At 40.3% G+C, this 60,948-nt stretch overlaps 2 protein-coding genes across 4 annotated transcripts; one reads left to right on the forward strand and one right to left on the reverse strand.

The window, feature by feature from the left end:
- Nucleotides 1–32,014: 32,014 nt before the first annotated feature.
- Nucleotides 32,015–43,955, reverse strand: mcm9 (minichromosome maintenance 9 homologous recombination repair factor). Of its 2 annotated transcripts, XM_088286044.1 has the most exons (16): nt 43,773–43,955; nt 43,395–43,569; nt 41,912–42,077; nt 41,379–41,485; nt 39,931–40,137; nt 39,772–39,853; nt 39,366–39,566; nt 39,170–39,295; nt 38,877–38,996; nt 37,937–38,111; nt 37,563–37,765; nt 36,082–36,285; nt 35,847–35,929; nt 35,391–35,536; nt 33,925–34,760; nt 32,015–33,819 (listed from the first exon to the last, which is right to left on the reverse strand). In XM_088286044.1, exons 2-16 carry the CDS (start codon nt 43,557–43,559, stop codon nt 33,170–33,172), a joined length of 3,471 nt encoding a protein of 1,156 aa, XP_088142170.1. In that variant the 5' UTR covers nt 43,560–43,569; nt 43,773–43,955; the 3' UTR covers nt 32,015–33,169. The 2 variants fall into 2 exon arrangements, with proteins under 2 accessions (XP_088142170.1, XP_088142168.1); XM_088286042.1 differs by having other exon boundaries at nt 32,015–34,760.
- Nucleotides 43,956–44,712: 757 nt separating this feature from the next.
- On the forward strand, nt 44,713–60,160 carry hsf2 (heat shock transcription factor 2). Of its 2 annotated transcripts, none has more exons than XM_088286045.1 (12): nt 44,713–44,928; nt 45,289–45,397; nt 53,639–53,766; nt 54,066–54,190; nt 55,028–55,103; nt 55,199–55,260; nt 55,329–55,407; nt 55,573–55,706; nt 56,842–57,108; nt 58,061–58,160; nt 59,032–59,098; nt 59,227–60,160. In XM_088286045.1, exons 1-12 carry the CDS (start codon nt 44,836–44,838, stop codon nt 59,541–59,543), a joined length of 1,557 nt encoding a protein of 518 aa, XP_088142171.1. In that variant the 5' UTR covers nt 44,713–44,835; the 3' UTR covers nt 59,544–60,160. The 2 variants fall into 2 exon arrangements, with proteins under 2 accessions (XP_088142171.1, XP_088142172.1); XM_088286046.1 differs by having other exon boundaries at nt 55,347–55,407.
- Nucleotides 60,161–60,948: the final 788 nt, after the last annotated feature.

Raw genomic sequence — 60,948 nt, forward strand, 5'->3', positions numbered from 1 at the left:
GGACTGCGTCATAAAACTGCCGAGTGTAATAAAATTGATTCAGGGATTAATTACAGAGCAGATTTGTCTGCGATTACCTTTTTCTTTTTTATTAGGCCATTCACTGCAGTGCAAACGCTCACATTGCCTGAAAATCAGAAACAGGTATTTTTTTTCTCTATGGACAAAAAAAATGGCAAAAGAAGCATTAACAGATGTACGGAAATGGGGAGCTGTAAGAGTTTGCCATCAGGACACTGAACCAGTGATTTTATCGAAGGGCATTCCGTTGAAAGTTAATAACCCCAAACTCATTTTTTTCAGCTCAAAAACTAAAATTATATGTATGTTAAATTTTATTCGGAATATACGAATAAAATAAATCCGGTGTTATTTTTATATCTTCCAACACTCATCACAGCACCATCGTGACCGCATTTATGGCAAATCTCAGTGGGGAAATATTTAACACAACACATCAAAACTATCCTGTGAGTTTTAACAATGCTATTTCCTGGGAACATGTAGACAAGGGCAAAACACACCTGCTGGTCCAAATGTAAGGACACTGTAGAAACACAGTTCATGTCCTGAAAAAATATATATTTTTCGTAATTTTCTGTGTCATGCAGCAGATACACCAGTCGATGAAAAACATGTACTTGTCTGACGTGGTAATTAATACACGGTAGTAATACATGCGTAACTTGACAAGCAGACCAGGAATTGCATTAGCTGAAGCAGAGTTAGCCTCTCCAGACAAGTAATGTAAAATATCTTAAAATCTAATTGCTTAGCCTCAATCATCATTTATTGTCTCATCAGAATTATTACTCGGATTAAAGCGGTCCTGTTTTGCCCCAAATGAATTTCAAAAAATTCTGATAGAATGTATCTTAAATAAAAGTTGCAAATTTGCCTGCATTCACTCTAAATTGACTCTAGGAATGAGTGTGAGCGCGGTTGGTTGTTCGTCTATGTGTGCTTTGCGATTGGCTGGCAACCAGTCCAGGGTGTCCCCCGCCTACTGCCCAAAGACAGCTGGGATAAGCTCCAGCACCCCCCACGACCCTAGTGAGGAGAAGCAGTACAGATAATGGATGGATGGATGAAAACCAGTTAAAAGCCAAGAGTTAACTGTGTGAAAATGTTTCTGAATGGTTGATTTATATATGCTCACAGTAGACATTGACACACATTTCGCGGACACCAGTGACTTAGTTTAAGTCTCATGACTATCCAACAGAAACACTCTCTAGGAAATAAGCCCAAGTCCTTGGGAATTTGAGGGCATGGAGTGCACTTGTGGTGTGAAGCGAGCATAATATCTCGATTTACAGCTGGGAATTAGGGTTGCATAGGACCTAGTACAGCCTGGTATTGAACTTTGTACCTGCCAACCCACCAAGAACCACCCAATTTCTTCCCTTGAGATTGTGCATATCACTGGGCGTCATGTGCCCTGCACACAATTAAATCAAAGCAGCCTTTCGATTTGGTTGACCTTTTAACCTTAATGCTGTCGCAATCCATGGGAATTGAACCCATTTAAACACGGCAACGGCAAGAGACAGTCACACCCCAAGTAGCAACAAAAATGGCAGATGAAGAGAGCCTGAATTTGAAATGCAATGCTTAATTAATATTGAAATTGTTTCAATAAAAAAAAAAAAAAAGTATCAAATTGAGTGGAACCTGTGATCTCATAATATATCTCTACTCGGGCAAATCACATGAAGACAACCAGGGTTTTTTTTTTTGCATAATTGCAGCAACACAGTTTCATCTAATTTTTTAACACAGAGCACTCCTTAGCATCAGTTTGAACACTGCGGCGAAGCTGATGAACCACTGTATCCTTTTGTGGTTTCATTTGATGCCACCCTCGTGGACACTTGCTCCACGTGGGAGTGTCGGGATGGGCATCTTGATTGTGACTCTTATCTCACTGCTGAGGTGCTGTTGATTCATGGCATGTCTCCCGAGAGTTAGTTTCTTGGTTCGGTATTTCTGCTTGGTCAATCCACCCTAGTTTGATGATTTATTTAGTTTGAGTTGTAAAACAGCAAGAGTAGATGAGTGAAAACAAAATTGATTTTGCCAAATTTGGACCTAAAAAGTTACGGCCTGACACCAGTAAAAAGTGGAATGTGAATGTTGCCCAGTTTCTTGTAAATCAATCTTCCACATAAGCAAAAGTGTAACGTTTGATTTAGAACACTGAATTTGTCATCAAAGCTTAAGCGAGACATCGGACCATCCCTTCAAAGTACACTTTTATATTGACAACATGACTAAGCAATTTGAATTTAATATATCCATACATAGAGAATTGTTCTGATGTCACTGAGATGCTCGATGACACAAATGTTTACTTTTGAGCGAACCATGATGTTTTGCTATTGTACCAATTTTTTGGGGGGGGTCCACATACTGTTTTGCAAATTTTAAATCTGTCCTCCAAACAACTGAGAAAAACAATAAATTTGTTTAATCTTCTCATCTTCACTGACTGAAAAATCACCAGCTTTCCTAATTATTTTATTTAGATTATGCAATGTCAGTATGTCACCTCATAAGCATCCAAGATGTGTGTGCGTGACAGAGAGAAAGAGAGAGAAATTGTGGCTATATGTGCTAATGAATACGCCTTTGTCCAAATGATGTTGTGTCCCATGGGTGCCAAGTGTCTGTTGAGAGGGCCTCCCCAAACTCATTTGCAGCCTCACTAGCTGTATGTTATGGAGGTCCACACACACACACCCGCGCACACACACACACATGCTCACTATATATATATATATATATATATATATACAAAATACAAATTTTCATATTCAAACTAAACTAAAACGTGGTCTATGTCGAAGAAAAGTACAGTACCCATTCGAGACACTAGTGTTTAAAACCAAGTCTGGCATTTGAGTTGAGGAAAACCCACAGGTTCAAGCAACATCCAGCCAAAAATGGGGACCTGGGTGCCAGTGTTGAAAGTATCAGCCAGGAGGTGGCACCCAAACAAATAAGGACAAACACTGCATTTCTTCAGCAGCAAAAGATCCAGCTTAGCAACAGCTTTGTCTGACTAAATTCAAACAGCCCAAACACACACAAGAACAAATGTGCAGGAATACACTTGAGCCAAAGCCTGCAAGATTCAAGATGTTTATATGTCATGTGCTCATGGAAAAAACGCAAAAAACAGTGGTAACATTAAACAATGATATTCTTTCTTTGCTTGTTTGCTTTCTTTGTTTGCAGGGTGTACATACGAACGAGTTTGGTGGCAGTTTAGCCCATGTCGAAAACAAAACCGTTCATATATTAAAATGTACAGCAGAGATGTAGGCATTCAACTGCTTAAATGATACAGGTTACAGAGGTATTGCACTGTTTAGACATCATTCTCTAACGCAAATCTGCGGTCGGGTCATGGGTTACTGTTCCTTCACCTGCTTCTCAGCCCCAAAATGCCTCTTGTCTTATTTCAGGTTTGAAGCAATTCGTCAAGTAGCCATTCACTATTACTGAAGACCTGACAGCAGATCTCCTCTATGATACTAAAAAAGACACTTTGTTGTTTTTGTGGAGCAATACAATTTTTTTTCTTAACCCAAAAATGTTTCACGCTGGTTCAGGGGTAGTTGGCTGAAAAAATATTTCACAGGGGGGATTTCAAAAAAATATAGAACCCCTGTGCTCAATAATTCAAAATCCAAGTGAACGCCTAATGCACGGTAAGACTTTGAGGGGAAGAAACATTTTGCTCCACGCTGCTCATTAGCAAGAACAAAACTTCTGTATCATGAAGTTAAAAATAAATTCATTTAAAAAGGCATAGAAAATAAGAAAGCGGTATGCACATATGACAAACAAACCTCTTGTCTCTCGTGATGAACTTGTCAATTGTATCGGCATTCGACTACCTCTGTATTAGCAATGCTCACAGGTGGCTAATCAAATCTGGAAAACAAAACTATGTTAAGATAAAGTTTGTAGCTTCTAGAATAGTACATTTGTATCATAGCGTATAACTGCATCTCTGACTCTCAGGTTGAAGTAATGAATTTCTGCACTCTGGTTAGTTGCTGTTTGTGTTTGTTTTACTCTTCTCTCAGAAGTCAGAACACTTTAACTTTAACAATCTCCAGGGGTTTTGTTGGCTTTATTGAAGTTGTCTGGGGCCTTTGTTGCGTGACGGCCGCAGGAAATGAAAGTGCTGTTATGAGGGCAATTTTACTGAAGGCCACAACTGAGCCCAAACACTTTGTTTGGAATCTGAAGAGGAGTATTGCTCCCAGCGTAGAAACGATGCTCTAAGACTACACAAGCAATCAAATTGAAATAAAGAGTGTTGAACTGAGTTATTGGATTTTTATCCTACAAACTCTAAGAAGCTATATGTTGTTTTTTTATACTGAAGGCGCCATAAGCCTGAAGTACTTTTCTCAGGTACATGCTTTAAGGCAGGCATCACCAAATGGCGGACCGCGGTCCGGATCCGGACCGAGCGATGGTTCGGACCGGACCCATGACCAATCTACGATCAATTTTTTCAGGGCGCATTCGCAAACGTTGGCGCTGCAATTCTTGTTAATACGGAAAAGGCGTCACTGATTTGAGCCAATCAAATCTTTTGTTTACGATCCACTGCCAATTGCGCAGCAGACCGGAAGAGAGTGCTGCTCACAGGATGCCTTGCTAAAAAGTTAGCAAGGTCGATGAGTGTTGTTTTAAATGAATGGATGGAGAAATTTAATTTCGTTCTGGCTGCAGCCGATTCAAAACCAGTGTGCATCATATGCTCCGAAACCGTCGCAACATTTCGAAGCGCCACTACGAAACAAAGCACCGCCCTTTTTTGTAAAGTTATCCGCAGAAGTTTGAGGTGAGCGCACACAAAAACATCGAACTTCGAGTTCAGTATAACAGATTTTTACATTTTCGTTTACAGCCCAGCGGCATGCAAACGAATGTTCTCTAAAAGTATCATGGATTTTGGGGAAACATAAAAAAAACATTCAGTGATGGGGAAGTTGTGAAGGAGTGCTTAAATACAGTTGCACAAACATTATTTAAAGGAAAACACAAAGGCCAGATGTGTGAAATAATCTACCAAATTCCAACGGCCCGGACTCCGTTCCAACCCAGAATTAAGTCACTGGCAGGGCAGTCACAAACTCATTTTTCTCATTAAGAGAAGTTAAAAAAATATTTAAAAGAAAAGTTGATGTCAAAGCTCATTTTGAAATAGTTTTTCATGAGGACAGCCATTTTTATTGATTGTGTACTGAACATGTTGACCTGTTTTACTTGGATAATTTGGCTTTCCGTTTTTTTTAGGCTGATAACTCTTTGATTTGAGGAAAAAAAGGTAAAAGATGTTAACTCAATGCTTAGCACTTGATATATTTTACTGTTTTTTTCTGGAAGTGGCAAACTTAAGTTCCTGGAGCCACATTTTCTTGAATGTGAAATAAACGCCTTATATTTGTTTGACTGGCAAAGGTGTTTAATGTGAACATTGCTAAATATTTAGTATATAAGTGCGCTCTATTGAAAATGACTAAATATTGAAACTAAAAATGTAAACGTAGGCTAGAAATTAAGGGAAGTTGGACTTTGGTTGGGACCTTTTAATTGGAAGACATTTTAGTCATGGACCTCTGTGACTTTTAATTGAATACCTCTGCTTTAAGGTATGAGATTAGATTTATTAGATTGGATATAAAAAAACAAAACAAAACACATTTTAGTTTGGTCAAATGTGACCGTCTCCATTTTTACCCCCTTTCTCATTTGTTGTTTGTTGAATTATATCACTAACCAAAAATGCACATCTTAAATGAGTCAAAGATTTTGATACTTTGACTTTGCTGCCATTTTCAAATGGATGCAGTAGTTTTAGATGACTTGATACTCTGACAAAATTCATTTGTATTAAAGGTTCATTAAAAAAATACATTTAAGATTGATAAGAGTACAAATTCTAAAACAATATGTCTTTTGTAAAGAATATATGGTTTATACAGTCATTGTCAATCAAAACCATTACACACCATAGCATGCAAACAACATGGTCAGTTTCAAGTCAGTTTATATCATACCATCCACAGACATGGTGTCATGAAATCAAATGCACACGTGCCAATATTGCCTAGAACACTCATTATATAAGCATGAACAAATGTAGATCAAAGGCTGTAAGGATGAAGATGGAACTCTTTAACCGCGGACACATGAGATGAAGTGCTTAACAGAATATTTATTAACACAAAAATACTTACAGTACAAAAAGGCGCGGAGCCGACAAAGTCCAACATAAATCGCTGGAGGGAAAACCCGCTCTAGGAAGAAAGCAACAACGATAACAAAAAGCGCTTGCAAATGCAAGGGAAAAGAACCAGAACCAAAATCGCTTGCCGCGGAAAGGCAAGGGGAATCAATTGGGACGAGCAAAGGAATCCGAGAAGTACAAGGCACGAGACGTAGTCAATTGGCGAAGCAAGGGTCATAATACACGAGAATCGAGAAAACGAGGAATCACGATAACACAGGCGTGGTACGTAGCGTGAGCAAGGAGGAAGGAATAATCCGACGCTGAGGAGTCAGCGTCGGTGGTTTAAATATACAAGGTAATCATGGGATAACATGATTCAGCTGTGTGGCCGGTGGGCGTGTCTCTCCGGCCGTGAAAACATGACATGAACGAGAGTGCCGGGAGGCACGCCCACGCGCCAGTTGCGACAACAAACAAAAGACACGTGGCGTGACAGAAACGGATCATGACAGTACCCCCCCTTAACGGACGCCTCCTGGCGGACCACCGGGCTTGCCCGGGTGACTGCTATGAAAGTCCTTGATCAAAGTGGGGCACATAATCCAGGAGCGGGGGATCCATTGGCGCTCTTCCGGTCCGTAGCCTTCCCAGTCGACCAGGTATTGCACACCCCTGCCCCTGCGCCTAGAGTCCAGAATCGCCCGCACCGTGTACACCGGACCTCCCTCGATGATTCTCGGCGGCGGAGGTGGGGCGGATGGAGGAAGCAGTGGGCATGAGGAAACGGGTTTGATGAGGGACACGTGGAAGACGGGGTGGACCTTCATGGTTGCGGGAAGCTTGAGCTTGACCGCCACCGGGTTGACGATGGAATCGACCTCGAACGGCCCCAGGAAGCGTGGACCCAGCTTGCGTGAGGAGCCTGCGAGGTTGAGATCGCGTGTTGAGAGCCATACCTTGTCGCCTGGTTGGTAGGTCGGGGCCGGTCGGCGACGGCGATCAGCAATCTGCCGGTTGCGTTCGGCGGTGCGGGACAAGGCCGCTCGGGCCTCCCGCCAGACGTGGTGGGCGCGCTTGAGGTGCAGCTGGACTGAGGGTACCTCGACCATCCCCTCCTGGGATGGGAAGAGCGGCGGCTGGTAGCCGTAGGCAGCCATGAAGGGCGAATGTCCCGTGGACGACGACACCAGCGTATTGTGGGCGTATTCCACCCAGGACAAGTGGTCAGACCATGACGACGGCCGGTCGAGGCACACGCACCGTAGAGTGGCCTCTAGGTCCTGGTTGGCCCTCTCGGACTGGCCGTTCGACTGGGGGTGGTATCCGGAGGACAGGCTTGACGTGGCCCCCAGCGCTCGGCAGAAGAACTTCCACACCCGCGAGATGAATTGCGGGCCTCGGTCCGACACTAGGTCGGCAGGAATCCCGTGAAGCCTAAACACATGTAAGATAAGCAATTTAGCAGTCTCAAGAGCAGATGGGAGTTTAGGCAGGGCGACAAAATGAGCGGACTTGGAGAAACGATCGACGATGGTGAGAATGACGGAGTTGCCCCTTGAGGCGGGCAGACCGGTCACGAAGTCCAGGGCGATGTGTGACCACGGTCGGGTAGGAATGGGTAACGGATGAAGTAACCCCGCCGGCGGCTGATGCGACGCCTTACTTGTCGCGCAGGCGGGGCAGGCTTTGACATAGTCTTTGACGTCGTCCCTTAACTCGGGCCACCAGAAGCGTTGGGCGACGAGGCCGAGGGTGCGACGAACTCCGGGGTGACAAGCCACCCGGCAGGAGTGTCCCCACTTTAGCACTTCCGCGCGAAACTGGTCCGGCACGAACAACCGGCCCGCTGGGCACCCGGACGGTTCGCCCTCGTCCTCCTGTGCCCGCTGAATGCGCTGCTCAATCTCCCAGCGCAGGGATTCCACCAGGCGGTGGTCAGGGACGACGCTGTCCGGTTCCGGCTCCTCCTCTACGGGATCGTGGACTCTTGACAGGGCATCGGACTTGACGTTCTGGGAGCCGGGTCGGTAGGTCAATACATAGTCGTAGCGACTGAGGAGCAGGGACCACCGTGCCAGGCGTGGGCTAAGTCTTTTGACGGATCGTATGTATGACAGGTTCTTGTGGTCGGTGTACACGGTGAACGGATGTGCTGCGCCCTCCAGCAGCTCCCGGTTCCCCACGTCATAGTTGGCCTCGGCTGGGGTGAGGCGGCGAGAAAAGAAGGCGCAGGGGTGGAGCTTCTGGTCGACCGGGGAACGCTGGGACAGCACCGCCCCCACTCCCGAATCAGATGCGTCCACTTCTACAATGAAGGGGAGATCGTGTTAGCATGGCGTAAAACGGGCGGGTTTGTGAAGGCTTTTTTGAGGCCCGAAAACGCATTCCCAGCCTCCCGATCCCACGCAAAGCGTGTTTTGGTGGATGTGAGACACGTGAGGGGTAGCGCTCGGCGACTGTAGTCCGGAATAAAACGTCGATAAAAATTAGCAAACCCGAGAAAACGCTGTAGCTGTTTGCGGTTTGTAGGTGTCGGCCAATCCACCACGGCGCTTATCTTGGCCGGGTCGGCCTTAAGCTGCCCCTCCTCTACTACGAAACCCAAAAATGGACCGAGCCGGCACGGGGAGAACATGCAAACTCCACACCGGAAGGCCGGAGCTGGAATCGAACCCACGCCCGCTGCACTGTGAGGCCATCGTGCTAACCACCTCTGTAAATTCTCCAAACTTTTCACTGTATATATTTGTCATTAAAATGTAGTGTATAAACTGTGTGTGCAGTAAAAACTAAGCATATTTGTTTAAACTTGTAATAAATGTAAGGCTCATGTCTGTGTATTTTTTATCTATTATCCATCAATATATCACTTGTATGTATATAAATCTATTTAACATATACGTCATACCAGTTTATTATACTCCAAAATTAGTTTGTCCCAACAAAGCTGACATCCATTGCACGTTTCCATATTAACCTGGACCAGAGGGTTAAAAAAAACATATCTTTACATGCTGTATGATTATCTATTTATTGTGTTGCATCATGGACAACAAATGTATCTAGGGTTGGTTGTGCTTTGTATTCCGTATGTGTCCACCACTGGAAGCATGTCAGTCCACCATGAGCTATGGAAAATGTGCGCCGGCAGATAGTGCAGTGCGCTCAATCGATATTGTCTCGCACCTTTTTGACAGATATATTCTGCTTACCAACCCTCTCGTTTTTTGCGTCCCTTTAAACCTCATATTTCATTTCTTATATTTCATGCAAGTCAAAGCAAAAAAAAATCATCCTAACGCTAGCTCACTTGCACCTCTTTTTAAAATACAGCAACAAAATCAACATTTTCCATTGGCTTTTAAACAACTAATGTAAATATAATGATGGCAGAGGGAGCAACAGACTTAATAGGCAGTTGCATGTTGTTATGGCGCAAGGAACAGTTTGCACAAATGCAATGCATAACAACCACCCTAAAACACAAATACAGTAAGTACAAAAATTGATTCATATAAGGTTGACAGGCTTTGCAAATTTTTTTTTGTTTTGATACTGTTAATTTGAATAAATCAGAACCAGTCCTTATCTCAATGTGTGCATTGTCTTATGAATGGAGTCTGAGAAACTTTGTTTAGCAGTGCATTGACCTCTGTGCCAACTAACATGCTGTGTTAAACATGATTAAAGAAGGCCCTCTGCTGGATTCAAACCTCGGTTGTGTGACCAGACACACAAACACACTGCACACTCAAGCATTCAGTGAGAGGATTAGCTGGAAGTAGAGAATAAGCTTCACCACGACAACCTGAAATCTCATCTCCCTAACCCATGCATTGTGATCTCAAACAGGAACTGACCAGAACACAGATACAATGTTTATTTAAACTGGGCTACTACAAGCATCAGGTTCATAAAAATGGTAAAGGATTGGCAGTTTCTAAGAGGTTCTCATGCATGACTGGCATACCACATTTTGAAGAGAATGAAAGCTGCTTTGATTGGCCATTATTGAAATCAACCGTGAAGACTCCTACAGTTGCAAAGCCCTCCTTCTTGCAGATCCGCCATCCTGCGCTCGTTTATGAATTACCAAGATTGGATGTAACCTGCATCCCACATAGAGGTATGCCACATACCGCGCAAGATTTATACTAGTCATGAAAATAAATCCCCTTATTTTGACTCAGCAAAAGAAGGAGCTTAATCAAAGTTTAAAGGGGCCCTGACATATATTATCATCTCATCATAAATATGCATTCCCTCAACCTGACTGAGTCCCCACAGTTGTGAGAAAAATTCTCTCCCCTATGGCTGTTTGTATCGACCAGAGCTGGGCACTCGACCCTTTTTTGCCAGTCAGTCCCCCGCCCTCCGGCTGCTCTCTCGATACTGTTCCGGCCTCGACCCTCCGGCCTTACTCATAAAAATTGGGTGTTTCTGCAGATTGGTTTATATGTCATTAAACCCACCTTTTTTTCCACTACCGCAGCGTGAACTCTGCCTTCACTGACAAACTCTGCAGATCAAACAGGACTATGGGAAAAAACTAAAATATTTTATTATTACACAACTCTCAAGACGTGTTACTTTGTGGAAAATATTTTCACTTTTCAAACGTATTTAATGATCTAATGCTGCTATCGGCATTGGTGTGGGGTCATTAATAGTCATTTTCTTTGGGTACAAGTATGAATGTGAAAGACTCAGTGAGTAAACAAGCACTTGGAACAGGCGATTTTTGGTCAGACCAAATCATTTTGTAAACAGAAGCACGTGAAATCTGGCAAACCTTGGCCACGCCCACGGAAATCCGCTCGCTGAATGCTAGGCCAACAGTAGATCTTTCTATTGGCGCATGTAATCCTACAAGGTGGAATTTTGCAGAAAAAAGTGATTTGATACAGTGTTAGGGCTCTAGAGAAGTGTTTGTTTTTTTAATTGATGTACCCCCTGTGAAAAATTTGTTTCAGCCAAGTACCCCTTAACCAGCGCAGCATTTTGGGGTTAACATTTTTTTTTTTAGATTTATTAAACTTTAGAACCTTTGAAACTCAATTTGTATTGGTCCACAAAAATAATCAACAAGTTTCCTCTTTTGGATCATAGAAGAGTTCTGCAACTTGTGGGAATAGATCCAAATAAAATATAATCGTCAACATACAACCATAATTTTGCCGACTCTGGTTTGGCCTTGTCGTGCACTTGTGCCTGAGTTTTTTCAGAAGGCTTAGGCTTCTACCGCGGCTCCATCATTTGCGTCTTTAAGTGATTGACAGGTAACAAGAGATGGCATGTGACAAGTTGGGTCAAACCTTTCTCGCTCAGGGAGAATCCTGGTTTTTAAAATAATTAAATTGAATAACTTAATGAAAATAAAATTTGTTTTTGACCTTATATTTCCCCAGAAACATCTAATTAATTCAATAATTATTTTGAAAGGATTTTTGAACATTTCTTTGTTTCATTTAAAATATCGCGTCGCCCCTGGGAGTTCCTTTCAAGTACCCCCAGCAGTACGCGTACCCCCGTTTGAGAACCACTGGTCTAGAGGATGGTTGTTTCTCATGTCAGGGTCCCTTTAATAAAATATTTTTTAATGTGTTGGTAGTGAGTAATGAGTAGAAGTGCAAAAGTGGAGCGACGGATTTGTGCTTTTGAATGGGGGCGTCGGCGTTCAAATCCCACTGTGAACAAAATGGAATGAGGCGTTGCAGATGCCAGCCTGCTTCCTGGCTCCGGTTGAGATGCCCTTGAGCAGGTCACCAACCTCCCCCAGTTCAAGAGGTTCAGCACTGTGTGTGTGCCCTTTTTACTCTGAAATGCCTGCATACTACAAATTGACTATTGACTAAAAACTATTTTTTTATTTAATAACATTTTAAAAGGAGTTATGCAAAAAAATAAATAAATAAAAAGCATTGTGACTTTTAATAATGCATTATTGAGTGAGTGCGATATATCGGGTTATTTAAATTGAAGACGATTAGTAATTTGGGGAAAGATATAAAGAAAATGTCATGATCCGCGTCGGGCATGACAGGGTTTTTGTTATTAGTTTTACGTTCCATGCTTTTGTGTTATTGTTTTGCTTGTTTTCGGTCAGCTGAGTGGGGGCGTTTCCCCTCAGCACTGGTCCTCGCCAGCCACACACCTGCTCCCCGTTAACCATCACACACCTGATCCCCATCTGCTCCCCTGATTACTGGACTATTTGAGCTTCCCAGACCTTCAACCCAGTGTCGGGTCATTGTCCCGTGTTGCTCCATGTTGCTCCTTACGGACTTCCACGACCATCTCTTCGATCGCGTTCATGTGCTTATTCTTGCTTTCGCCCTCGTTCACATCCCTCTATATTTTGTCTCAGTTTTTGTTCTCGTCCTCGATCCAGTTTAGTGGCGTTTAGTTTGTCTTTAATTTTTGCGCCCTGCCACGTTTGTCTGTCCACATACCTTTGTTTGCCCTCGTTGGATTGAGTTAATAAATTCCCGTTAAGTTACCCTTATCCCTGCCTCCTCGCATTTTGGGTCCACCTCCTCCTCGCCGTACGGCGATCCTGACAGAAAAAACAAGATTTGTGTGAGCAGGCCACATAAAATGACTCCCCTGCGGTACAAATGTACTACACTGAATGTACCTACTATGAGCTCCAAATGAGTCCATCCAACCCGAGTTGCTGTATTTCTGCAGCAATGTCATTGGCACATGCGATCAACATTCCACTCACTTTTAAAATCCAGAGTTCTCTTTTCACAACTTCTGTTGTCTTTTAGTAAATGTGAGAACTCTCTTTTGCAATACAAGTATTTTATATTCCAAAGCATACCCTGTGCAGAATGTGCTTTACCCCATCCCACATACAAAACATTGAATCTGCTCAGTTGTGTGAGAGGCTTAATTAAAATTCCCTGAGTGTTTACAGACAATTATTGAACACAGGGCTTTTCTGCAGGAGTTACTCATTACTGTCACACAGGGAACAAATCCTTTATTAAAGGGAATGCAAACTCTCTGGGAAACATTATTTGTTTAAATGTGTAAGTTCTTTAAAAGCCTTTATGTTAAGTGATTTTTGTAGATGATATCCGTTAATACTAAAAAAGAAAATCATAGCTGAAGCAAAAAGATTTTTTACACTTGAGTGCATCACAGAGAGATGCTGTGAAATGCAGTTAAGTGCGTTAAAGCTCATGTAAATATACAAAATGCATCGAGGCCATCCGCACCGTACCGGTTCCCACACTGATGCGTTGACGAACTTCTGTGGCTGTTTTGATGATGTATGTTCCAGGGTCATTGTGAATCGCCACTGGTTTGATATAAAACACATCATTCCATTTGCTGGCCTGCCTACATTCTTGCATAAACTGATAGACCAACCTTGAAACAAGCTCTGCCAAGAAAACATTATTACAACTCTCAATTTGCAGATAAACAAGTTCGGGAGCAAAATGTGCAGCCAGTTGTTAGAACGCATGGTTTCATTCGCAGGTCAAACGGGTTTTATGTTGATTTTCAGATCTGAAAGAGATTAACAGTATTCATATGTTTTTTGTTTGTTTGTTTGTTTGTGTGTTTTTAGCATATTTGCTATTATTTATACTTTTGGATACATTGTGATGGCCCTTAATACTGAACATATGTTCTATTTGATGATTCTCATTTGATTGCTATCCAAAAAATAAAAATAATACACACTTTGCAGTGTCATGATCTGTTGGTGCCATGCTTCATGTTTTTGTTTTTGTCTGCCCAGCTGACGTGGGGGCGTTCACTCCAGCACCTGTTTCCCGCCTTGTCGTCACGGCTGGAGAGACGCGCCCACCGGCCACGCACCTGTTATCCATTGACTTCTTGATTGCCACGCTATTTAAACGCGCGACGCTGACGGCTCAGCGTCGGATTATTCCTTGTGCTCATGTTCATGTCCCAAGTGTATATTCTAGCCTTTCTTGTTATGTGCTTCACGCGTTTCTCGACCTCGTTTCCGTCCATTGACTCCGTCTCTAGCCTTTGTCCTTCTCTGTCCCGTTCGCTCGCCAATTGGCCTTACGTACCCTTTCGTGGTAAGATATTTTCGTTCGCTTTCTGTTTCTTGCCGTTTGCAAGCACTTTCTGTTTCTCGCGTTTTTTCCCTGGTGTGAGTCTTCCACCAGCACCTTCGGTTGTACTCTCGGCACCGCGTTATGCTTTTGTAGTTCTGTGTTTGTAAATAGTTTTCTCAGCCGGAATAATAAATTCCTTGCCAACGCATATCGCTTCTCTGAGTCTGCGTCTATAGAGTCCACCCCTGCTTTTCCGGCATCGCCGGAAGGGCAGTCATTACATGCAGTACATGTCTGAACAATCCACCCACAAATAAACGGAAATTCACCTTTAAACCAGACTCGACATCCCCACTCTCAACGGCCATATTAAAAAATTGATAATGAAAAATAAACCAGAAAAAAACAATCCCATACTGCTGACAGTAACAATCTGTCCTGAAATTCTTCTTCTCCGTGAACAGCTCTCTTTGGTGTACAAACGCTCTATTCTCTGATGCAAATAAATGGAAGTTTACAGGTTTGGCACTTAACTCCCAAGCTTGCTAAACACGTGTAATGTGGCTTAATCTGTGTCAATAAACGGGGAAAGAATTTAACTGGGACTAGTTAAATGAATCACAGTTCTGTTCCACACAATCAATGTTTCTCTTTATAAGTGAATTTAATCACCCCCTTAATTTAGCTTTCATTTTAATTGTCACCATATGTGTTGAGGTTGATGTGTGAGGTGTGAGCACCAAATACCTCGAAGAATGTCACATCGGGAGCTTGTTTGGGGCTCAGTATTAATGTGATCAAGTGTTTGGACATTGATGCCAGTCTGTTTTCGGGAATGTTTAGTTCCAGTAATCACGTGATATGCAACCTTTGATTCCTCATTTTGTGTTAGTGTAAGTGGTACAATTTAAAATGTCTATGCTCTTCTGTGCGTGAGACTACTGTGAGTAGCAAACCGCTCACCTGACATATGCATTGCACAACCACTTTCTGGTGTTCCACTACTGGAACAACCACGTGGTGAATTGTATACATGGTTTCATTTTGTTTTCATCATTGAATATAATGATGAGGTACATTTTACTGTCTGCAAGAGTTGCTTGAAACATGTCCCTTACTTTTTGAGGAAACAAAAATAATATAGACGTGGTTTGGTCACGTCATGAAAATGTTCGATCCACTTTATTGCATTCCTGTTTAACTGTTTAATTGTGTTTTTTGTATGCATTTTTGTATGTTTTAATTTGTTAGACTGATTTTAGGCGACAGCATTGTAACATGCACCCAATTAGTCAGGGGAAAACCAAATGCAGTTTACCATTCAAAATAGTTGTGTTTAAGTAAACAGTTAACCTGAAATAAGTTACATTATTTACACTGAAAAATGCATCTTTTGCTGTCAAACGAAAGAAAAAGATAATTTTGAAATAAAGTTTAACTCTTACTGTGAAAGAATCAAAATGTTTTAAGACCAAGTGTGAAGTCAACTTGACCAACCGTATTTTGAGTAAGAAATCAATTTTAAGAACACACCTGTTAGTTTTTTTCAATGCAAACATCCTAGATTCATAGTTAGACCCATAGCAATGCCCGAACAACAAAAATGCTTTTGTTCGGCAATCTCCGGTATCGCCAGCCGCCATTTTACTTTGATTGTCCGGTGAGCTGCTCAACTGCAATTGTTGTTGCGTTATTTGGCGAATTGCATCGGTGCTGTATCGCGACGCGTTGTTCACATTCTGGGAAGCATCTGTTTGAGGGGCCAACACAAAATAACAGGCCACGTTAATGGACCAATTTCGGCAAAGTGAGAGAATTTAAAACCTGTCGACGAGAGTTCTTTGCAACAAGCACAACAAGATCTCTGTTTGATTATGTCAACATCAACCATGTCAATGTCAACGATTTAGCTTAAGATAAAGGGTTCACAAAAAGGTCAGTGTGATTACAACCCATTTTGAAAAACTTGTGTGTTGTGTGCATTGTTACAACTTGTGCGTGACTGATGGCTGTATGCGAAGTGCACATGCTAGGAGCCGAGGACAACAAGCGTGTGGGTGTTTAGAGAGTTGAACAGCAAGTGTGTATATAGACCTTAATTGCCTTACCAATGACAACGTAGGAAACCAACCCATTATAACATGTGGTCTCAGTGCAAGGACTAATAAAACATATAAAAAAAAGTAGTGATGGGCAGTTCTTGTAAGTGAACTGAATCATTAGAAAGAGTCGTTCATCTTCATCATTGATTCACCTCCCCTAAAAATCAAATCAACTGAGAGACGAACAAATCACTTGAGGAAGTGATCTTGTTCCTCACGTTCACTGAAAATATTTGTTCCTTTTGAACAAATATTCCAAGAACAACACAACACTAGTCCATTGTTTTTTGTGTATTGCACTTGCAAACTCCTTTCGTCATCCTTAATTGTGCAGAATAACATGTGGGACATGATATACAAATACTCACAGAATCACCTCCTCACCTGTCACCACTTACAACAATTTGGTGAAAACAGTGAGTCAAAAATATCTTTGAAAGGGCACCATTTTTTTCATCTTTATCCTTGTTTTTTGATTGCGCAGGTGTATCTAATGAAGTGGCCAGCAAGAACTTCCTGACCCCTCTGCGAATCCCACAGCAAAACCACTGAGACGAGGCCAGAGGTCATTGACGAGAGTCAGCATGCAGCCAGTAAAAGTTCAAGAAAAACATGACCATCTGACAGCTTAGAACTTGTTTGAACAGACACACATCTTCCTGCATATACACCCAGCTGTTACCCCTTGACTGAATTGCTTACTCAGGTCACATGGTGACAAGTGGAATAGTAAGTAATTCATTTTATCTCGAGTGGTTTACATTATTTTAATCAGGCTGCGGTATCGCGTAATTCAATTCGTATAAACGATCACGGAAATCGCAGCGTACTTGGCAATGATGAATTGTTATTTTGTTGACAATAACTCCAATACTATATAACAATTCTGCAACTATGCTCTGAGCACAGTATGTGGGGGGGAAAAAAACACGGATGTGCTGGAGCCTATCCCAGCTGTCTAAATAAATAAAAATAAATATAAAAATTGTCTTAAAAAGACTAATTACACGCTGATTCGAATTGTTTTTTTTTCACAACAGGCAACCAGATAACTGTAACAACACAACATTACTTATTAGATTTAGTACCAAAAATCTCTCGTTTGACAGTCGCGCACTGACGCGTAAAATCGGTGTGGAAGGTGTACTCAAGACAGTGGCGTGTCCATTCATTTGAGTGGGAGGTAATGATGCGAAATGTATTGACGTGATATTTGATTCCACCTCTCGCTTGATTGGCAAATCTTTTAGCCACAAGCATTCCATCTATGACAATATCTTATTCACTTGAGTCTGCTCCCACAACTCTATTATCCAACATCGCTGACGTCAGGCCGAATGCTGGTATCTCCAAAATTATTATTTTTCAAGTGACGCCAAAAACAGCATGTTTGCTCCACCATTAACTTTATATTGTCAAACGGAACAAGCCATTTTCAACACTTTCGATTGGTCAATATTTAAAAAATTAAATAGCACCCACACCTGCAGACTGACCAGTAGTACAGATTTCTACAAAAATGTGAAATTGATCAAATTGTAACAAAGGAGGTTTCAGCCTGACACCAGCGATAAAAAATACATAAGCCACCTGGATGAATATTGTAGCCCTCTGAAAACAATGTTATCAAGCTGAGCCGTGAAGAGTTTTTGCTTTTCACATTACGTGAGCAACCACTCCCAATGATAATTTTGATACTGAGCCTCCGACTTCAATTGTAACAAACTTGATGATGAATACATACAGAGGGGAAAACAACAATGATCATTAAAGTTAAATTTCAATCAAAGCTTTATTTAATAACATTTCCAGCCATCCATTATCTATACCGCTTCTCCTCACTAGGGTCGCGGGGGGCGCTGGAGCCTATCCCAGCTATCTTCGGGCAGTAGGAGGGGGACACCCTGAATTGGTTGCCAGCCAATCGCAGGGCACACAGAGACAAACAACAATCCACGCTCACACACATACCTAGGGGCAATTTAGAGTGTTCAATCAACCTGCCATGCATGTTTTTGGAATGTGGGAGGAAACCGGAGTACCCGGAGGAAACCCACGCAGGCACGGGGAGAATATGCAAACTCCACACAGTATGGCCGGAACCGGGATTGAACCCACGACCGATGCTGTCTCTCACTGTGAGGCCATTGTGCTAACCAGTCGACCACCGTGCCGCCCCTTTAATAACATTTTTAAAATATAAATTATTATTATAATTATTCAAATGAATTTATGCAACAAATGTGCAGCGTGTGCTTTTGACTCCAGTATGTTTTGTTTTACTTCACAAAAAACTATCTCTGTGATAAAGCTGAATTAACCTTGATAACACTTAACTCTTTCCTTGTATTGTTCCCCTGCTGCTTTTTGGGAGCTCTTTAAAATGCAGCTGTGGATTATTGAACACATTTTGATATCAATAAGACCGTACTCGTGCAGTTTGCCAGTGCCTAGAATTCCAACGCTTTGGATTTACAGCTTGTTCATCCCCATATTTCCTCTCAACGCTCAATGCGGATTAACAAAGTACCAAATGAGGCAGACAGAAGGCTGGCCCCTTTGACACACACACACACACACCCCCACCCACACGCAAATACACACATGGCAGCAAACAGACCCTCTTTTATCCACTCAACAAATGTTAGTCCATCTGAGTATTTATAGCCTCAGTAACTCAATGATGCTTCATTAAAAGTCACAATGCTACTAAAGGGGCCTCCACCATGGCAGGACCAACATTGTTATATACAGTATTTCTAATTAGAACCCCTGTAACTGGGTTCTCTGTTCCATCATGCTTCAGTAATGTGAATCTTAAAAAAAAATGGTCTCCAGTGCAATTGTGTGAGTGCGCACTATCTGCGTGTGGGGGATGAAACATAACCACAAAGTGTAAATTGTTCCACAATCTGACTTGTTAAAGCCAGAGCTGAGCCAAGACAAAGAGTCTTCAAGAATTGCACCCATGGGGGGTGACAGAGGAGGCTTGCTGTAATTCTAAGGTCTGAAAGTAAAGCTGCCCTGATAACATGCCAGAAGCCAAGAGAAAAATGTTGGCTGATCAAACCTAACACTCGGAGTGGGGATTGAAGTTTGGAATTGAAGACTTGTAACCTTGTATCACATGTGATTTTATGCAGTTACAAAATAAAGGGGGGCAAAGTTTATTAGAACTAATTTATCTCAGTGGTCATATTATAGTGTGGAACATGAGATATGACTTAATATTTGTCTGGGTGCCCTGCAATTGGCTGCCGAGTATTACAGAGTGTTCCCCACCTCTCACTCAATTAACAGCTTGGATAGTCACTGACACTAATGAGGGAAAGCAGGACAGAAAATGCATGGATGGGAAGTGTTCATCAAATGTAGTTTGAAATTGCTTTCTTCATCCACAATATTTACGTTTTAGGGGGTTACAAGTTCTGTGGAGGGATGAGGTACAAATGTGTACAAATCTCCTGAATGTCAGATACAACACAGGATAAGAGCTGGGCACTCGACCCTTTTTTGCCGGTCACTCCCCCGCCCTCCGGCTGCGATCTTGGTTCCGTTCCGGCCTCGACCCTCCAGCCTTGTTCATAAAAATTGTCAGCCCCCGACATACCTACCCCTAAATGCACGGTGTCCATGCATGACACTGCTGCGGGAGAGATGCCAACAGCACAGGTTAATTTAAATATCATTAGCTGGCTAATTTGCTATTTGAATCGACTTACCTTATTATGGGCCTATTATGGTCTTATTTGTCTACTTTATTCATTCATCTCTTTATTCTTCCTCCTTCACAAACGCGCCCAATGCAAGTAAGTACACACAATTGGTGTAATAGGGATTGTGGTGTTTCCTCCCTCTTGCAATGGTATGCCCCAGTAGCAGGTGGGAGACGCGGGCTACGTGATGTCAGAATTAAGAAATACAGGCACGCATGAATGCACACTGCTGTCTCACATCTCTTAAAAACACAAAGAGTAGGTTGTGGCGCTTTTGATGCGTTCAGAGGCAATTTTTGTTGTTTGCCCGTTTCGCGAGTAGGTTCATCACACACACGAAAGCCGATTCATGGGCCGGACAAAAATCTATCTCCGGTCTTTGTTAATTGAACCCTTTTTTGAAATTTCTGCAAAAATGGCCGTTTGGCCGTGACAGACTGCCCAGCGCTGCACAGGATCAATCAATCAATGTCAAATCGATAGCATGATTACAATGAACAGATTAGGAATCAGATCAGTATAAAGTCTGATCTGATTCCAAATGTATAGAATACAGAAATAAAAAACACTGCAATTACAAAGTAATTTTCAATCATTTGTTTCATTCATAATGAATCTACAGTTCTGCTATTAAAGTACTGTACCATAGACTAAGATGCCAATTGCAGTCAAATTCTCACCTATTGATGAACATCTGTCCTCTTCTGGTATGTGAAACTCTTAAAATAAAGAAGCTGTAGAAATATCTCGCCTCCCAAGAGAGAAAAAAAATGTCACTTCGTAGTCCAGGTCACTTTATGAACATCACTGTTCACTCTGTTTACAAACACGGCCTAAGCATGAGTCTGCAAGTTTACAAACGTACAGAGAGTCATGTACACATCCCCTGCCACCACATGTCCTTAAGACAATTCATGATTTCATTTTTTCATGGTTAGCAGCATAAAGTTTTTATCAAATACCAAATTGAACAAAAATTGGTGCATATTGATTTTCGTTCAGGTGCAACCCTCATTATGGAATTTGTTAAATCTGTCTTTTGTTTAAATCGAACCACATCTGAGTTTTGCCACTGGTAGTCTAACATGATTTCTCTGAATTTGATAGGGGCACAGGCAGGCAGATTCATCATATTTCATTCATGAATATAACCACCCTCTGAAACAATGCAGAAATCAGTCCACTGAATGCATTATAATGATGAGCTTTATTATATATATTTTTTTAAATCATCCCAGTGGCTGCGGCACAGTTAAGTGGCCTGTCGTGGGGGATGTCACATCTCAGACAAAAAAAAATAAAAAAAATCAACCTGACTCTGCGAGTGCTGAAGACACAATCAGGGATGTTGTCAGGACTAGGGTAGGTGATTTTTTTTTATCCAATGTTTTCGTTCTTCTATTGTTTGTTAATTCGACTAACCTCATTTCCGTGTACTATATGTTGATCACAAAATAGTGACTCCAGCGGTGGCTAATGATATCCTGTCTTGTCATTCCTTCCCTGACTGAGCTGGAGTGAATGGTTCATTCTGCTTGCTCTGTTACTCCCTGCCCAACAAACACACAATAAAACGCTCATACATACACAATCACATAGTTTGCTATTACTTCTCACCTCGGTGCAACAAATACCTCCCTAAATCTTGTCCATGTGCTATCAATTAAGGCTGACAACAAAAATACTGCACAGACAGAAAATATACTACTTGTTTGTTGTAATATTGTGACTGATTCGCATTTGATTCACCGTGGCGACCCCTGAAGGGTAAAGCCGAAAGAAAAAGAAGTTTGTTGTAATATTGCCAGGATGGCCGAGTGGTCTAAGGCGCCGCGTTCAGGACCCAGTCTCCCCAGGAGGCCTGGGTTCGAATCTCGAATTTTGGCTGCCAGGATGGCCGAGTGGTCTAAGGCGCCGCGTTCAGGACCCAGTCTCCCCAGGAGGCCTGGGTTCGAATCTCGAATTTCCCCATTGTGGGACTAATAAAGGCAATATTATTATTATTATTGTGAGAATGAAAAAAAAAATAAAAACATAAGTGATGAATTTTAATCATTTGATGTAAATACAAAAATGGTGAGGGAGGCTTCCCGGAGGTCAAAACCACCTTGAATGAGGTTCTGGCAAGTGCTCGTGACAACAATCTCCTGACCGGTACAGGATCGAAGGCTCATCCTCGGAGGTGCTGCCATGGAGATTACGGCCCTGGACGAGGACCCGCTCCACTGAAGTCATCTTGCTGCAGCACTTCATTTGATTGACGCTCATATTATCTCAGCTAACATTGTATAGCATCATTTTATGTGTCAAATGTTGCCCACTTGGCATCCATTGCAGCCTGGTCATCCTGGAAGAGGGATTCCCCCATCTGTGGTCAAGTCTCCAGGATTGGTGCAGCGTGCTAGCAAGCAGTGATGTGGAATCTGTATCGGTCTGTTGTGGTAAGATGAGAGCTGAATTAAAGACAAAGCTCTCAATAATTTACTGGTTGATCCACATTATTAATCTTCAACTATGATCAGGAGCTGTGGGTTGTGATCAAAAGAACAAGACAAAAATAAGTTTCCCCCATTTGGAGTTTGGGTTCTCAGCCGAGAGAGAGCTTTAGAATCTCTTGTCATTGGAGAGGGACTCAGAGTGAAGCAGATGCTCCTCTGGCCCAAGACGAGTCACATGAAGTGGCTCAGGCATCTTGTTAAGATGCTGCTCTGGTGAGGTATTCCAGGAAAGTCATACTGGGATCACCCAGGATCCACCAGAGAGACTATATTGCCCGGTTGGCCTGGGAGCACTCTCGGAATGCCCCGGAAAAGTTGAACAAATTTGCGGCGGCAGGGAAGTCTGCATAAGATGCTGGCCTCGTGACCTGACCCTGGATAAGCAGAAGAAGATAGATGGATGGATGGATCCTAAGGTCTGTGACCATTCCAGAGCAAGGTCTGCGTTGCAAATGCTGTTGCATTTAAGTTGGCTTGGGAATTTTCAAATTGAAACAAACAAAATTCTATGAGATAAAATAAAATAAATAAATAAAAAGGGAAACTGATACACATGCACCTCCAAAAGAATGTGATATAGGACCACTTTTGTTCACCCACCAGTCGCTGTAGCCATCTAACATCTAGATCAGGGGTCTCAAACTCGCAGCCCGCGGGCCATTTGCGCCCCGCGGGATGATAGTTTGCGGCCCCCGCCTTATTATGAAAGTTTAATGTTCGTGCGGCCCGCGAATTTGAATTTGATAGCTTTAATTACAGTGTAATTAAAGCTTTATAACTACAGAAGAAGGCCTACTCATCCCAGAACTATGGTTTATGATTAGGATCTCTGCTATTTGACAAGATTTTGATTTGATTGACAGGAGACCCATGCGCGAACAGGATGTGCAGTCTGACGGAGCTTTGCATCAGCACTAGCACAGACGGGACTAATTATAAAATGTAGGATTACCTGGTCACAGTGGATAAAATTGAACCGCGGATTATTTTTGGGCACATCTTCAGCTTTAAAACGAGGGTAGGATTGTAATTTATTTTCGATGTTTTAGTAGGGGTTTGATTGATGAATGTTCCACTCATGTTCAGGACAATTCATGTTCAGAAGAAGATTAAAGAACTGTTAATACAGACATTTGACTCATTATTATTATTATTATTATTATTTATTACTGATTAATTTTCTTACTAATTCCTTATTTATTTTCTTATTAATTCCTTATTTATTTTTAAATCTTATTTTGTGTTAAAAAATAAAAATAAAGACATTTGAGAAGATTAGATTTTTTTTTTTTTTTTTCTTGGGGAAAACCTCATGCGGCCCAGCCTCACCCAGAGTCTGCCTCTAGTGGCCCCCAGGCAAATTTAGTTTGAGACCCCTGATCTAGATGAATGTTCCAAAACATTTTTAGCTTGATTCAGTCGGGCACTAACTTTCATATATTTTCCAGATCTTCAAAGACTCCATTTAGTTACTTAAATTCTCTGAAAAAACAACTTCCTGTGTGTCTGGGCTTGTAATTACTTTTTGGTGAGATCACATAATTGTGTTTTGCAAGGGCATTGAAAAAGAAACAAAAAGGCATACCGATTGAATTACACGAAATCAGACATTGTTTGAAGGTGCAGTAAATGTTATGCATTGGCACTTGTCAGTGTTTAATACCTCTTGGCAGACTGAGACACATTTAATCATTAGGCTGAAAAATAAATCTGCTAGTCAGCAGTAATATTTATTTATTTTTTTTGGTCCTGCTCGACTTCAATATGAATGAAGTAATGGCGGAGAACAACAACTATAAAACGAATGTCCAAAGTTCTAAATCCAGTGGAAAATTCATGTTCTTTCCAACAATTTGGTGATTCACAGCACAGTCCAGTATGAAGCCTCAAACCTGCGAGGCAAACACACGTGCACAACAAAAGTGCACATGCACACAGATATGTTATTTGTCACTATTGCATTGAGTTGATTGCGCTGCGCTAATTACCTGTGTACAAATTGACATGCAAAAACTCCTTGGGAGTGATTTTCACAGTTTGTTAAATTTTAAACTCAGCTGACAATCGGGCCTGGCAAAGGACTGACAAGGAACATGAACAGTACCAAGAAACCATAGCCAATTCATTTTGTGTTAGCTGTCCCTTAAGAATTGTTGTCGTAAAGGTTTTCACTTTCATTTTCCACTTGGTTACCAACAGAGCTGGGCAGTCCGTCCCGGGAACGGAACGGTCCGGCTCTCCGACCCAGCAGGATGCCTATTTTTGGAGCGGAGGGATAACAAATTTTAAAAAATGGTTCAATTAACAAAGGCCGGAGGTGGATTTTAGTCCGGCCCAAGAATCGGCCCTCATGCGAGTGATGAACCTTCTCGCAAAATGGGCAAACAACAAAAATTGCCGATGAACGCATCAAAAGCGCCACTACCAACTGTTTGTGTATGAAGAGACATGAGACAGCAGTGTGTTCAAGCGTGCCTGTATTTCTTTATTCTGGCATCACATAACGAGCGCCTCCCGCCTGCTACTTGGCCATACCATTATAAGGGGGGGAGGCAATACCAAAGAGAGAGAGTAAGTCAAACCAGTTTGACAAAACACTTCACACCATAACAAGCCTATAATCAGGTAAGCGGATTTTAATAGTTATAGAAATTGTGGCATTGCCGCCCCCTTTTAATGGTATGCCCCATTATAATAATAATAATAATAATAACAATTATAATAATAATAAGAAGAATACATTCAAATTGCAAGTGCCTCAAGACCCTCAAGGACACTGTACATCAATAAAAACAGTTAGGACCAAACTGCTCAAAGTAAGATTTAGAAAATAAAATAATAATAAAAGATAATAATAAAAAAATAAATAAGTAAATGAATAAAATCAAATAGAGAAGAGTAATTAAAATGACGTGGTGCTGCCAGAGAGAGTAGGCGAAGAGGTGAGTTTTGAGTTTTGATTTGATGATGGTGAACGACGGTGTGTTGCGGAGGTCAGGTGGCAGAGAGTTCCAAAGCTGGGGAGCAGAGTGGCTGAAGGCTCTGCTCCCCATAGTGCTGAGATGGACAGGTGGAACAGTCAGGTGAATGGAGGAGGATGATTCGAGGGCACGGACTGGAGTGATGCTGTTCAGTAGGTCAGACAGGTAGGGAGGGGCAATGTTATGGATTGCTTTGAAAGCATAAAGGAGCAGTTTACATTGGATGCGGAATTTGACGGGAAGCCAGAGATGTTGTTGGAGAACGAGGGTGATGTGATGAGACGAGGGTGTTCTGGTGATGAGGTGAGCAGCTGAGTTTTGTACCAGTTGGAGTTTATGGAGGGCCTTAAGGGGGAGGCCGAAGAGGAGAGAGTTGTAATAATCAAGACGGGAGGTGACAAGGCTATGGACCAGTTTTTCTGAAAAGTCATTCCAGTTGTCGACCTTTAGTTTTCATGGCTCTGAGCTGCTGCGTGTACCAGGGTGCGGTTGAAGAGAAGGAGACGGTGCGTGTTTTCAGTGGGGATAGAATTGAGGATGCTGATAAGTTCGTTATGGTACTGGGCTGCAAGTGTATTGGCTTGGAGGAATGTTCATGGATGATGATTTTTTTTCTGTTAGTGTTGGCGAGTGGTACTACGCAGCAGTAGTATCGCGTCCAACTATTTTCAGTATCAGCAAACCAGAATTTCTGTATTGACAGAGGAATAACTACACACAACCTGTCTCGTCTGACAGTGTGGAAGAAGTGAAGACTTTATTATGAGGCGACAGAGGATGAAAGGAACTTTACATCATAAGCATGCACGTAACAAAGTATTACATCATAAACATATACCTAAAAAAGTAAGGACTTTGAGAGCACATCTTTAACACCCCCACTTGTTCTCACATTGTTATTTTGACCACTCTAAACATTGGGAAAAAGCTTGTATTTGAACATACCTGTTAGTTCCCAAATATGAACTTGGCAAATGTATTCAACTTAACTTTTGCTGCTGATTTTGTCAAAACATCTGCCACCATGTGGTCGGTTGGGCAGTATTCCAAACGTATTTTCCCATCATTAACAGGTGACCTGATAAAGTGGTACTTTATGTCAACATGTATGCACCTTTGCCTTTTTACAGGGTTTTTCGCCAGTGCTATGGTGCCTTGATTATCCTCAAAGATAATTGGTCGCTCATATTGATATTTGTCAATATGGCCCAACAACTGTACTATGTACAAACATTCTTGCATTGTGGCAGCTAGAGCCATATACTCTGCCTCACATGTGGATAATGCAATGGTATGTTGTTTCTTCGTCTTCCATGAAACAACAGGACCATTTTTGTTCAAGCTAATACAGTAACCTGTTGTGCTTCGTCTATCACTTGTGTCAGCTGCCCAATCAGCATCACTGTATGCTTGTAATCCAAGTTTGTCATCACATTTAGTGAAGCAAAGTTCCTTGCCAGTTGTACCCTTTAAGTACCTTAAGACGTGTTTTACTGTAGACCATTGTTCTTCTGTTGGCGTAGCTAAATATTGGGATAACTTACTCACAACAAAACTCAAATCAGGTCTTGTGCACGTAGTTAAATAAATTAAGCTACCCACAGCCTCTCTGTACTTCTTGACGTCACAGATCTCTTCTGTGTTCCCAGTATAGTCAAGTTTCTGTTCACATGGTGTCATTCTTGGTTTACAGTCGTGCATGTTGAATCTTTCCAGTAGTTTTTCAACATATTTTCCCTGTGTCATTTTTATACACTTGTCATTTTGTTCAAAATCAATACCTAGGTAGTGTTTCAGCTTTCCTAAGTCTTTCATCTTGAATTTTGCTGTCATCATTTCTTTCACATTCATTAACACGTTTTCATTGCTTGCGGCAATAATCAAGTCATCAACCCATATTATCATGATCACTTTGTCATTATTGTTCACTTTTGTATAAACACAATGGTCAGCTGGGTTTTGCACAAATTCGTTTTTGTCCAAATATTCATGCAGCATTTTGTTCCAATTTCTTCCGGATTGTTTTAGTCCGTCAAGTGACTTATGTAACTTGCACACCAATTTCTCTCCAGTGCTTGATTTGACTTCATAGCCTTCTGGCTGTTCCATGTAAATTTCACAGTCAATTGGTGCATTCAAGTATGCTGTTTTGACATCCATCTGATGTAGAATCAGGTTATCTTGTACTGCTATTTGCATTAGCACTCTAATGCTAGTCATGTTTGCAGTGGGTGAAAATGTCTCATAATCTACACCCATCTTTTGACTATATCCCTTTGCAACATAACGTGCTTTGTAATTCTCACATCCTTCAGTATTGCTTTTCAGCACATACACTGCTTTCTTACCTCTAGGTAAGTTAGTCAGGGTAAACGTGTTGTTGTCTTTTTGCGACTGCATCTCATCATCCATTGCATCACGCCATTGTTTTGCATTGGAGGAGGTTATGGCTTCGCTGTATGTTACAGGTATGTTACACATTAACCGGTAACAGTAGTCAATACTGGTGAAAGTCTGATCATCAAGTTCTTCACCACTTACATATTCATACCAATATTTTGGTTTCTTTCTCTCTCTGGAAGGATATCGTCTTTGTTGAGTTTCATCAGTCTGTGTTTGGTCACTCACTTCAGGTGCCATTTCTTTTTGTTCTGTTTCATCGTTTTGTGACTGGCTGTTCACATCAGGTGTCATTTTGGGTTCATGACCCTGAGTGACATTTGGGCTCACACTTATGGTTGGTCCAGATTGGTTTGTTCTGTACCAGATCGTCATCATCACTGGTGAATGTTTGTGTTTCTTGCTCTGCTACAGCTTTTGCTAGAAACTTCACTAGTCTGTGTTTTTGCACTTTTTCACTGTCTGGATAGAACACCAAATAGGTAGGGCTATTTTTGTCATACCCAACAAATATTCCCTCCTCACACTTGGAGTCTAGTTTCTTTCTGTTCTGTATATAAGCAAAACATTTAGAACCAAACTTTTGCATCCTGGAGAGGTTAGGTCGTTTCCCCGTTAGCATTTGATAAGCTGTCTGTTTTATTCTATTGTTGAAACATCTGTTTCTCACAATAGCTGCTGTCTGGACTGCATAAGTCCATAACATCTTAGGTAATCCACTCTCAATTAGCATGCATCTCGCCATGTCAAATAATGTGCGCCAATTACGTTCAGCTGTGCCATTTTGGTGTGGCGAATATGGTGCCGATGTCTCATGCTTGATGCTATTTTTAGTCAGCAAATTTTGATAGTTTTTACTTAGAAACTCTGTCCCATTGTCAGATCTGATGCATTTGACTTTACATTACCGTATGGAGCTGAATCTGCCAAGAATTTCTCAGTTGCTAGTACTGTGTCACTCTTGTGTTTCATGAAATACACAAATATCGCACCGGAATAATCGTCAGTAAATGACAATGCAAAGCGATGTCCGTCAATTGATTCAGGATCAATTGGTCCGTCTATGTCTGTGTGGATCATGTCGAGTACATTTTTAGCTCTGGCATCAGGTTCTCTCTTTCTAGTTTGGATAAACTTTCCCTAAGTGCACACATCACATTGTAATGTTGCTTTGTCAATTTTACCCTTAATCACCATGCCATCAGCAACCTCTTGCAACCTTTGAATATCATCATAATTGCAGTGACCCATGATCTCATGCCATGTCTGCATGTCACAACACCTTTTGCATTGGTCATCATTTTCTCCATTCACAGTGTTTAAATAATACATCCTGTCGTATTTGTGAATATTGAATTGTGTCCCATCATTGTGTCGTAAAACATTATGCCCTTTCTTGAAGATGACTGTCGCACCACTGGATGTAGCAGCCTGTACAGAAAAGATGTCTTGCGGAAAAGATGAAACGAATAACACCTGTCTCAGTGTCACTTTGTGTCGTTCTCCGTTTTGTTGTCCATCAGGCAGACCTCCGCGTCTCCCCTGTGTTCTGCTACTCCTTTGCATCTTGTGCCATCAGCCAATTCCACGCAGTGTGACTCGGCCTGAAAACTGTCATCGAACGCTTTGAACTTCCCCAGATCGGTTATGATGTGTGAAGTGGCGCCCGTGTCAACCATCAGACCTGTTTTGTTGATGCTGCGCACCGACTGTATATCTGTGTCGATGTCATTCAGGTGGAATGCGTAATCCTTGTCATCTGTAACTTTTCGTGCGTTATCCGACCGTTGTTTACGCCTGCAGTTTGAGTCGCGGTGCGTGGCGCTCTTGCACAAACTGCACCACTGATTTCGTTGACATTCTTTAGCTTTATGTCCTTTACGGCCACATTTAAAACACTCAATTTCGGCACTTTCTGTTTTCGTACTTGGTCGTCCTCTTGCTTTCATGACATTGTCCTCTGATTCTTGTCTTTTTAGATTTTTGTTGTCTTCGTAGTCCCGTAGTCTCGTCTTGCAGTCAGCAAAAGTCATTGCTTCTTCAATTTGAGTTTTGTGGACGTTGAATGATTCAAAAGATTCAGGCAGCCCATTTAATACCATTGCGATGAGCAATTCGTCATACAATATCTGACCAACTTTTCGAAGTGCTGTGATGACGGCTTCTGCCCGTATAATGTATTCAGTGACACTCTCACTGTTAGATTTTCTGAGCGTGGTCAACGCTTTGTAGAGGCTAAGAATGCGCGGCTTGCCAGTACCCGCATAATGCTTCCACAATATTTGCAGTGCCTTTCGTCCATCATCTGCTGCATCATGCATTACCAGTGATAAACTGTTGTCATCCAAAAATTGTATCAGCTCTGCATATGCTTCAGCATTTTTCGCTTCAAAGACGACTCTTTTATCATCTTCATCATCTGTCTCATTTTCAGCAGGATTGTACAAAACCGCGTCTTTGAGCCCTTGTAGTTTTAAATGACAAAAAAACTTTGTCTCCCACAGTTCATAGTTTTTCTCATCCCCGTCAAAAACGAGTCTACTCCAGCGGCTACTCGTTTCAGTCGGCCGCCGGTTCATTGCGTTAGCCATTGGCTTTCTCGCAGTTATGCTCACCAGTCTCGCAGTACGTTGCGGCTTCTTTCTGGTGGTAGAGTCCAAAAATTCCTGATTTTGTCCTGGCTTCAGTCGGATCCTGGGCCCATAACCTGTTGGCAGAGAAGTAGTACCACTCTGCCAACAGTTAGAGCAGAGTATTTCAGTGTTGATGTGCTTTAGATTATGGAATGTGATAGTGTATTGTTTTCAATGTGAATATTAAAATGTCCTAATAAAAGGACATGAGGGGAGAGAGTGGACAGCTGGGTGAGCAGAGTGGAGAAGTCATGAATAAGGCCGGAGGGTCGAGGCCGAATGTGTACCAAGATAGTGGCCGGAGGGCAGGGGACTGACCGGCAAAAAAAGGGTCAAGTGCCCAGCTCTGGTTATCAAGATGTCGTACAGTGCACCGGTGTAGAAATAAAGTTTAATTGTATTATATTAAATAGTAAATAATGTCCTTTTGAAGAATATTAGAGTTATAAATGATGGCCGTTTGCATGTTTGTAAGGAACATGACTTGAAAATTCAAAATGAAATCATTCTCGTTCATTTTATTTTTAAAAAGCATCCAATGTTCTGAAAACTGTTTCTTTGGGCATATGAAAACTGGCAACTTGAATTAGAACGATTGAAAGAGAAGGAAAGCGACGGCTACTGATCCAAAGCCTACATCATGTGTTCAATACCATGGAGGCAGTGTCATGTACATATGCTAATTGCCCACTGGTGGATTTGATTATTGACAAATAATTAATAACACATTCTGAGAAGCACGAAAGAATTTGAAGGGAGAAAACTTCGATGTCCAGAGCCCAAGAGTTGAAGCAGATTGACTTTTTGTATGCGGGTCATTGACTGCTGAGGATTTAACAGCTCAATTGAAAGAATAGAAAGAAAAAAAAAAGAAAAAAAAAAAGCTTATCTAATGAAAATGTTCAGAAAAGTGTATGCGAGCACCTAAAATGTGTGATTTTAGTGTTTTTTATATTCATGAATTGGCCGTAGCCTTAAAAAATGTCATGCGGTGTGACTGCGGTTATACTTAAAATTAATTAATTTCCTTAATGTATTCACTTTGTTTTTTACGTTTTCCGTATTTTAATTTGAAATTAAACATTCTGCTATTACTCGAAACAGTATATGAGTTATCACCCTAAATGACAAAGATATCCTTAACAACCCAGTTAAAAAAATTAAAATAATAAATTATAAAATAGTTGAATGTTCACCAGTCTACATTTTATATTTTTTATTTTTAATGAATCTACCAAATATTTCATGTACACTTACACAAGTCAGGGAAAAATAACATTAATTGAAATTAAACACGTTTAAAAAAAAAAAAAAAAAAGTTGCGGGCTGCACAGATGACAGAAAAAAAACTTCCAGCACTTCTGGTTTACTTATTATTCTGGCAGAAAAAGATTTTATTGAAAAGTGACCGGCTTTTCTCTTGACGCATGGCAAGATGCTTATTGTCGCATTACGTTAATATTATATTCACAAGATAGCAAAATGAAAGCAGATCACGTACGAAGCCCGCTCTGTATAAAAAAATGAAAAAAAAAAAACACATTTTTGTTGGCTACAAAGGAAAATTAAATTCAATTAAATTATTACATTAAAATTCCACACAAAGTCAGGTGAGTTTGTCAACACCCTGACAACATTATTTAAATTCTGCCATGAAGTGTTTTTTTTCCCAGGGGACACAACAGTTTGACATTAGAATTCACTCTGTGACTTTAGTGTTTGCAATATACTGTACTCTTAATCCCACTCCATAATCTAGACGCCCTAATTACTGCCATTTTAAAGGAGTGGGTGATGGCTTTTGATGTAACATTACTATCCAAATCCAATTAGCCCAGCACTGTCAACATTCCTTTGGAGTGATAGCATTGCTTTCAAATTCAACATTGTCTATTGTAAACTGTGTCAACACAAAAGTCATTTCTTTGGTTGCACATTTACGGTTAAAATAAAGATCTATATGAAGCTACTGCTAAAACCTGAATTAACCCATCATTGATTTGACCCAAACAAACACAAGTATATATGTAGGGCATTTTATATCTGAGGAGAGAGTGGATTCTATACTCTCTATACTAAATGTGAATGGGTCCACAGAACTGTCTACCAACTTGCAGACCTTGCCTTAACCTGCACATCAGCAACTGACCAAGGCCTTTGATTTACTACGGTCAAGCATATAGTGTATGACACAGATAGGTATAAAACACGTTTCACCTACTACTTTGTTTGATTCATCAGAGAACCATCCTTTGTGCAATAATTTGAAAAATATTAAATGATACATTCCATTATCGTTAATTCAATAAATCCACTTGTAAAGGACAGGACCAAAAATAGAAATGAAAACAGGTAAGCAAAAAATACACCAGAAAAGTGTTGAATAGTGCTTTCAACACAAATCGTGTAGAACAGCAAGCCTGGAACTGTCAGGATTTACAGTTGATTAAGGTTCCCATCTAGTGGTCATTTTTGGAATAACATCTAAACAAAAATCTTAAGTTTTTTTCTTCCAATCAGAGGCGTTTCTACATATCACAATTTAGCTTTCTTTGTCATTTCTTTGTCCCAGTCAGTGTCAAGAATGTCATCATTTAACTCACCAAATCCAAAGAGAGATGCGTTGACAAGTAAACCTTTGGAGCCTCTGGGCGCATTTGTTGAAGTGCCCAATTCAAAACTCTTTCTCTTCATCTTGCCAAGATTTGGAATTACTTCGGCCCTATCATTAACCAATTTTGCAGCATGTATTCGCGCATGATTAGGTTCTGTTAGTTTTATACTAGAATTGGAAATTGTTAGAGCACATGTCGCTGGGCCACGTTCCAAAATAGGCGAGTGCGCTGCGTTCAGGCAAGATGATGCAGATTTTACTTGTTTCATTTCTATTTTTTTCTGTCTTTCTTCAGTTGTTTTGTCTATATCAGTCTTCAAGAATCGGACACATTCTCTTCCACATGGACTTTTTTCCATTTGATTCTTTTCCATGTCTGTCTGTGGCGTGGGTTCAGTTGTGCCGGCGAAAGAGAATCTCGAAAGTTTAGCCAAAGTCGAGGGGGTGACTGTTGATTTTGTCGGGCTTGAAGGTTTTGAAGGTGTAAACGATTCTTTACTCCTGTCAGGGTCTTGGATCCATAGTCTGTCGCCAATTTGTGCTTGTGGTGGTTTTTCCTTTTCTAGCTTTTCTGCCGGAAAACACAAAGTGGGTTTATTGCTGACACAGCTCAATTGGTTTTTCACGTGTCTACCTTCAAAACTCGGGTTCCTTTCATGCGTTTTATTTTTTTTACCTTCATTCTCTGTAAATACACTATCGGCCTTATCAAGGCTGACAACCTTCTGTTGAATGTTTGTACAATTTCTGCTGTCGAGGTTGCTTTCTGGTGCACTCACACCCAAATTAATGTCGCCGACTAAGGATCGCATCTTCTTTGGTTTAAATATAAAGTCTGAAAACTTGAAAGGAATATTTTCATCCGGCGGTGCAATCTTGTCCTGGAGCTCAGTGCTTATGGTTTTAGTTGCCGTGTGACAACGTTGGTTAACCTGAATTCTGCAATCTGGGTCAATATCGGAACTTGTATCAGAAACAGTGACATCTTTCCTTGCATTATTCACCGTGACCTCACTTTCTTCAAGTCCTTTGTCACTTTGCTGGAGTTTACGCTGAAGTTTCTTAACTCTTGTCTCTCGTAGATTATTGGAGACTTTCTGAATCGCACTCCCTGAAGGCTGCCTGTCTGATCCATGCCGAGTCTCTTGAGCTTCAGGGTGTTTCTTTCCGATCATTCCGCCTTCCTCAGAGGTGACGGTGGCAGTCAGGTCAGAATTTGAATTAAGATCATGATTCACTGTAGAACTGGTGTTTGTCGCCAAATTGGAGTGTGTTTTTTGATTGCTGTCACGTTGAGTTGAAGTGGATACTGGAGAGGAGATATTATCTGGCGATCGAGAAGGCGTGATGGAGTAAAACCAATCCAAACCACTTTCCTGCTGAGCGCCAGTCGAGCAGGTCTTTGGGACGTCAGAATGCATTTCAGTGATGGAGTCGGTTTCTCCAAAATTATGATGGTGGTGATCAGTTGGCTGCTCAGAGATGGAAGCCTCAATGCTGATGCTCCCAAGCCTTGTGGGAAATAAAAACAATGTTCAGTTTTGGAATTTCATCAACTATGAAGTTTTGGGTTTACGTTCTGGGGTTGCTAATGAAATTGTCAAAGTTGACAAATTTACAAAGGCAGTGCTTCATAAAGGGACTGATAAGTCAACCCGCAGATGGTTTGGCTCAGGCTACACAGACCAGGAAGCAATTCTTCAATAAATTATAAATAAAATTAAATATAAACCAAATCAAATTAAAAATATGATTTTTTTGGGTGTTTTTTTTACCTATGCCACAAATTTTGTTTTACAATACAGTTATCTGTGAGGATGAGAGGCAAGGAATGAATAGTTAAATGAATGTTAAATTTGGTTAGCGCAAGGTGTGGATTCCGGTTATTCTTTTCAGTTTCGTTAATTTCTTCTTCTGTTAAGTTCTTTTGGGCATTTTACATTTCAATTAATTTATCAATGAATAATAAGAGGATAATAAAAACATTAATTTTTTAAAACCGGGTACCATAGCAGCTATCAAAGTTAAATTCAAGAATATACTTAATGTTGCGAGAGCAATGCAAGACCCTTCCTGACTGGTCTGAGACAAGGCTAACTGAAATCGCCAAACCCACATGTTTGTAAATCAACATTCACCCACCTGGCCAATCTGTCCATCTCCTTCTGAAGTAAGACGGGCAGCTTCAGGCCTTGTAGCAGTACTTGACACTGCGTCCGATACTGCTGACCAGGGTCTTCAGGGAATGCAGTAAGAACTGCATTAACACTTCCTAGCAAACCACCGCCCTAAAATTATGCAGAAAACTTTAAAATTTTTGTTTGATAATATTAAAACAAAACCAAAAAAAAAAAAAAACAACAAGCATTTGTTTTATCATTCGCTCATTTAGCATGTTTCACAACTCAAAGACTAGAACTGACTCTTGTGTCAGTACTTTAGATACTATCAAGGCACAAAAATACCAGTTAAATTTTGGCCAATATCATCTGCACCAAAGCATTTTTAAACAATTCCTGTTTTGAATGAATCATGTGAGAGAAGATTTTACAAAGAGAGTAGGAAAAAGGGGGGAAATATTTGCTCTTTTTCAAATACCTGCATGGAACACTCCATTACAGAGACGGCCATAACAGCATCTTCTATAGTTACAGTCTCTCTGTACATGAGTCTAGCATGGGCTGTATGGAGTTAAAACAGTTCAGGGATGAGTTCCGTTGTTGCTTATATGCCACCTTATTTCATGTTACAAAAAGTAATCAATGCAGTTTAAATTGATTGGGGAAAAAAAAACACTGTACGTTCAGAATAATTTTCAAAATGACAACCTCACCTTCAGCCAGTCTGCTCAGACTCTCCAGCATGCGGATGGTTGTGCGTGCAGCATTGCGGCCTTCACTCTGCCTTTGCAGCTGATAGTACCTTGATAAAATGGAGTTGGCTTCCGTCGAAACCTGCGGCTGCAAACGCTTTATTACACAGAAATAAGCCCGCATTTTTTCCATGGACCAAAGGGTGGAGCACTCAGAGGGCAGCCCTAAAAACAAAGAATGGGAATCAATCAACATTTTCATCTTGCTAAAATATGGAATTTAAAGTGTAATCAGGGTATCCAGAGCGGATGCGGTCCTCCTCATGAGCAGGGTCTCTTTTTAGTGTTTCATCTATTTCATACTTTACTAGATTACTACATAATCGAGGACAGTTTATTTGCAATTATTGGATTTCAAAACAATGAATCATAATAATTATTGTCATTTCTATCAGCAGAATCTATTCCTTTTTATTTCTCAATGTCAGTCAGTAAATCACCAATATTTAATTTCAACCTGCATCTTAAAATCTTAGTCATAAGCAGCCAAACAAAAATTCATCCCTGAGAGGACTGTTACACTGAGTTTTGGTATTTGGGAATTACTACCTTGGGTACTATATTTTGGCGACTATAAGGTGCTCTGAACTGTAAGACACATTTGTGGGGGCAAATTATTTTCCAAAAAACCAAGAGCAAGAAAAGTAGCACCAAGCCTTGCCCCCCCCAAAAAAATCCCCATTGACTAGCGAACAAGTTAGGTTGGATTCAAAACTTCTGCTTCTTAACAAAGGATGTTTTTTTTTCCTTTTTAGTTTGACAGAGATGGAACGGGGTCGAAGGCCGACAATTATTATGAATAAGGCTGGGGGGTCGAGGCTGGCACGGTACAGAGATCACAGCCGTGGGGCGAGGGACTGACCAGCAAAAAAAGGGTAAAGTGCCCAGCTCTGAAAATGGATTACTCTTACTGGAACCCCGCATCGCATTGTGGCCAAACGCAGAATTCTTGTCGGTTATTGAGCCCTTTGGTGCTATAATAGTAAATCCTTGTTGTGGCTTATGATGCATCATAAAGACAGTGTCGGTAACGCACCAAAACTATTTGCTAACCGCCAAAAGCAAGTAGAAGAAGAAATGGAAGATGAAGAACTATAAATAGAAGAAGTAGTCATAGCAACAAACGATGAGACCATCTCCCTAGCTAGGTCGCTAGCTTAGCGTGCAAGGGCTCACTATTTACAGCACCTAAAGGGTGCAATGACCAACCAGGATTGACAATATACTTAAGGTAAGAGCAAGTTTCAAATCCAACAAGAACTTGTTCGCTGCTGTCAATTAAATTTAGGAGTGAGGATTTTGGGCGCAAGTCCCAGCTAATTTTAATATATACAAATCGCACCTGTATCAAACTATGAAAAGAAATGCAATTTATAATTAGAAAGCAATTTATAAAACATACATATCCACGTTTAATTACAATTTCAGATTCTTCTTCCTACCTCTATCCTCCAGAATGAAAGAGGAGATGATGCGATCCCAGTCTGCATTTCTGTTGTCCAGAAGAACCAGCACAAGGTCAAACCGGCTTAGCAAAGGACTTGCGAGTGCTATATTGACCGACAGTGATTCGTTGGGGTCATACTGGCTTTTTGGGTTGGTAGCTGCCAGAATAGTAGTACGGGTGTTCAGCTTACAGACCATACTACGGAGAAGAAAAACAATGTAAACGAATTATAGCCTCTCAGGAAAAACACAAACTTTGAGTGTTGTCTACACACAAGGTAAAAACAGGCTTTATCAGTACTTACATTTTGGTCATACTGTTTTTTTCTATATATAAATCTATAATTCAATCTTAAAATGAATATCCTACCCAGCTTTGGCCACACTAATGGACTGTTGCTCCATGGCTTCATGGATACTGATGCGGTCGTGTTCCTTGATGCTGTTGAATTCATCAATGCAGCATAAACCACCATCTGAGAGCACCAGCGCTCCTGCCTCCAGATGCCAATCACCTCCATCCTTCACTGCTGCAACTGTCAGTCCTACAGCAAGAAGATATATGGTAGTGATAGACCGATTATCAGGGCCGATATTTGGCATTTTGCCAATTATCAGCATCTGCCTTTATTTATTTTTTTTTAAATCTTGAAGGCCGATAAATTAAAAGCTGGTTTATTTTGGCTCGCTGAAGCACTCTGTTTCTAATGAGCTGGTGGCCCTGCCTGCAGAAGCAGATTGGCCCGCCCACAGCATCATCTGGTAGGTTCCTTGTGCATTGGGTAGCAGCCACTCAGCAGTAAGCTGCCAGTTTGCTTTTTCACCTCAAATGCACTACGGGAGAGTTGCCGCGAGCAGAGGAAGGTAAGGCAACAGACTTTGCCGAAATTTGAATAAATGTCAGTCTACTATAACTCACAACTAAAAGAAAATTATTTGCCGTAGTAAACTTTAAAGAGACGCAGATGACTCAGGGAGCTCCGTGCATTTTTGTTAGACTTTTAAAAATAAGTTGTCTATTTCTAAGTTGTTTAATAAAAGTGTGCTTAAAGGCATTTAAACTAAGTCAAGTTTTGGAGTTTTTATTTTTCCAAATCTTTACACCATTTTAACCTTTTTTTTCAACAAATGAATACGACTGGCTTAAATATATTGGTTATCGGCCTCCATGAGGACTAATAATCAGCATCGGTATCAGCCTTGAAAAAAATATCCGTTTATCACTAATATACGGAGTAACAGATTGGAATAAGTATACTGTACATAACTGAGAATGTCAAAATGATGACGATGACAGGCACATACTATACCTGCACTTGTTGAACCAATTCCAGCAGTGAGCACAGAGCGGGGCATCATCTTGGCTGCATATTTTAAAAACTGAGACTTTCCTGTACCGGGGTCACCAACGAGCAACATGTGACATTCACCTTTAAGAGAAAAACATACTTGACAAACACCGACCAACTCCAGTCCAGTAATATGCATCAACATTCTAATTTGTCTCAGTGTTTAAAACAAAGTGGTCAATTTCAGATGACATTTGTTGGTTTTTTTTAACTCAACATGTACTTTAGATAGAAATATTAAACCAGATAAATACCTCTAGTCTTGGTTCCAGAAGGATCTATTCTCTGCACCCCTCCAGCTAATACCATGGCAACGGCCAGTTTAATCACATACATGCCAAACACTTGAGGGCACAGACTCAACAAGATCTGGTTCCTGCCTAAAGATTATGGAGACAGAATAAAAATGTTCAAGCAGAATTTAACATTGGAAGTGGGTAGAATTCTTACCAGCTATCGGATCACATCTGTAGTGCTCCCAGAATTCTTTGAATTCCTTTTGAACATCCTCTATAAGTAAGGAGGCGGCACCCTGCTGGTTATTCACTTCTATGTTGTTGGCTTTGAGAACCAGCTCTACGTCACAGCGAGAACCATCATAAAAGGGTTTCCAGCGCTGGCACATCACTCCATAAACAGTCACATCGTCTCCTGGAAAACCAATTAACTAATTCACAAAAAAAAAAAGGATCTTTGACGTCTTTAGCCGTCAATGGCAGAAAAATAGTTAAATAAAAACACTGGATCAGCTGACACTATACTAAGTAGTTTAGTCATATTTGGCTGCGCCCTTTGACGTTTGAAACTAATGCACAAGTCTTTAATTGATTTGCTATTTAAAATTTTGGCTTCCTACCTGATTTACACCTGTCCACAAGATCATCCTCCAGAACCACAACCATTGAACGAGGAATGCTGCCAACTGACAACCTCTGCACCTGTGATTTGCATGGCGATTGAAATTATTCATTGAGCAATTAAATGGTATTAAAATAACCACCACCATTGATCTTACTTGCTCTTGTATTTTGATCTCCTGGTAATCCCTGCAGGCAGTGGGCTCAGCCCCTCCAGACAGGCAGCTGAACTTGCATGAGTTACAGCCATCGGGATTAGGGCAGGCCACCGGGGGGACAAAGGAATAGAACTGCTCAAAGTCTGCCTGTAGCATGAAAACATGACGACACTTGGCACACATGTAATCACGCCCGTACTCCAGGACCTATGGGAGTGGGAAAGATATGCACAGAGTGATCTAACTCCAAGCAACAATAATTAAGAAAAACACATATGGGTATACATGTGGGCTTAAATATCTTGACCCTTTCGTGGGCCTGCTAAGAATTCATCGTCACCTAAGAGACTACAGTAACTCAGTGTCAGCACGAATAGTTGGCTACGTAAATCTGGTATCATCTTTTAATGTATCTATAAAACACTTTAAGACAATCGCCACCGTATACAATGTTGTACATGTACATACAACAAAAACAATAAAACAAATTAATAATGAAGGCAGTAAAAAGCACATAAACAGTAAAACCAAAAGGTGTGGCGAGATAAATTTAAAGATTTGAAAACAAATAATAGACCCTTAAAAAGAACTCTAAAAGTACAGCAAGCCAGTGAGGGGATGCCAGAGTAGGAGGCGAGCAGCAGCATTTTCCACCAAATGGCGCTTTATGTGGAGGATTGGCTGACAAAATAAAGTAAATTACTGTAACCCAGCCAAGATGTGACGAAGGCATTAATTACTGTTTCAAAGTGCTGTCGAGAATTGAGATACTTTACCTTTAGCTATAGCTGCCTAAAATGAAAAAAAAAAGATGGATTTAACAATAGCACCAATTTGCGGATCCAACTTAAAATCATTGACCAGGTTACGACCCAATTTCGAGACTGTTGGCTGTAGATAAGGATCCAGGGGGCCCAGTCAGCAGGATGGGAAGTACAAGGGCCTCTGGGTGTAGTAGCAGGATTATTGTATTTAGTAGCACTGACCACATATTCATATGGTGGATTATAAAACTAATCTCTAAAAATAGTTTTTACAGGATTAACACAGTAAAAAAGAACATACACCAGCATTTTCCACATGGCGTGGAGCAGCAGTATGTCATATAAATGTCATATCTGCAATTGCAAAAGGGAAAAATCGAACTGATGCCATTAGTCACGGTCAAATGTGTACAATTTCTTTCTACCTACTATTTTTGTATATCACCGTAAAAATACTGGGAAACACCATGAGCGTTCCTTTTCTTCTCCCAAGAACAAAAGAGGCAAAAATTAAAAAAATGATCATATTAGCATATAATTTGTTTATTGCATGAATGTCTTTGCATAATAAGATCACATGCGCTCTGCGTTTCGTCTGCAGACTATATATTATTTATGGAACAGCCCGTTCATATCTTTATCATCTATATGTTGAAGACTGCATACCAAATCTTACATCATTACCTTGGCAACACTTGTGCGTATGACAGTCCCAGTGACGGACAAGAAATGGCCAACATCTCTCGACCGTGGAATGGTGTCCCTTGTGATCTCTGGACAAACTGGTAGACCTGGATACACAATAGAGATAACTGTTCTTGCAGTTTGTTCACCTTGTGATAAAAATGTAAGAGAAAATAATTTCATGATTCCGACTTAGGCCTTTCCACGCTTACACTTTGTTCTAAATTATTTTGCATGAGGTGTTTAAGTTAATGAAATATTTGTGAATAAAAAAAAAAACCTCATATCTTCCTTTAATCGTGCTAGTTTCCCAGCTGAGCCTGATTAAAGGAATCTTACTTGATGAAGTTCCAGATTAGTACAATCATATAAATGACATTGTGTGTGTATATACACGCAAAATATATAAGAAGAGCTAGACCAAGTGGCTGCAAAAAGGAAAAGTCTATGCTTTCCTACTAGGATACTGGCCCCCACAATTCCATGTGGACAAGCGAAAAGAGATCGCCATCACACTCATTTGGACGTCTCACCTGTGATACGTGCATGGAGGGTGTTATTCAGTCTCTGTTCTGTAGGGCGGAGTCCATCCAAATGCTTAACAGACGCATTCTTTGACACCTCAATGGCTGCTTTCTGCAAAACCTTGTCAAATATTATTAGGACATCATTGGGATAGGCGTTGAAATAGTCACCAATCTATGGGAAATAACATACAAATACATGAAGAAACATACACATACAATAAAAATACATTTATGAAATGGGTATACAGAGCAATTTAAGACTGGCTCGTGACAGGCAATAAGTTTGCATAACATGAAATATATCAAATTATACTTTTACGTGGAATCAGGGAGATACATAAACAGTCCCAACCAAAAGTACTGAAACGCTGAGACAATACCAATTATTTTGGAAGTACAAGTATTTAAAATGTAACGCTCAGGTGTGTTTTGTTGATTTTGCCTGTGCAGACTACGTGGGTGGTGGAACCAACTTGCTAATTTTTAAATGTATATGGGTGGAAAAAGAGAACCATTGCACACACATTACTGGCCTGTACAGCCATTTAGAACATCTTAAAAAAACTACTAGAACAAAGGAAAACAAAACCATTTGATAACAAAGAACCTCAAAGAGTGCATGAGTCAAGGTATCACAATCTGCTGTTTGCGAAAGGAAACAAGGAGTTGGCCTTCTGCAAAGTATTCCTTGTTTAATGAATTGTGTAATATCCAAGTTTCACCTTTTTAATTGAACTACTGAAATTAATCAAATGTTCTACAGAATTGAAATGTATTGAGCTGCACCTTGGTAAAACAATACATTTGATAGTGGTCTAGACGTTTGCCGTCATTAAAGTAAGTGTAACAACAGAGAGTGATACAAAGGCACAACATAAGCACAATATTTAATTAGATCATCTCTAGCTCTAATTCAATTTCATCAAAGTAAGAAAAACAAATGAATTACTGTATTGCTAAATAATTACAAATCCCCAGGCTTCACTCAGGATCTAAATTAGGGCCGTCACTATTGAAGATTTTTACAAACCATTATTATATAAATTCCGCAAATAATCTGATAATTTATTTTATATTAAAATGCATTGAAAGTTTTATTATAGATTACTGTTTCTTAACCGATTAATGATGTTCATTTGGTTTTGCTTTATGATTGAATAAAACTAAATGAATAATAACTAAGCAATATCAAACGAGAGTGCGAGATCTACTCACCGTGACGGCATTATTTCTATAATAGATTAAACTATTATTCTTTCCATAAATTGATTAGATTTGAGTTACTGGGTTAGTCAAAAACGTGTCTGAAAATATGGAGACAATATTACTATTTTAATACAAGTAAAATTAAATGCAAATATCTTCCTTTTAATTAAACAAAGATAATCAGATTGCATTCATGAAGGACTGCAGAAATCAGATCTTTTTTTTGAGAGGCTGAAATCAGGGGGGTTGGAGAATTTGAAGCTTTTCGTCCTGTTACATTTACCTCCATATTGGCTTCAAACAATGTCATAGCATTGATAACAACAGGCTGATGACTGTCGTCACCGGAGTCTGCAGTTAGTTTGCTAATGTTACCATGATGATACTCTGCAATGTAGGCTTCAAAGATCTGACTAATCAGAGCCTCCTGTTCTGCATTCAGAGCCATGTCGATCCACCTGGAAAGACAGACGGACAAATGTTTTGATCATGGACATGAGTTGTGGCCGACACCACTTGTTAGCAGTGAAGTGATGCCAAAAGTAAACGACAAGTACAACGAAACGTCCCCCTGCTTCTTAAAAATGAATTTGTGATGCCTTATGCAGCGTTAAACACTGTTGTGTCTGCGTAAAAGCGAAATAAACAACAGTCGTCCCACCTTTATGTCGCGGAGTACCAACTACATCCCCTTAGAAAGAAATTGATTTTAGGGCCAGTCTATTAAAGTCTAACTGCGCACCTAGTGATAATAATACTAATGTAAGCTATTGCAATTCAAATTAGAAACGGGCCAGCATTGCCTGGACAGACAAACACGACGTTTCAGCGGAAACCTCGTCAAATTCCCCGCTTAAGTTTCGTGAGAATCACTTCTACCCGAATTTTGTCTTAAAGGCAGGAAGTTTCCGAATGAGAAAGAGAATACCATTTATTGTCTTTATACTCAGTGGACAATGAGATTTGAGAGCTTCCCCTGCTTTTACCTTATAAATACTGTAGTATTACAAATAAAGCCAAGGTCACACATTTCAATATACTGCATAATATGAATCCGGCTAATTCCTGATATTCATTTATATTAGCAATGATTGCTCTTTCAGTGGGAATGACACTGAAACAATATTTCGTTTATTCTTTGACTGTGTGACCACAAAGCAATTTTGGTCTGATTTAATGCTTCACTTCTTTAAACCATCTGAAACCCCCTGTATTCTTAACCTGTACAGGATAAGCAGTGTGGATAATGAACATTTTTGATAGCCTTTTTTCCTTTAAAGCCTCGTCTTTCTTTTTACATTGCAGTACTACCAACGGGGGGGGAAAAGACATACACGTCCTTCTATGATCCTTTATAATATATATAGCAAATAAACCGGAAAAGGAATTCTCAATCACAAAAGATTACATTGAATTAAAAGATTAAACAGGCATGAGCACACATAGAGAACAAAAAGTCTTTAAAGTGGCTCACTAAAGTAAAAAAAAAATGAAAGAAAATAAATCATACGCTACAGTCGCCATCTCGCGGGCTATACTTTGTCTGCACGCGTGGTGACCCACGTGAGGGTCGTTACGTAAAACTCCTTTTTGACCAATCAGCCCCAAAGCACTTGAAACGGAAGTTGTAGGAGCCTTGTCCACCAAACGGTAAACATTCGCATCCCCCCCAAAAGCCTTCGGAAGAAAAAAAAGCGAAAAGGGAAAGTCATTCAGATTTCGAGATGAAACACAACTCGAACGTCCCGGCTTTTCTCACCAAGCTGTGGACGCTGGTCGAGGATGCGGACACCAATGAACTTATTTGCTGGAGTCAGGTAATGCTGCGACTGTGTGCAATTAGCCTGCGTGTTGGTGAAGCTAACACAAAACAGGAGGCCAGTGAAGCCGATTAAACCACGCGACAGCGCACAACGCGGATCGTCGGATTTGAATATGAGCATATTCATCTGTTACATTGGTTGTAAAAATGTAAACGTGCTATATCTTTTGCACCAAATAAACCTGCGCAAGAACGGTTAATAGTAGCTAGCAAGGAGCATTAGTGCGTACAAGCTATATGCTGCCAAGTGTAGCTCAGTCAACGTTCACTTCCTTTTTGTTATATTTAGAAATGTCATAAAATATCTCCAATAGTTTTACAATGCTGAATCATAATTGTCTTGGTTGTTTTTAAGGAGGGGAATAGCTTCCTAGTGCTGGATGAGCAGCGGTTTGCCAAGGAGATTCTCCCGAAGTTCTTCAAGCACAACAACATGGCCAGCTTCATCAGGCAGCTCAATATGTGTAAGACAAATTTCCTTGTGATGCAAGCGTTATTTTGGGGCGAATGACGTTTTCTAGTGCTTGTCTTTCATTCATGCTGATTTAGCGACTCCAAACACACAGGGAACAATTCGAAATACTGCACACTTAAAACAACTTGAAAATACTATGAAGTTTTAAACATTTCGTTATTAGACCTCCATTTTCTTATTTTTCCATCTATAATTCGCCCTTAACATTGAGAATTGATCGTGGATAACTGTTTGCAAATTTCCTTAACTGTCATGTAACTGTAAATAAGTTCTTTCAATATTAAAACTTAAAACAAGCAAAAGCACTAAATATTGATGATGCAAGATGGGTCTATATGTATAGAAGGGGATTTCTTTTTTGCTTTAGATTTTGGGAGGTCGCTATGGAAAGACTGAATGGATCTCACTTTGGAGTTTAAAGCTAATTTTACTCTGCATCATGATTTTGTCTGCCAAGATAAATGATCATGGTCATCTGCTATATTTACAAGGAAGACTCGGAACCGCTTCTCCTCACGATGGGAGGGTCGCGGGGGGTGCTGGAACCAATCCCAGCTGTCTTTGGGCAGTAGGCGGGGTACAACCTGGGCTGGTTGGCAGCCAATTGCAGGGTACACAAAGACAAACAACCATCCGCACTCACACCGAGGGCCAATTCAGAGTGTTCAATCAACCTACCATGCCTCTTTTTGGAATGTGGGAGGAAACCAGAGACTGAAAACCCACAACATGCGAACTCCACACTGTAAGGCCGGAGCTGGAATCTATCCCACGACCTCTGCATCGTGCTAACCAGTCGGCCACCGGACGGGTAATTTATTGCTAGACAAGAGACACACATTGGACAAGGAGGAGGTCCGTTAAAAGGGTAATTATGCCCATAATGCAAGCGGCGACCCCCTCGTTAATGATGAATATCAGCTAAAAGCTGTGGTGTCCATAGACAGAACTTTGGGATCAGCCGGTAGAAATGTCATATGAAACACTTTTGGGTGTTCAAGCAAGCGCACCCGATTGCAAGAGCTGCACCTCTGTGCATTGATGAGCGTGAGTCATAAAAGTACAGCAAAAATTGGAGATGAGGAGAATCTCGGTGAGCAGCGAGTGCCTTGAAGGGGGTGCCAATTTGAAATGCCGGGGTAAATTAATTCATTTTTCAATTTTTTATTTATTTTTTCAGAAGTTTCATTTTACGCTAAAAATGTTAACATATGACATAAAAATACAGTTTTCGTCAAGAACATAATGAAGAATAGTGATTGGTTATAGTGATAATTGATCAAAATAATCGTGAATATCATTTTGGCTGCTATCATGCAGCCGTACTTGGACTTTTTTTTTTTTTTTTTTTTTAAATAGTACTGTATTTTCCATAGGGCGCTCTTTAAAGTCCCTAATCTTGCCCAAAACAAAACAAAGCGCCGGCACGCCCATTATATGGACTAAGCATCACTCGCGACCATCAACTCTTTTACTCATTGGGCTGTTCGGAGTGCATGTTAGCACACCCTGCTGGTCAAAGTCTGAGTCATCTATGCTTCAAATTGACCGTGACTTATACATTATGTGACTATGGTGTTTGGGTGATGGTGTAGGAGAAAGCTGGACAAAAGGGCAGCTGTCCACAATGTTGTAGTCTGTCTTATCATTTATGTTATTGCAAGCAAGAAACGTCCCAGGTTTAGACAAAAGACAAAAAGCCCAAAGCACAACAGCACATCTCTCTAAACAGCCATGCACATCTCTCTAAACAGCCATATGATTGGCTGAGTCTGAGTGGCTCCCAAGAAGCCATTTCTGTAATTGGGTAAGGCTGAGTGGCTCCCAAGAAGTCATTGCTATAATCCTTTTGTTATTTTTATTTCTATTGGGTATTTTGATGGCATGAGAGATACATGTTTTGTGTTAATCTTATTTCTTTGTTTCATTGTTTGCTTGTATGCTGAGTTTTTTTTGGTTTTGATTTGAAACTGTGACTCTAAGGAGTGTGGTGACCAGTGAAGTCCCTCCCCTGACCTTGTCTAGTAGGCTAATGCCAAGACACCTTTTATTGGTTAGAGTCATTATTATTGACAGTGATTCCTATTAGTTTCATGGCATCATGAAATGGGGTGATGCCTATGAGGCGCCGTTCGGGACATAATTCAGGAATACCTCTCACACACACTAGTGAAATGCGCTCATACACATTACTGAAATGCGCTCATTCCCATTAGTGAAATGCGCTCATACACGTGGGTGAAAATGTTGTCGCTCATACACATGAGTGAAATGCGCTCATACACATTACTGAAATGCGCTCATACACATGGGTGAAATCCGCTCATACACATGGGTGAAATGTGCTCAGACACATTACTGAAATGCGCTCATAAACACCAGTGAAATGCGCTCATACACACTAGTGAAATGCGCTCATACACACTAGTGAAATGCGCTCATACAAACAAACACTATGACAAGCTCGCTTAACAATCCAACATTTAAAAAAAATAATAATTTATTTAACATTTAATGGATGGGCGCCACGGCGATCGAGTGGTTGGCACGTCTGCCTCACAGTGCAGAGATCCAGGATTCCAATCGGGGCTCCGGCCATCCTGTGTGGAGTTTGCATATTCTCCATGTCCTCTCTGGGTCCTCTGGTTTCCTCCCACATTCCCAAAAAAAAGTCTCCTACCACACCGTCGAGTTTGCTCAATGACCATGGTGCTTGGTTCTCTACGGTGGGAGGCTCGCCATCAATGCACAGGAATCTTCATGACGTTTTAATGCTTCCATAAGACATGACCTGTTTATTATTATAATTATTTATTTATTTTTACCTAGACATTTGTTTTTCGTCTCATTTCTTTAGAAAAAGCTATATTTGTCTGCAAAAAAAATCGATGTCGAACCATTTTAGATAATAATACAATATTACACAATTTTAGGTTGCAATTTCATTTAATAAAACATTGACAATTATCTTTTGAAACACCATGTATGACTCACTTTTCATTTGTTATTCAACAAGCAAAACATTGGCGATCAAAATCGTGCCAACTAAATGACATCTCATATGCATCTGACTGCAATAGTAACTCACATTCAAATTTACAATTACAGGTAATGGAAATGACTACTGGTAACCCCGATTCCACTGCATTTCAGTCAGAATACCTCGAACATCATGAAAAGCAAAACGTTGTGTATTATTTCTCCTTCTAAACATCTAAAGAAATACTGTATAATGGCCTGGCGACATTAGCATAGTTTATAGCATATAGCATAGCTTAGCTCGTCTGCATCAAGTGAGTTACGCACTTTCCGACGCCGATACAGTTCAAAACACGGCTCTCTCCGTCTCAAGGTCACTTCTCCGCACCCTTACAGCCGTCCACGTTGCTAGAGCATGGAGATCCCTGTGTTTTATTTTTTTACATTATTATTATAGTGCTCTTTTACAACGACTGATTTTCTACTCTTCTCTGGCTCCCGTCTTCGCCTGTCAATCACATGACGATATAGGCGGGACTTACAGTTCGAAGTCGACCTCAGAATTTTTGACATGTCTTCTGTGGTAATTACTACTTTTGTATGACCAATTTGCTAACTAAAGCATTGAAAAAATAAAAATAAATTTAAAAAAAGAGTGCCCATACTCAAAAGTCACTTGACTCCCGGGGACTAGACGACTTTCTATTGGCTGTCCAGATCGTCTTTGCCGACACATAAATCCAACTTCCAAAATAAAAGCAAAACATATTAACTAAATGAGCAAAAGCGTTATTTTAAGAGAATAAGCAACACAAATATGGATTATTATAATATTTATATTCTATGCAGTATGTCACCAAGTTATGGCATTGCTTGAGTTCGGCCACTTCATGACATTTGGGCAGCGGACATGTTTTACTTTGAAAGACTAAGGAAAGGAGTTCCGCTGAAGTCATATATAAATGGCTCTCACACGCCATGGTGAAATACGCGCACACAGTCAAGTGAAACACGCTCACACAGTACGTTGAAATGCGCTTATACAATCCACTGGAATCCTTTGACACACGTCCATGAAAAAAGCTCTCATACGCACAACTGAAAATGGTCTCATACATATTACTGAAAAGCTTTCATACACACATTCACATATCACATAAAAAAAATATGAAAAAAGCGTTGCAGGTATGAATTTTTATTTTGGGAGAAATATGAAAAAATTGTTTATGAATTAATTAAAAAAAAAAATTATGGATTTAAAAAATAAAAAATATGTGATAAAAATAATTCATACACACAACATATTTTTGATATTTTTTTAAATAAAACATTTTTTATCATATTTTGAAATAAAAATGATTATTTTTTTAATCGCATTAAAAAATCTATGAAAAAATATGTATGTTAGAATAATATTAAGAGGTTATTCTACATTTGCCGTGACACAGCTTTATTTTAATACGTAGTGCATATCACATGTAATCTAGTGAAGTAGATTATGCTTGAGTGTTTGCAGTTTGAGTGGAAATGCAGGAGAAAAGCTGACGCAATCAACATCGTGCTGAATCCTGATAAGAGATGTTTGCTGAAGTCTGCTGCAACTACGACGACACCTATGCTAAAGAAGAATGTCGAGAATAATAAAGAAATTCTTATGAAGTGGCTACAGAGAAATAACATAAGAACAATTATTAACAAATGTAGTAAAGAGAAGTTGATATCACACGGCACAACATTAACTACACGGTATAGGTTTTGTTGCCAATTTTGATTCACACATTAACTAACAACTCTGGGAACAGCCACCTGCACCCAGGTTAAGTCGACTCCAAATCAACATTAGAATTAGAATTAGAAATTCCTTTATTGTCATTGTACTCAAGTGTGCAACGAGATTAGACATGAAAGAAGTGCGGACGTGAGCAGGATCAACAACAGCTGCGACCAGAATAAACATACCCTTGATCTGTTGTGTAAACCTGTATTGTGATATAACTCGTGATTTTCAATAAAAGGCCCAGGGAGGTGCAGTAAGCTTCAGAGATTCGACCCGATCACTGGGGTATCATCTCTCCTGGCTGCCAGACTCTTGCCACTTGGTGTCCGTGTCTATTTTGTCTCTGAATTTCCTACTTGTCATGGTAAGGGTCGCTCCACCACATTTGGTGTGATTCTCCCGTGACATTTCAAAGTTCGAGCTGGATGGTGACTGGATCGAGCGGAGGGACAGTGATGGCTGGAGGAAGACTGTGCACAGCAACTAGTATTAAAACCCTCATCTTGAGGCCAGCCTCGCTAGAACATCCCGACGCTCGGCTCGATCACCATCCGACTGAACCAGAAGGGACAGCACGGAACACCAGGGGTAAGATAAACTTTAAAAATAAATGATGTCTGATTGATGAACCTGACAATGTAGCATATATGTAACATTTTTCAGTAATATGTTTGAGACCATTTTCAGTTGTGTGTATGAGAGCTTTTTTCATGGAAGTGTGTCAAAGGATTCCAGTGGATTGTATAAGCGCATTTCAACGTACTGTGTGAGCGTGTTTCACTTGACTGTGTGCGCGTATTTCACCATGGCGTGTGAGAGCTATTTATATATGACGTCATCGGAACTCCTTTCCTTAGTCTTTCAAAGTAAAACATGTCCGCTGCCCAAAAGTCATGAAGTGGCCGAACTCAAGCAATGCCATAAATTGGTGACATACTGCATAAAATATACACATTATAATAATCCATATTCTTGTTTATTATGGTCTTAAAATAACGCTTTTGCTCATTTAGTAAATATGACTGCTTTTAATTTGGAAGTTGCATTTTTTTAAGACTATCTGGACCAGCCAATAGGAAGTCGTGTAGTCGCTGGCGTCAAGTGACTTTTGAGGATGGGCATTTTTTTAATTTATTATTATTATTAGTGCTTTCGTTAGCAAATTGTTCATGCGACATTATGTAATTGCAACGAAAGTCAATTCAAAATAGAGAAAATTCTGAGGTCGATTTTGAACCGGAAGTCCCGCCTACATCGTTATTTGATTGACAGGCGAAAACAGGAGCCAGAGAAGACAATCGGACATGATTTTGAAAAGGCGAATAAAAAAAAAAACATCGAATCTCCATGTGGTAGCAACGAGGAAGGCTGTTGGGGGTGAGCAGAAGTGACCGTGGGACGGAGACAGCCTTATTTTGATCTGTATCGGCGTCAAAGAGCGCGTAACTCACTTGATGCAGACGAGCTAAGCTATGCTGTATGCCATAAACTATGCTAATGTCGCCAGGTCAATATAGAGTATGTCTTCAGATGTTTAGAAGGAGAAATAATAACGTTTTGATTTTTATGATGCTTGAGGTATTCTGACTGAAATGCAGTGGAATTGAGGTCACCAGTCGTCATTTCCATTACCTGTAATTGTAAATTTGAATGTGAGTTACTATTGCAGTCAGATGCATATGAGATGTCATTTAGTTGGCACGATTTTGATCGCCACTGTTTTGCTTGTTGAATAACAAATGAAAAGTGAATCATACACAGTGTTTGAAAATATAATTATCAATGTTTTATTAAATGAAATTGAAAACTAAAATTGTGTAATATTGTATTGTCTGAAATGGTTCTATATCGATTTTTTTGCAGACAATATAGCTTTATCCAATGAAATGAGACGAAAAACAAACCTCTTGGTAAAAAAAAAATAAATAATAATAAACAGGTTATGTCTTATGGAAGCATTAAAACGTCAATGAATATTCCTGTGCATTGATGGCGAGCCTCCCACCGTAAAGAACCAAGCACCATGGTCATTGAGGAAACTCGACGGTGTGGTTGGAGACTTTTTTGGGGGGAATGTGGGAGGAAACCAGAGGACCCAGAGAGGACATGAGAGAACATGCAAACTCCACACAGGATGGCCGGAGCCTCGATTGGAATCCTGGATCTCTGCACTGTGAGGCAGACGTGCCAACCACTCGATCGCCGTGGCGCCCATCCATTAAATATTAAATAAATTATTATTTTTTTAAATGTTGGATTGTTAAGCGAGCTTGTCATAGTGTTTGTTTGTATGAGCGCATTTCACTAGTGTGTATGAGCGACAACATTTTCACCCATGTGTATGAGCGCATTTCAGTAATGTGTATGAGCGCATTTCACTAGTGTGTATGAGCGACATTTTCACCCATATGTATGAGCGCATTTCACTAGTTGTGTATGAGCGACAACATTTTCACCCATGTGTATGAGCGCATTTCACTAGTGTGTATGAGCGACAACATTTTCACCCATATGTATGAGCGCATTTCACTAGTGTGTATGAGCGAAAACATTTCACCTATGTGTATGAGCGCATTTCAATAGTGAGTGTGAGAGCTATTCCTGAATTATGTCCCGAACGGCGCCTCATACATGCCTCTGGCAGTGATCCTTTATGGGATTGAGTCCTGGTGAACTGGCATCAGCCGAGTTAGCGCGAGCAGCCGAGCTAGCGCCAACGTGCTAGCGCGAGCAGCCGAGCTAGCGCGAGCAGCCGGGCTAGCGCCAGCGAACGTGCTAGCGCGAGCAGCCGAGCTAGCACGGACGTGCTAGCGCGAGCAACCGAGCTAGCGCCTTGTAATTTGGCGCGCCTAGTATATGCATTAAAGACGGAAATAGCACCCTCAACTGGTGTTGCGCCCTTTGAGGCAGCGCGTCGTATGGCCGTAAAAATACGGTAGTTTTATTTATCACATTTTTTTTTCAGATCTGTACCTGTACTGCGAACACGCTATGATTTTACTGAAATTCTAAGGTGCAGCCCGGACCAAAACTTGTGTAGTTCCATCACTGGTTCTCTTTTGTGATCTCTCCAAAAGAACACAGAAAAACCAAACTGGATTCATCTTTTGAATGCTCTCTGGGCTGAAGTATCACAAGTTGCTGAGCTTTCGCGCGACATCATGCAAGATGAATTCAAGACGGCTTCTTTTGCTCAACGATTATGGTCAAATTCCAAATCCGCCATTTCTATTAATAGGTTCAACTGTACAATAATTCAAATTGTGATCTACTTTAATTGTTGATGTGACTCGTTTTACGCATGCTTCTGATCTTTTATATTTGTGATATCAAAATACATTTTAGATTGTTGGTTTTAACTTAACAGTAAAAATAATTTGTATATAATAAGTATTTTTTCATTGTAATGACAATCCCTACCAATAGTAATGTAATTATAGTGCCCATTTTAATTTATGATGCAAATTCCTCCAGATGGATTCCGAAAAGTAATACATCTTGACCAAGGCATTGTCAAGCAGGAGAGAGATGGTCCCGTGGAGTTTCAGCATGCATACTTCAAACATGGACAGGATGACCTGCTGGAGAACATCAAGCGAAAGGTAAAATCTAAATTATTTTAATGTTATTGAATTTGTAAGACCTGGCTGTGATTCCCAGAATACAATTTTATCTTTTTATACATGTTGCTTTAATTACATCCATGCGTTTGAATTGTTTTGGTCTTTTTTTTTTTTTGGTTTGTTTGTGCAGTTACTTCTATTCCTTCAGGAAATAAAGATAAAAGATAAAGATGTCCTTTATGTTATTTTCTTAATCTTTCACTTTTTGTGATTTACACTTGAATATGTGATTATTATAATTTGGTATGTTTTTTTGGGCTAAAAACTTTGACACCAAGGTCTCAAACACGCGTCCTGAAGAAAATAAGATTAGACAAGAAGACCTTTCCAAGATCTTGGCGAGCGTTCAGAGTGTTCACAGCAAGCAAGAAAACATCGACAACAGGCTTGCAACATTGAAGAGGTCAGTCCACCCTCCAGAAAGTTGGGTTGCAATAACTCTTGTGCCCTCCTCCAATATAATTACTGCGCGGTAGAAATTGATGTGCGCAAACTGTTGCTGTAATTCAGCAAACACCAATGCTTTGTTTTCTTTTGCGTTTTTTTTCTTGAATCCCATAATAAACAGCACTAAAAAAAAAAAAAGAAATCAAATGTTTGATCAGTTTCAGGAGTTAAACCATTTAAATACGTTAACTCTTTTTTTTACGGCATAATTCCCCCCAAAAATATTTTTTTTCCATATAATAAAATATAGCCGTCAGGTAAGTGCTGTTGCAAATCCTTGGCATATCAAAGGCTCACTTTTACAATTATATATATATTTTTTTGTAGTGTAAACTTAAAAAAAAAATCACGCTGGCATTTCAAGGGTTGGTATTCTTAAAAAAATGTATATTCAATATTTTGTAGTTTTGAGCAAATCTGAAGTTGTTTCAGTGATTCGTGGTGGGGAAAAATTACAGATGTTTGATTTGACAGCCATGGTTTGGATGTGCACTTTGCACTAAATGTGCAGTGTTAAACTGGATCTCAAAGGTTTCGCTCAAAGAGTTGTCTGTTCATGCCACCAACTGTAGTTCAGGCAAAATAATCGTGAATTTAAAATTAAAAAAAAAAGCTCCGCTTGTTGCGTATACTTTTGTTCGCAGGGGTGGGAAACCACCGATCCCCTGATTGACTGGTGGTCGTATAATTTGGCTGCTAATTGTTTTTTTGTTTGACAGTTGAACTGCTGTTAACAAATCAGGACAAGCAGACATTTCTCTTTTTCTTCCCCGACATTAATTGTGTTTTTTAGGGAGAATGAAACTCTGTGGGCTGAGATCTCTGATTTGAGACAAAAGCATCTCCATCAGCAACAACTCATCAAGAAGGTAAATGAGAGTCTTCTGTTGGGCTAAGGAGGTCTCTCTCTTTCTCTCTCCTTGGTGATGACTACAACTCTGACCTGCTTTGGTTTCTTTTTCAGTTGGTGCATTTCATCGTCACATTGGTACAGAACAACCACTTGCTCAATTTAAAGCGCAAACGGTGGGTGTTCAAATATATATGTACAAATTAATTGTCAACCTAGAATCTGACATCTCACTTTCTGGCAGGCCAATTCTTATGAACAGCAACGGAAAGAAGGCCAAATATTTTCACGAGATCTACGATGACAACGTCTGTGTAGAGCAGGTCAGTGCCAATAATTTGATTTTAGTTTTCAAGCACGATTGAGTGGAGGTGATATGGCAATATGTGCAATCAGTGTGTATAAAATCTGTAGTGTGACCTGTGCATTTGCTGTTAATCAACCAGGTGCATGTATTTACTATGAGTTTTTTTTTTCTGATTCATCAGTCGCCTGTCAGCAGTCGGAATAGTGTTAAGGCGTCGGAAGCGTTGGATGACGTCATCATCTGTGACTTCACGGAGCACAATGTAGAGAGGGCCACCGAAATAACAGATGGGTCACCCAGAAACAACGAGCTATAGTAAGTCAACTGATCTCTCTTACTAATTATAATTTGATGAGGTTTACATCCGAGACAGTTTTAGTGCTGTGTTCGAAAAATAGTGCTCTTTGATTTCCGGAATTTCCTGTAAATAATCAACTAATCAGATCAACTGGAACTCACAGCATATCGCACCAGCAAGCAGCTGCTCTTGCAATAATCATGAAAGGCGGATTTGCATCACATGAAGTATTTTTAACTCTCGGGATTCCGTTGCTAACAACAGTTAACCATGACATTGGATTAGCCACAATGCTTCTGTTTACATGACGGATGACCCGGATTACCATGCGCATGCGCGTCACATACAGCAAGAGGGGGATGAGGCAGTTTCAAGAAAAACAATGCACCAAATAAATACAGAAATAAAAAGCTCGTCGAATTTTGATCTTGATCATCGACTTAGTCGGGACTAGTCGACTAATCTTGGCAGCCCTGTTGGCTATTTGCATACTGTAAAGTCACAATGGTTGCTCTTTGTAAAGTTACAGTGGGAGGATGTGGAATTTATTTGAAAATATATGTGAGCTTTTCGTAACGTCACAAAGAGTAATTATATATAATGGATTTTTATTAAGAGATGTTTAGTCAATGAAACTATTTTTGGACAGCTTCTCTAGTCAAAGGCAGTGCAGGGCGCCACACCAAATCTTCCTGGGGGCACAGTTGCCCTCCAACCTGAAATTGTATGGACACAAGTAGAAGTAGATAGAGGCACACACAGTAATTGACTTGCAAAGTAAATATTCAGCGGTGCCCAACTTAACATAAAATTTTTGACAACCTACAAATGATAATCTATACAAATCATTGCGCCATTCCCATTAATGTCGTAGTTGTTTTAATAAAAGGAAAAGTGCTTGAGCTCAATGGACAATACAGGTAGCTCTGCGCTTTTTGTGTCTTACGCACATGGGTGAACATGGCCCTTGTCAGCAAATCATCCGAGCGCGTTGTTGGTGAGTTATGAATTGGCTGTCCTTCAATTCCTAATACGTTGGAAAATAAAAAAGAACAAATCAAAACATTTGAGTACTGAAAAATGGAGGAAAATTTGTAAAATTGTAGTAAGTAAAAACTGTGCTGAAAATACCTCTCTCTTAAACATCCTCAGTGATATAGAAATAGTGGAAGTAGATTTGGACACGTGCCCTGTGCTTGAAGCTGAGGGTGAGGCCAGCACAACCTGCAAAGAAGATGTCAAAGAGAGCGAAGTGGAGGGGCAGCCGAGGAGCAGCACATTGGACAGCAACAGACCGACCAGCAGCGCTCTTCAGCTCAATAAACCGTCTGGTCTTAGTCTGGAAGACCCCGTCAAGATGATGGACTCCATACTCAAGGAAAACGGGGCTATCTCACAGAATATTAACCTCCTGGGCAAGTAAGTTGCCGCTAGTTTCAGCTATCAATTTATGTTTATGTTGTTCTGAATGAAGGTGAGTATTTTGAAACTTGGGCCTTCAGTGGGGACTTAACGACTTCATCCACCACTTAATTCCACCAATATCTGGGGGATGGTTGTTTGTTTATTTCCGTACTTTTTCCTCATGTTGTCATTATGGCGTGTTGCGTTAAAACTTTTTCAAATGAGAGAAAACTCTTTTTCCACTTTCCTGATGCACTGTACATAATCTGGAGCATTTTAGAATCAAAATGTATTTTTGTAATAACGTGACCAACTCATGAGAGATAATACGGTAATTGCTAAATGTAATGTGTGCAGAACATTCTACGTTTTGCTGGCATAGTGTGGAAAAATGTGAAATTTAGATTAAAAAAACAGTCTCATTGCACAACTGATTTTTGAAGTTTTGTCCCATACGGGGAGATATTTGTCTCAAAATTATTCACCCAAATATACTTACTTATGCGTGATTGTCTCTTATTTTTCAGATCCACAAATGTATGCGTAATTTTCACATGTTCCTCAGAGCCACAAATATGTGATTTACACATTTGTTAATGTTGTGCAATCATTTATTGTGACTTATCATTTGTAAATATTTCATTCTGCATGTGAATTGTCGAATGTGGAAGGTTTGATTGCGTCTCCGTGCCCTGCATGTAATGTATTGTTAAGAATGGGAATGAAGTACAGTCGCAAGAGACTGATTTTATTGGTTGATTTTTGCTTTTTGCAATTGCTGTTAGTTAGCATTGAGAGTGTTGAGTTGGTGAACTAAATATACTTTGTTGTTAAGTATCATACAGTTGGCAACACCTGCTCGTGTATTCGTCAGTCAGTGAGTGCATGTATTTTTACTTTGGAAATACTGACATCATGCCTCTAATGCCGCTAACTATCTTGGTGATGTTTTGTTCCCTGTTGTCAGGCTTGAGCTAATGGACTATCTAGACAGCATTGACTGCAGTCTGGAGGATTTTCAAGCCATGCTTTATTGCAAACAGGGCATCGACGTTGATACTTTGGAGGTAAATCACATCGCACATGCCATACATACATTACCAATACCAAAGACTTCAAATAACATCTTCAGCTCAAATGCCATCCATCGTTCCATCAGCATTCCAAACTTCATTTAAATCTGTGTGGATTCATTTCCGTTTCACCATTGAATGCAATGAGGAGGGCGTGAAAATTGACTTACTGTGTTATTGTTGGCAAGCATTGTATGAAACACGTCATGTCAACAAGTCTCTGTTAGCACAGCACCAGTCAAAGTTGGTGTTGCAAACCCAAATATTGATGCTCCATGTTGGAGGCACACCCCAACCATGAATGGCATTATTTTCTTTAGGATTTGTCATAATAGATTGGGTTTTTTTTGTTTATTTATTTTTTTAATTCAGTTAGTTTTTTGGGCAAGTTAGTTTGAATAATTTTTGGGGTATAAGTTTCATTTTATTTATTTTTATTAGTTTCTGTTTTAGTTTTTTTGTATTGCACAGTATTTTATCAAGTGGAAGATAAAAACAAAACAAGTTCACAAAGAAGTATTGTGCAATAAAGTAAACTACAATTATCAAATGACTGCCTCTACATTGTGTGAAAGAGGAGTGAGATAAAGAATTTATTCAAAAGTGGAATGACTATTTTGAAAGAGAGGAGGTGGCTTCCGACACCACCTGTTAAATATACAATGCCGTCCTGTCACCTGATAAATCTTGCATCTGTTTTTAAGAGAATCCTTAACTGTCAGTCCCAAATTGGTCTCTCAGGGGAAATTCAACTCCTATATGACACACCTGACACATTTTCATGAACCTGTGGGTCCTTTGTGTCGCACGATTTGCTTTGGAAATTTAAGTATATAGCTCACTGTTTGATTTCCTCTGCTTCCAGGAGAGTTCGTCCTCTAAGCAAACCCCAACACAAATAAATAGGGGTAAGCAGGTGGAAAACAACACAGGTGAGTGGATTGCCTCACATTCAAGCAAAGAAAACATCTCGGAGGGCATAAATATGTGATAGTTGTTTGCTTACATTTTACATTGGTATGATCAAATTGTGCTCATCCTCTGGGTTGTTTGTGTTCAGACAAGCAGTTGATCCAGTACACTTCCTGTCCCTTGTTGGCCTTCCTCGATGGCTGTGCTGCCCCTGCAGAAGTGGAGCTGGGCGGAGGGAGCAGCACCCAGGCGGACATGTCCTCCACCTCTGTCGCCTATGTTGGGTCGGAACCTCCGTCGGAGCTGCTGGACAGCAGCGTCGAGTCAAAGCCGCCCGGTTGCAGCTCCCTTATCCGCCTGGAGCCCCTAACAGAGGCGGAAGCCAGCGAAGAGACGCTTTTCTACTTGTGCGAATTGAGTCCGAGCGGCCACGAGACCATCTGCCCCGAGATGGACGGAGTGTGAGCGGTGAGGCGATAATGCTGTTATACCCCAACTACATATGGTATCCCTCTAGCTGCAGTTTGTGCCTTCAAAGACGAGGCTTTTTGAACCGGTTATAAGAAATGAAGCGGATTTTTTCTAATTACTGTACTTGGTTTTTTGAGGCTTTAACATGCGTCCAAATTTGCACTTCTGCGAAGAGTTCCATCGGCGCACAATACGTGATATAAATTCTGTTAAAAGCCACGTTCGTTCCATGGAGTCCCTCCATGACATTACTTGATGATTTTCCTTCTGCTGTCCGCATACTATTGGCAGTGATGACAAACAAATGAGTTTGCTGGACACGGTTCACAAACAGGGCATTTCTCTCTTTAGAAGCTGGAGCTCGTCTTGCGCTTTATATAAGGGAAACCTTTTCTGTTATGTGTTTTATAGTTCAACCAGTTTGTTTTTATCACTTTGAGTTTTCAACTTATGTTGAAGTACATTAAGTCTGGCACAAACTGTAGCTGTTGTAAAATGCGCGCACTCGTCCATGCAGTCAGGTCAAAAGATAACAGAATACGTCGGTGTCTCGAGCACTGACAATATGATTTTGTCAGCAAATAGACTGTAAATACATCTATTTATTCTCATTTGACTGATTTTTTTGTTGTTGTTGTTGTTTTTGTTGTTGTTCTCATCGTCTGGCTTTCCACAACATTTCTCATGAATTCACATTCCTGATTTTAAGTGTCACGGTCAGGCACGCTTCCCTTTGAGTTCTCTTGGTCTTGTTTTTCATAACATTCTTGACTACTGGAGCAAACCTAATTTTAAAGAGGTTATATAATATTGAATACAAAGTGAGCTGTAGGTTTTCTATTTGATTCTGCTTAGAAAAGCAGTCATATTGTTAAAATCGCATCGTTGTTCATGTTTGAAAAAGTACAGCTCTCCGTAAAGGAGGTTAGTTCTATGATATCTGCGATCCAATATTAGAGCTGCCATCTTGAATTTAGCTGTACCTTTTGATTTTCACTGTCATGAGTTATCGATTAAACAATATTACATTTGAATGCTGCTAATCTGTAAAATAAAGACAAAACGATGGACTGGTCAATACAGCATGGTAACGGTAAGCACGGTATTTTGTGCTAAATATGTACAGCTAATATAGTACAATATTGCAAAGTATTCAAATAATTTTTTTAGATGAATTAAACTGAATTAAAATATTTAACATAGTCAAAAATGTTTTGATTAATCCCCTGAGTTAACGCTTTAATCTTGACAGCCCAATTATATATATATATATATATATATATCTGTCAAGTGATTAATTTTTTTATTGGTATATTGAACTGTGTATACAGTCTCTGTGTGATTATTCAGACCTTAAGAAAAATTACAGATTTGAAAAGCGGTCTAATTTAAATTAAAA

This window comes from Idiotropiscis lumnitzeri, chromosome 21, assembly GCF_059441095.1.
Source record: "Idiotropiscis lumnitzeri isolate Australia: NSW breed Sydney's pygmy pipehorse chromosome 21, RoL_Ilum_1.0, whole genome shotgun sequence".
Lineage (NCBI taxonomy): Eukaryota > Metazoa > Chordata > Actinopteri > Syngnathiformes > Syngnathidae > Idiotropiscis > Idiotropiscis lumnitzeri.

Coding starts and splice junctions, on each gene's coding strand:
- mcm9 (XM_088286042.1), bottom strand. CDS start 43,559: ATGGCTCTGAATGCAGAACAGGAGGCTCTGATTAGTCAGATCTTTGAA. Junction 40,138..41,378: donor TACGCACAAGTGTTGCCAAG/GTAATGATGTAA, acceptor CCACTCCCATAG/GTCCTGGAGTACGGGCGTGA. Junction 34,761..35,390: donor GAGATGGACAGATTGGCCAG/GTGGGTGAATGT, acceptor ATTTCCCACAAG/GCTTGGGAGCATCAGCATTG.
- hsf2 (XM_088286045.1), top strand. CDS start 44,836: ATGAAACACAACTCGAACGTCCCGGCTTTTCTCACCAAGCTGTGGACG. Junction 45,398..53,638: donor CATCAGGCAGCTCAATATGT/GTAAGACAAATT, acceptor AAATTCCTCCAG/ATGGATTCCGAAAAGTAATA. Junction 55,261..55,328: donor CTCAATTTAAAGCGCAAACG/GTGGGTGTTCAA, acceptor ACTTTCTGGCAG/GCCAATTCTTATGAACAGCA.